The following is a 71651-nucleotide window of genomic DNA, read 5'->3' as shown; positions in this document are numbered from 1 at the left end:
TTAGCCACGATGATATTTTGGCGACTTCAGCAAAAGGAGTGTTTCGACTGAAGTAGAATAGTTTGCCTCTCTCTCCACAAGTATTTGATACCATACTGCACGTTTATTTATTGCTTCAAGTTATAGATTTTGAATTTGTGCGTCGTGTTCTTCATTTTGAGACTTTGTTTACCGTTCTGTTCTTCTATCCATACTCTGCATTCTCCGCGCCTGCTCTGTTCCTGTCTTCTCTTGCTTTTATCATGTTTCCTTTCTTCTCTGACTCACTCTGACTGTCAATTTGTCTAGTTTCAAATTGTTACATCGTCTGCCAGATCGCAGAGATCGTTTCCTGCATCGTAGCTCACGGTTACTTTTCGAACACATTTTTGCGTTGGCATTTTCACGAGTTATGTTGACGTCATGCGCTATCAGCTACGCGTAATTATTGCGAGCATTTAGAAAAGCGATCCTGTCAGCTTTTCTATTATTGTGTTCACATGGCAGAAAAAACGACATCGCTATGCTACGTAAGTTTCTACGTAAGGTGCTCGGTATTTCACTTAGGCTACGTAAGTTTCTACGTAAGGTGCTCGGTATTAGATCTACCAAAGTGTGGTAGCCCCGTGCTGTGCACGTGCACGGCAGACATTGTGTTGCAGTGCAGTCCGTTTTCGGATGTGCATGCGCGAGGAACTAACTACTCCTTCTTTGGAACTGCTTCTTGCATGAGCTGTTTCGGATATTTCGTGTCCTGGCTTATTTCGTTTCGGCTCTGCTGAGACCTCCTTTCACGGAATATTACTCAATGACAGGTGAGTTGACCAGTTCCCTTTGATTCATTTGCTTGTGTTGACTCATTCATTTACGAAAAGTGTGCTGATTTTAGGTGGAATACAATAAATAATGGAAAAGCTGACGGGATCCCTTTTTCTAAATTTAGCTTTTCCGCTGTCGAGGCCTCCTTTTACGGAATACTCAAGGACAGGTGATCTCTGAGTTGACCAGTTTCCTTCGATTCATTTAATATTTGCTTATGCTCACCCTTTCATTTACGGAAACGTGTGCTGATTTTATTCGGATTTAGATCCATTCGTATCTCCATGCCCTTGCAAACAGTGTGCGAAAAACGCGAGTTCACCTTCTTGACGGTAAGGCTTACATTGTATATTGCTGCTGAGGCTTAGATGTGTTGTTCAAATACTCATGTTCATTGTACATTGGTACGTTACAAGTAAGGCACTGGTCATGATTGCTTCCGGCATTCCGTGCTCCGATCATAGGGTAGAATCTGAATTTTGCAGTGGCATAGCATCGTTGGCAGTTCCCAATCTGGAGGGAAAGCATTGGCCGAGTATGCAAAATAAATTCGCATATCAGGGAAAACCGAGTCCATTATGGAGAGGTTCATGCATTCAGTGACTGGTTTGCTTCATACGAAACAAGTCAATGGGTGCAGTCTCGTCTCGTGAAAATGTCGTACGATTGGATTTGTTTACTCGAGTCTGGGCTGTTTGATTTGTGAGTAGCGCCGAAAATTGCACTGCCCCAAATAAAGTTGCGTGCCGGCAGAGCAAGAATTACGATCTGCAATCTGTTTGTAGTACCCGCAAGAATGTGCTGTACATTTGTCGTCCAGACATTTAGAAAAGCGATCCTGTCAGCTTTTCTATTATTGTGTTCACATGGCGCTACCTAACGAAACCGCTATTCAGACACGTTGTCTACGTAGCTACGTAAGTTTCTACGTAAGATGCTCGGTAACTGGTCCTGGACCAGGGAGCTACTCCATGGCTCCTACCATCGCGCGGCCGGCTGGCCGCATGCGTGTGCATTGCAGACTTTTTGATGCCTTTTCGGATGTGCATGGACGAGGAACTTCCTTCTTTGGAACTGCTTCTTGCATGAGCTGTTTCAAATATTTCGTCTCCTGGCCTGGCTTATTTCGTTTCGGCGCTGCTGAGACCTCCTTTCGCGGAATATTACTCAATGACAGGTGAGTTGACCAGTTCCCTTTGATTCATTTGCTTGTGTTGACTCTTTCATTTACGAAAAGTGTGCTGATTTTGGGCGGAATGCAATAAATAATGGAAAAGCTGACAGGATCTCCTCTCTAAATTTAGCTTTTCCGCTGCCGAGGCCTCCTTTTACGGAATACTCAATGACAGGTGATCTCTGAGTTGACCAGTTTCCTTCAATTCATTTGCTTATGCTCACCCTTTCATTTACGGAAACGTGTGCTGATTTTATTCGGATTTAGATCCATTTTTATCTCTTTGCCCTTGCCTACAGTGTGCGAAGAACGCGAATTCACCTTCTTGACGGTAAGGCTTATGTTAGATGTGTTGTCGAAATACTCATATTCATTGCACATTAGTACGTTACAAGTAAGGCACTGGCATACTATCGTTGGCAGTTCCCAATCTGGACGGAAAGGTTCAAGGACTCATTGACCGAGTTTGCCAAATAAATTCGCATATCAGGAAAATCTCCATTGTGGAGAGGTTCAGTAACTTGTTTGCTTCATACGAAATAAGCCAATGGGTGCAGTCTGGTCTCGTGAAAATCTCGTACTTGTATGATTGCAGTGGATAGTACAACGCAGACCAGTGCATTTGTTTACTCGAGTCTGGGCTGTTTGATTTGTGAGTACCGCCGAGATTGCACTGCCCCAAATAAAGTTTCGTGCCGCCAAAGCAAGAATTACGATCTGCAATCTGTTTGCAACCTGTAGTACCTGCAAGAATGTGCAGTACATGTATCGTACTTTCTCTGTTGCTGTTTCAGTTGCCGTCATGTTGCTAAAGAAAGGTTCAGTAGAGAGGTTCTGCAAAACGAAAATTCGAACGAAGTTTCACGACAGTCCTTGCGAATGTGTGTACGAATTTTTGCACGAACTTTGCGTTCTGCACATTTTCGTAGTTTGCGCGGGCCAAGTGCACGTACGCCATGACCCGATCTCACGAAATTTCCTACGACAGTTCATTTCGCGTTCCCTGCAAGTTTCGCTTCCAAAGTTGCGAAAGTTCATGCGAAGTTTCGCACTTCATGATGTAGAGGGAAAGTTTGTACGCATTTTCGTTTTGCAGAACCTCTCTAGTGACTCTTTTGTTTCATACGAGACGAGTCAATGAGTCGGTGTGGCTTAGAATCTTTCGCTGTAGAAGAAATCTATTCGTATGTCTATTGGAGAAATAATTGTATTCACTGGTTATAAAATAGGTTAAGACAAACTCACAGAATAAATACCATCGGTCCCTTGGTGTTCGTCCTAAAGAGGTTCGACTGGATATCATTCATACTCACCAAAAGATGTATAAGATTTTATTATCATGAAGTGCCTTGTTTATCTCTCAGTATCAGTACCTCCAACCATAGCCTTGACCTTTTTATCCTCAGGATCAGTGTAGTTGTTGGAACCAGGTGTCCGACTCAGCAATGTATTTGTTTACATTTTAATACATGTTTATTGTTCCTCCTTTGCTGTGCAGCAGGACCTTTGCCAGGCAATGCCAGCACCCTGCCTCGTGACGTTCCAGATACTGAGTATGTGGCTTGATTATTGCAGTTGACGTTGATTTAGTGACTTTGGCAAGTTACTAGTTAGTTTGAGTCGTGTCAAGAAGTCAGGTAGGATTCAATACTAGGCAGTAGTGAAACGTGAGTGGTAGTCTTTGCCGGTTTCTGAGGGTATCCTGGATTTGGTGTGCAGCGCTGTGGAAATGCCTTGCTGTGGAGGTCCCAGCACTGGATGTTGTATCAAGGTACGACCTCGTAGCACGTGCTAAACCTAAAAAAATTCAAAAATTGACTTGGGTCTGTGGGAGTCTGTGAGAGAACGCCCACTCGTTCCGTTGTGACAGATTCCAGGGCCACGTTGAGGGGCCCTACCTCCCCACCCATGGCTGCTTCTGGACTTGTTTTAGGTTTGGGTCCCGCGCACGGACAGAATGGGCACGAAAATTTGAAAAAATTTGTAATTGCATTTTTGGCTCCTGGGTGGCTCGCACACCGTGGCACTATGCCGGAAATTTGAGTTTTTCCGGCCTGGAAATCCTGTCAGTGAGGCGCAAGAACTTGTAAATCATGTCCTGAGGGCCAGCATAGTGGCAGGAGTGTGTGGTCAAAATTTCACTCAAATCCATTGAGAAACACCAAAGTTACGGTCAATTGAATGCCATATGAAATTTATGGGTAGGCTGCCCCTTAAGCCAATCACGGTTGAGTGTAAAAGAGAAAGGACCTAAAATTTACTAATTATGACTAACAGCACACCAAGGTAACGAGATAATAATAATAGATAGTGCGACAACAAGGTACAAAACTCACAAGGATATTGAGACATTTGACTACACCTAGCCGCGGCTCAGGTGCGTAAAGTTCCAACGAGGGAAAGGAATGCGTCGCGAAAATGTCCGTTGTGCTAGTAATATTACCTGGTGCTCTGATGGAGTGAGTGCCAATATTACCCATGCTCTCTGAGTGTACAGCAGGGAGTAGTAATATACCGGTATTTTACAACTCCCCACTGTAGAGTGTGTGTCAGGTGCTAACCGGACGGGTGTCAAGTGGTAATATTATTACTCCAAACCTGCATCAAAGTTACATGTATGTCATTCCTCAGCTTGGCTGCATGAAATCTCTCAACTCCGTAAACTTCTTTAAAAAGAAGTTTACGGAGTTGGCAGAAGTTTCACGCAGCCAAGCTGAGGAGTGGCATACATGTAGCACCACTGACCAATGTCTGGTATACTCCACACAAAGTTTTTAATTCAATCAGCAAAATGTCTGGTATAAGACTATAGTCTAGTATTGCTGCTCAATGAAATCCAGTCGTGTCACTCAAGTATGCGCCGGGCGTTGTCAACACTGGGCTGCGAGATGATGCAAGGCGCAACACTTGAGTGACGTGACTGGATTTCACCATTGAGTAGCACTGTGGTTAAAGTCCTGTGATGCCAAGCAACGAGCCTCAGTCTTGTCTGTAACACTGTGATGTCAAGCAACGAGCCTCAGTCTTGTCTGTGAATGTCCCGACATGTGCTGGTTTTAATGTACATGTTCTTGTCTGTAACACTGTGATGACAAACAGCTAGTCTCAGGCCTGGCTCTTTCCGTGTGCTGGTTTCGACTGTCTTGTCGGCAATACCGCCGTTTTACTTACGTCGTCTCGTGGCCGTGACGCACCAGTTGTTGTCATGGATACTGTGGGTTCACGTCACCGTGGTCAAAGCAGCACCACGCCACAGCGTCTGATTCGCGGCAGTCATGTGATCGTTGACCCGGCAACCATCTTGACTGACGACGAAATGCGCCGCGAGGATAAGTACAGCGAGGAGACCATGCTGGACTTAGTGACCAATCGCGTGGTCATGCTGGAGTTTCTAGCGCAACGACGTCTTATCCCAAACACCCTCGAGTGTCGTCGGTGTATTGAGAGTGGTGATGGCACGCGCAGGATGAAATTGCAACATCGCCCAGCTGCACAAAGCGGCGCTCGTTGGCTGTGCACGAACTGTAGGGCGGTTCGAGCCGTCGGGACAACGTCAGCGTTCCATACCGGCGGGCTATCAATGGACACCGCCGCCGAGGAGGGTGGCTTTGAGGTGGTTGTTAGCGTCTTCTCCTGCGTCTTTTCCTTTGGGTCGCTGGGCACAATGCTCCGACTGCGGCAAGCCGCTTGCATAACCGACGCTCAAGTTCAGCACTGCCTTGACTGGCTAAGCGAATCGAGCATTCGCGTCATGAAGCAGATTATTGGTTTCAATCTAGGAGCGTTTGGAAAGCCCGATGATGCAAGGACTGTGGCAATAGATGTCGTTCGCATTCGTTCTGAGCCCGTCTTTGTTCTGGTGGAGACCGGCACAGGCTGATGCATAGCCATTACGTTGCAATCGTATGGGCAGCGGCGTTTTGACAGGCTGCTAGAGCATTGGTGTTCTCCACACGCGGTGGTCACGTTTCGTAGCTCTGTGTTCCATCCGCACCTCTTGTTCGCCTCGGACATAGCCTGCATCGATGTGGAGAGTGCGGAAGTTCGACGCAGCACCTACCTTTACGAGGACCATGACCGTGTTGTACGGAAGGTACATAAGCAAGCGGTCCTACACGAGTGGTTTGTACTCCGATGCGGACTTGACGCTAGCGTTAGCTTGGAAGGACGCCTGGCTATGTTCACCGTGCGCATGAACTGGCCAATACTGTGTGCTGCTAAGACGTGGGGTGCACATCTTGTAATGTTACGTACCTTGTTCTGCCGAACACTGTAGATAATAATTTGTACGCTCCAAATGTTATGTCTGGCCTAAGTGCCCGCACACAGCATTACACAGGCTCATTATAGCAATAAAAACTGCTTTATGGCAGTTTTCTAAAAAAAGTTATTGTGTTCTAGTCCGTGGACCCCGTCTAAAAAGTAAGAAATTAACGAAATGTGATAGCTGAAAATTAAAATTTCACACAAAACCTCACAATAATCACAACACTTGAAATGCTGCTTTCAACACTAAACTTGTACTGCACCAACAATTGGCAACATGCATGAATAGGAAAGAGGATCACGAGGGGAAAAGGTCTTCTACATGTACAATGTAGCTTTTCATTCTGTGTGTGATTATTGTGAGGTTTTGTGTGAAATTTTAATTTTCAGCTATCACATTTCGTTAATTTCTTACTTTTTAGACGGGGTCCACGGACTAGAACACAATAACTTTTTTTAGAAAACTGCCATAAAGCAGTTTTTATTGCTATAATTTCTTTTGTTTTTTCTGTCACCAATTGGCCAATCAATGGAATGCCCTATATCAATATGTAAATGATGGCCTTCACATCATATCAATACCGTATTATACGCATTGATGTGCAAGCCTTTTCTTGCAGAATATGGCACTAGCATGTTCTTCTGCGGGGAAACATGTGAGTAGTGGTGGAATGTGGTGATACTTTTTTTTATACGGAGGTCATTCTGTGCATGTTGCTGTAGCAGAATTTCATGACTCTGTCATAAAATTGTCTTGCCTTTCAGATATTTCAGATTTCCCCACCCTCGATCAGATTTATTTGAGAAATGTAACCAGGTGCGTGTCACGTTTTTGTTGATTCTGTGTTTATAATGGTTTAAAATCATGGGTTATCGTGATAAGGTCATCCTGCATCATATTGCACTGAAATCGTAACCCTGTTGATGTTGATACAACTTTTGGAAGCAGTTCAATGACTTCAAACTGTTAGTCCTCGATTTTCTAAAACAACACAGCAAAGGAGGAACAATAAATATGTATTAAAATGTAAACAAATACATTGCTGAGTCCGACACCTCGTTCCAACAACTACACTGATCCTGAGGATAAAAGGGGCAAAACTATGGTTGGAGGTACTGAGAGATAAACAAGGCACTCCATAATAATAAAATCTTACACATCTTTTCGTGAGTATAAATGATATCCAGTCGAACCTCTTTAGGACGAACACCAAGGGACCGATGTTATTTATTCTGTGAGTTTGTCTTAACCTATTTTATAACCAGTGAATACAATTATTTCTCCAATAGACATACGAATAGATTTCTTCTACAGCGAAAGATTCTAAGCCACAGCGACTCATTGACTTGTCTCGTATGAAACAAATGAGTCACTAGAGAGGTTCTGCAAAACGAAAATGCGTACAAACTTTCGTTCCACGCCATGAAGTGCGAAACTTCGCACGAACTTTCGCAACTAACTTTGGACGCGAAACTTGCAGGGAACGCGAAATGAACAGTCGTACACACTTTCGTGAGATCATTGGGTCATGGCGTACGTGCACTTGGCCTGCGCAAACTACGAAAATGTGCAGAACGCAAAGTTCGTGCAAAAATTCGTACACACTTTCGCAAGGACTGTCGCGAAACTTCGTTCGAATTTTCGTTTTGCAGAACCTCTCTACTGAACGTTTCTTTAGCAACATGACGGCAACTGAAACAGCAACAGAGAAAGTACGATACATGTACAGCACATTCTTGCAGGTACAGTACTACAAACAGATTGCAGATCGTAATTCTTGCTTTCGCGGCACGAAACTTCATTTGGGGCAGTGCAATCTCGGCGGAACTCACAAATAATAAATAAAACAGACCAGACTGGAGTAAACAAATCCAATCATACAAGTACGAGATCTTCACGAGACGAGACTGCACCCGTTGACTTGTTTCGTACGAAGCAAACAAGTTTACTGAACCTCTCCACAATGGAGATTTTCGGTCAATGGGTCCTTGAACCTTTCCGTCCAGATTGGGAACTGCCAACGATAGTATGCCACTGACCAGTGCCTTACTTGTAACGTACCAATGCACAATGAATATGAGTATTTCGACAACACATCTAACATAAGCCTTACCGTCAAGAAGGTGAACTCGCGTTCTTCGCACACTGTAGACAAGGGCAAAGAGATAAAAATGGATCTAAATCCGAATAAAATCAGCACCTGTCTCCGTAAATGAAAGGGTGAGCATAAGCAAATGAATCGAAGGAAACCGGTCAACTCAGAGATCACCTGTCATCGAGTATTCCGTAAAAGGAGGCCTCGGCAGCGGAAAAGCTAAATTAGAAAAGAGATCCTGTCAGCTTTTCCAATATTTATTGCATTCCGCCCAAAATGAGCACACTTTTCGTAAATGAAAGAGTCAACACAAGCAAAAGAATCAAAGGGAACTGGTCAAGTCACCTGTCATTGAGTAATATTCCGCGAAAGGAAGTCTCAGCAGCGACGAAACGAAATAAGCCAGGCCAGGAGACGAAATATCCGAAACAGCTCATACAAGAAGCAGTTCCAAAGGAGGAAGTTCCTCGCGCATGCACATCCGAACACGGACTGCACTGCAACACAATGTCTGCCGTGCACGTGCACAGCACGCGGCTACCACCCGTTGGTAGATCTAATACCGAGCACCTTACGTAGAGACTTACGTAGCCTAAGTTAAATACCGAGCACCTTACGTAGAAACTTACGTAGCATAGCGATGTCGTTTTTCTTGCCATGTGAACACAATAATAGAAAAGCTGACAGGATCGCTTTTCTAAATATTGTTATTCTATTAGTGAAGGAACTGAAGTACAAGGAAAGAGAGCTCGCATTCTCGGACGTCTAGTCCAGCACAGCAAGCATGCAAAACAGCCCCGAGCCAGGCACGCATGCAAAACAGCCCCGAGCCAGGGACGTCTAGTCCAGCACAGCATGCATGCAAAACAGCCCCGAGCCAGGCAAGCATGCAAAACAGCCCCGAGCCAGGCACGCATGCAAAACAGCCCCGAGCCAGGCACGCATGCAAAACAGCCCGAGCCAGGCACGCATGCAAAACAGCCCCGAGCCAGGCACGCATGCAAAACAGCCCCGAGCCAGGCACGCATGCAAAACAGCCCCGAGCCAGGCAGGCATGCGCCTTATTGCATCTATGTATACAGCAGCAACGCAGCATTTCACGGTCGACTTCTAGAAGGCCAAACCGTCCACACTTGTCAGTACTCATTACTCCGTCATTAGTCTTGTCTTGTCTCCCCTGCAAGATGCGTTGTCGGCGTGGCCATTGCTCCGAGATCAGTGGCAGTGGTCGGATGAGCTGCACAAACCGCATCCACAACCTGTCGCCACTGTTGCCATGTACTTCACTGAGTTTAGTTAGCCCTCAAGTGATGTTCTGATGATACGCTTTTGACCAGGGAGTCGTAAAATACCGACTTTACGACTCCCTGCTTTTGACTTCCCTCCGCGTCTAGGACAGCACACATACATATGTGGGTAATTATTTTACAGGTCTTGTTTTAATTGGTTAGCGCCAGACGGTGCGCTTGTGACGATGTGACGTACCGGTATGTGTACAAGCAAGAGTAGGCAAACTCTTGGTACAACTACAAGTCATGGTATTATAATTATAACCTAATACTAGTTCAAAAGTAGTATGTGGCGTCTCCACTCAGTCACAGGACCCCGGCAATCAAATTTATTGTTTTCCACTGCTTTTCTCATTATATTTTATCGTTGCCTTATTTGCATTACACGCCGTACTAACGAGTTGTCCAAAGTGTCAACCGCTGGTACTACTACGCATTTTACGGTAACGTTGTACCGTAGCGCATCATCCCTTTTACGGTTGCCATTTTCTTCTCTCCTCTTTTTGGTTTTCTCTCTCGGTCCTAGTTTTTCCCTTTTAGTTACTCAAGAACTCCTTCCAGAATAACAATGCTTTTTCTCCTCTGGAATTTAGTGGTCTGAAGTCGCGAAACCGTCTAAAACTCCCGGTTTGTTACCTCATTATCCCACATTGGTGACCCCGAACGAAGGAGCACATCCATCGCTAGCTCACCGCACACTCCTCAAGTTGACGTTTTGTGTGTTTCTTGTCTCAACGGTCCATTGGTGTTGCAGTGTAACACGTACTCCTTACACAATGGATAGTAGTCCCGGTGACGTTGATGCGTCCGCCCAGGCTGGTGTGGATAACACCAGTGGCAGCAGCAGTGGCAGTAGCAGTAGCAGTGGCAGTAGCAGTGGCAGTAGCAGTGGCAGCAGTAGTAGCAGTAGCCGTGGCAGTGGCAGTAGCAGTGCCAATGGCAGTAGTAACAGTTCTGCAGCACCGAATACCGGTAGTACTTCACTCAGCAGACCCGCAGAGGTCAGTGCAGTCAGTATTAAGCCACCACCTTTCTGGCCTACGGACCCCAACCTCTGGTTCGCCCAGGTAGAGGCCCAGTTTGCCACTCGTGGCATATCTGCTGAGCTTACCAAGTTCAATTATGTAATCTCATCTTTATCGCAAGAGTATGCGCATGAGGTTCGCGACATTTTGTTGAGGCCACCAACCGTCGAGCCCTACACGCACCTCCGGGCGCAGTTGATAGCTCGCCTGAGTGCCAGTGCACAGAAGCGGATTCGCCAGCTTCTTACGGATGAGCAGTTGGGCGACCGCAAGCCGACACAGTTACTCCGGAGTATGCAACGCCTCCAGAGCGATACACCCCTGGACAGTGACTTACTACGGGAACTGTTTCTCCAACGGCTACCATCTAACGTACGGATGGTCCTTGCGTCCGCCAGAGATCTGCCATTAGAGCAGCAAGCTAAGTTGGCCGACAACATTATTGAGATGGCCACCCAACCACCCATCGCCGCTGTGCCCACAGGCTATCAATCTATGCCAGCCACATGTGCTGTACAACCTGCTGGACACTCCACCACCGTGCAATCTCAGGACATCCAGTCCACTATTGCCACATTGGTCAGCCAGGTGTCGGAGCTGAGCGCTGCCGTTTCTCAGCTTTCATGTAGCCGTTCCAACTCTCTGTCCGAACCCCGTTCCCGTGCGCAGAGCTTCTCACGACGGGAATCTGGCCTGTGCTGGTATCATGCCAGATTTGGAGCTAAGGCCACGAAGTGTACATCCCCTGCACCTACGCGTCGGGAAACGGATCCGCCAGCCACTGATGGCGACCGGTGGTTCTGGCAGTCTGATGTTCGTCCTCAACCGACTCTCGGGACAGGGTTTTCTGATTGATACTGGCGCTTCCGTGAGTTGTATTCCGCCCTCTGCTGAGGACCTGCAGCGCCCCCTAGGCCTGCCTCTCCAGGCTGCAAACCAGACATCCATCCGGACTTATGGTGATCGCTCTTTTTGAGGTCAAAGAGAATGATTTTATTTCTTGCGCATGCGTTTGTAGAATGACGTAATACTCAGTGAATCAGGTCGCGACAGTACTCCCCCGCCAGTGGTGAGGTCGGGAGGAGCGAAGCACGATAAACAAGAAAGAGAAGAGAAAGGAAGCGCAGCATGCACAAGGCGGAAAGGCAAAAATATAATAATATGATACATATGTACAAGCGAGAGCGCTGCGTGTGTGAAATTTGTTAAACAATGTGGCACAAATGCCGAAACAAAAATCAGAAAAGCAGGAAAGAGAGAGATGCATGACAGAGGCGGGTTAACGTGTCAGAGGTGTGTTAACGTGACAGAGGTGGAGAGCATGTCAGAGGCAGAAAGAAAGAAAAGAGGAAATGTACGCGTCACAGAGGAGTATTATCGTGTCGGAGGCGGAAAGAAAGGAAATGTACGCATGACAGAGGAGTATTATCATGTCAGAGGCGGCTGCATGTTGCAGGCTTGGCGGGATACCAGCAGGAGCGCTGCACTGGGACGAGGCGTGCCGAGTGCGGCGGGGACAGATGGAGGCGAGCGCAGCTCCATGGGGTCCGGTGCCGGGCGTGTGCCTGCGTGCGTGCACAGTGAGGGAGCTGGTACGACGGGTGGAGGTGGCCAATTTCCAGCTTGAGGCCACCGGGACGAATACGGGCGACGACGACTGGACGATGCCATGGCAGGATAGCGGGGTATCCAGGTGGGCCGGGGAGGGTGGCAGGGGCCACAGCAGCACCGAGGCGGATCCAGTGATGGTGAGGCTCAAGTTTTACGTCAACAGCCGGCGATTGACGGGATCCCTAGAGTTGAGGCCAGCAGGAAACTGCGGCGGGCCGAGATCGGGGATGGCATGCTCAAAACTCCGAAGAGCGCAGCGTCAGGGGTCACCAATATAGGGTTTTACGTCGGGCCCTAGACGACGGCTACTTTGGCCAACCGGACAACGAAGAAGTTGTGACCAAAGAGCTTTGGGTTGTCCGTCAATGTGTCGGCCGAGTGTTTGTATGATGGCACCACCTCCCTCAACACCATACTCCCGATCTAGCAACTCGTCTCTTGCACCGCTTTCTCTGCTGCCTACCCCTACCGCTTGTCCTTATGCTACACTGCTTGCCCGCTATCCGTCAGTTGTCGGCCCTTGCAATGCTGAGCTACCGGTCCGTCACTCTGTGGTCCATCACATCGTGACCCGTGGCCCCCGGTACATGCTAAGGTTCGTCGGTTCGCGCCCGACCGTCTCACAGTTGCTAGGCAAGAGTTCAAACAATCATATGTTGCAACTCGGCATTATCCGGCCCTCATCTAGCCCATGGTCTTCGGCTCTGCACATGGTGCCCAAGAGTTCTGGTGACTGGCGGCCCTGCGGGGACTATCGGGCTCTGAATGCTGCAACTATCCCTGATCGCTACCCGGTGCCACACCTGCATGACTTTGCAGCATCTCTGCATGGCAAGACCATATTCTCCAAGATTGATCTGAAGAAAGCCTATTACCAGATTCCTGTTGCTCCAGACGACATCCCGAAAACGGCCATCACGACGCCATTTGGGTCATTTGAGTTTCTTCGGGTGCCTTTTGGCCTTCGAAACGCTGCACACAGTGCACAGCGCCTCATCGATGAAGCTCTCCGTGGACTCCCGTTTGCCTATGCCTACATTGACGATGGGTTGGTGGCATTACCCCACACATTTACATGAAGACAGTTGACCCAGGTCAAATACTGATTACCGTATTATTATTTTTTTCACGTGACCATCTGAGACTTTTATTACAAAGCACGAAGAAGTGTAAAATTGATTATGCCACCAAAAGTCCACTTCTACAGTCCTGTATGGTCACGTGAATCCGTTCACGCGAAATTTGCATCTGCAGTGCTGTTCAAACCTGGCGCGAGATACGCACAGAAGTACGTTTGTAAGATTTTCTTGAAATCAACCCGGGTCAAGCGCAATGCGTCATGTAAACGCGCCATTCATTTTGTGTACATGGCGGGTTGAAATCTGACCCGGGTTGAAACGCTTCATGTAAACACAGCCTAAATATACGTCAGGTAAAGTTCCGTACTAGCCAGGCAGGGATACTACACATGTACGTGTAGTTCTCAACAAGTAATAGTTACAAGCTAGCACTAAGACATACCAGTAACAATGTAAGTGAGCATTTCATCAAGTGCTGCTATAAGTTTGTACACACACTTGAGAGGAATCAAAAGCGTTTCTGCTGTAACTCTGAGTTTCACGCATAACATAATGTTGCGGTGCGACTTGGTCCCGCAACTAACCATCGTCAGGCAGACCACAAAAACCCAGAAACTCCTTTAATCGACATTACCACTCGTTTCAACAAGAACACCAAAGAACACACCGAACAACGATCGCCAAATCGCTGTCCTGAGCAAAACCGTGCAGCGTGCGTGCATTTGGCTTGCGCCGCATGCATACACACAACGCCGTACATATGTACGTGGCATAAGGGAGGTTCTGCTCTACGTTTTGGGAACGCGACGCAAAGAATCACGCGAACTTTCTTCGCGTTCCCGTAACGTAAAGAAATCCTGTTCTAGAATTCTGCTTTACGTTTCACCTAGAGAAGTCACTTGGAATATACCCCTTCCATATTTGGCAGTTTTCTGCATGCAGTTGATCGATACCCAGCAAATCCGTACGCATTTACCCTGCGTGTGCCACAACGTAGAGAACCTCATCTCCGCGTAGAAATCTGGAGCCAAAACACACAAAGCCGTAGACTCTAACCCAGACACCTGCTCTCTATGTGATTTCTCTACGTTTCACGTATAGCAGAACCTCTCTTATATAGAGAGAAAATGCAACGTACAGAAAATGCATGGATCATAGCAGCCATAGAGATACTAAATATGGCGACTGCCAAAGTCCGCGTGCAGCTAGCGCGGAGTGCAGGTGCAACGAAAAGAAAAACAATAATTTGAATGCAGAACAAACAGAAACTCGCAATCTGCTGAAGTGAAAGAATAAAGAATTGTTGATTACGGAGGTAAAAACAGTGTCTGTCAAGGGGTGCTTGCACCCAGCGACAGGGTGACAGCACACCCTGTCAGCGAGAGTAAGTTTCGCCAAGTACGTTAAGTAGATCGTAGCGGAGTTGCCGCGGATGGCGATAATGCAACCGATCAAGTAAGTGACATGTACATGGCAACCAATTAGTGAGTCAACAATTCTACTTATATAATAAATTAGCACAATTCACAAGATATTCCGCTCGTGAACATGTCGTGGTACGAACACGCATAGCAATTACTGTATCATAAAAAGTGTCTCGACGTAGACGTAACAGATATGCACTCGTGATGTAATTCTAACAGACTAACAAATAAATATTACACTCGCGAAATGCATAGCAGTAATACGCACCGCACCAATATTGCAAGGGACCTAGCATGTCTTGACAATACTGCCCGTGCAGCATGTGACAGTTCTGTACACAATTCGTAACTACAATACACTAATATAGTATCAACGTGCAACATGTGACAATTCTAAAGATTAATGTTCAAGAGCGAAGTCTCCTGTCCACATAACGTAGCTAACATTTGGCAAATGTGACTAAGGAAGAATGGATTTGATGAATAGCATAGCCAGTCAGTAAGATCGAGAACACACAACGGAGAGAGAGAGAGAGAGAGAGAGAGAGAGAGAGAGAGAGAGAGAGAGAGAGAGGGAGGGAGGGAGGGAGAGAGAGAGAGAGAGAGAGAGAGAGAGAGAGAGAGAGAGAGAGAGAGAGAGAGAGAGAGAGAGAGAGAGAGAGAGAGAGACAGAGAGACAGAGAGACAGAGAGAGAGACAGAGAGAGAGACAGAGAGAGAGACAGAGAGAGAGACAGAGACAGAGAGAGAGAGAGAGAGAGAGAGAGAGAGAGAGAGAGAGAGACAGAGACAGAGAACAGTACCAGTGCGTGCTGCGTGAAGTGCTTGACACCTCAATCTGTGATGGAGCAAACAGAGATACAAAGACGATCACATAATAGTATACACCAGAGCTAGAATGGATTGGACGCATGCACATGCACACACACACACATACATACACACGTACACACACACACACACACACACACACACACACAAACACACACAAACACACACACACATACACCCTGAATCCACACTCATGCACACAAATTAAAAACATTTCTGGTGTTTTAAGATGCGACTAGCACTCCGGAAAATATGCTATATAGTAGTACATGCGCTCCAATTTTCCAGTCGTCAGAAACTTTGACTTTTCTCCAATTTGATTCATGCATAACGGATACCTCAACAGTATACTTTCTATCACAGCTGGGACAATATCTGATAAGAAACACAGCATCGCAGCCAAACAACAGACGTACGTTGCAATGACTTATTTTGAATTCAGGTAGTGCAAGAAATGAATGCAACCTACCGTTTACACACGGGCCCGTCGTGGCAGAAGCTGGTTCATCTTGTCGACCTTGTCGGGATAGTTACCCCAGAGTTTGATGACCATCACTAGCTTGACGTAGCCGGCCTTTTCCTCGCTGCTTAGAATGCTGACCAACTCTCCGTTGTGAGTGCGTGTTCCATCTAGTTTCTCAATCCTCTTCAAGTCTTCTATCTGCTGCAGATCGGCGAATAACCCGGCCTCTTGCGCCATTTTACGAAATGTTCCCGCTGTTTATTTGCCCAACCAAGGCGAAATATCGGTTAGAAAGACACGCTGCTGGAATGGGTCGCCGTACGACTTCTCATCCTCGTCTAATCAAGATATACATGGGATAAAAACACACACATGAACGAACATACGAAAATGATTAACAATTCACAAATCACAATAAGGGTTTTTCAACATCTTGCCATACCCCAATCGGATTCAATACCCAATAGGTGCCAAATTCATTCCGGAAAATTGCCGTACGCCCTACAAATGGAAGCTGTTCGGACCACAACTTCAGTTTCCCTTCATCAATTTTGCAATGAATCTCAGGCATTCTGGAAAGCTACTGCCCTACTGCCATCGCACTACTCCTCCTAGTCCTACTGCTTGCTAGCTAGCTACTTAAAGCCCTCAGATTGGCCTGATGCCAGCTGGGCTGCCAAAACCACGGAAAAAACTATGGAGCTGGAAAAGTCCCAACTGGCCTCTGCCTGTACAGCCTACTGCTTTTTACTTACCCACTGGATCAGCAGCAGATGCTCCTGCAGATGCTAATGCGGCCTCAGCAGTACTGCCGGGCTGCCCGGAACTTGTCGACGGGTTCCAGCTTGGCCAATAACCTTCTCGCGCTGGCTGGTGGCTCGACTTTACGGATGCATTCAAGGAAGGTGTGGAAGGATTCGTCATCACCAGTGCTTAGTGCATCGAGCAATTCCTCATTCTGCGCTGCACGGCCAGTGTTTGATGCAAATAGCTGACGCTGTGCACGCGTGATCAACTTCTTAGCCTCACACTGGCGACGCATATCACCTGGAGTTAGCGTGGAAACCAGGTCAGGCCGAAGTTCTGTGAAGACGTCACTCTCCCATGCTGTCATGTCAGAGAGCTGTTGTTCAAGGACACCACTTTCACCAGCGCTGTGATGACCGCTTCCTGGAGCACCGTGACCACCGCTTCTACTGTCCACACTGGCACAGGCTTCTGCTGCAAGGAAACAGACGGCGTGCCATTGGAGTGGCCAAGAGACATGCACACACACACACACGCACACACACACACACACACACACACACACACACACACACACACACACACACACATGCAGATGCAACGGATACATGTACACACACAGGTGGGCACGCACACACGGTTTGTTGCAGAAGTTTATTGTCGCCACTGAAACAAACATGGTTCATTTCGTACTCGGACGAAAACCTCACTCCTCCAAAATGAACACAGTTTGCAATGCTGGACACCACAAATCAAGTGCATGTACACGTAGTGCATTGTAGAGCACCCTCCTCCTCCTCTGCCACGAACAATTTTCGCTTCAGGGCGACAAAATATGACAGCGACCCCATAGCAATTCTATGACAATGTAATGTCAGTTGTCCAGGGCCCAAAACAGAGTCAGAACTGCAGTGTTGGCTGGGATCAAACACCAGCTTGCGGTGAGAAGAGGCTCAAATTTTACATTCTATCCACACCAGATATGGTCCTGTGCTCATGCAGTGTTCAATACCCGAACGGGAATAGCAACCTCAAAACGAAAATAGAACAGCGCACCGGTTTCCTTGCGACTAAAGGTTCACACGAATGCGGACATCATGCAAAACATCATTTGGAAGTAGCAGATCTGTTTGAATTGTGCATCCAACTAACCTGAAGGAAGAGAGGTCGATCTCGGCTCAAACAGCCTTCCACATGCATCCTGCAGGTATTGCAAGAGACCAAGTACACGCAAGCACATGCCCACGCCCACACACGCACACACACACCCGCACTCACGCACACACCCGCACACACACACACACACACACACACACACACACACACACGCCCACCCATACCCGCACGCGCACACGCACACACCAGCACGCACGCGCACGCACACACACACGCACACACAAATACATGTAAATACACACGAGCAAAAGCACACATGCATGCAAACACGCACACGCACAAGCCATAATTGCCGAAGTCAGAGTAGGCTCAAAATGGTTATTTCCTCATCCACATGACGGGAATACGTGGCAAGGTAAAGAAAATAGAGGCATGGTGCAACTTTGTGTATGTGAAGAACTCTCCTCCTAAACAGAGATAACACAGAATTACAACAAGGCCTGGTGGAACTTGTCTCATGGTTCGTGCCCCCCCCCCCCCCCCACAAAAACATAATATTATGAACTAAAGCTAGCGGCAGGCGCTACTAACGTAATGTCTTTTGCATAGCTGCGCGAATTCAATCAGGTCAAGTCTCTCACCTGGTCAAGGCCCAGCCAGAACATGGCCTGCTCACGGATCATCTGTATATCATGCTTTGAACGTGTACACAGTGGGTAGTCTTCAGCCACTAGGGTGGACGCGTCCAAGGCATGCGCACAGCTTGGTGCGCAGCACGTAGATAAGCCATGCTGTAAACACTCCTCGCCCGATGTTTCTCCGCAGGGGCATGGCAATGTGCTGATCACTTCGACCTGCAGGCCCCACTTCCGTAGCACTGTGCGCACGATTGCCCGGACGTCATCCAGCGTAGACTTTCCGCTGCCGCCGTGTCGGCCCTCGCACTCGACGTACACTTGTAAGCCGTAGCGTGTATAGTGCAGGTGCAGCCACGGCCAATCGTTGTTCCAGCGAACGCGAACGCTGCACCGTGACAGCGTGGCAACCGAGCGATTGTGTGACTTCAGCAGCACCTCCACCACGCATTGCCAGTACAGGAACACGGGAAAGTGCATCAACTCATCGCGGTGTGCGTGCTTAAAGGACACGTAGGCACAGGAACAAGGCAGCTGGGGGTCCGTGCCCATGTCCCGGACGATTGCAGGTACAATAAACTCGTGCTCATCCTGCACAATTGCCAGGACTGAGAGCCATTCTAGGATTTCAAAAATGAGCTTGAACCCATCACTGCTTGCTCTGACTGCTTGCCACACCTTAGCATGGTCGCAGTAAGACTGACCCTCGAACATCTTGTTGAGAGCTTTGCGTGCCAGGGACTCCGTCATGAACCCAGACTTATAGCCCCGCGCTTCGTGCCTTGTGATGTCTCGGTCAAGCTTCATGTAGACAAAGGCATTGACACAGTCCAGGATGAACTGGGGCTCCAGGATGACCGTGTCTTTCAGCTTGAAAGTTGGGAAGTACGCCAGGTGGCCTGCTTCATGGCAGTACTTCAGCAGCAGCTGTATTTGCCGGTCACTGCAGTCATGTGGAACAGCCTTGACTTGCTTCGCTATGAACTTTGCCTCCTTGAAGGAAATCCAAGGCCACGTGACCTCCTGCTTGAGCGTGTGTATGGTTATGCAGAATCGGAGCCATGGCACAGGGATGTTACGTTGGCTCTTCCGGCAGCGGTCGATGATGGCCTCTCTCAATAGCTGCAGCTCATCTGCTTGTGCTGCACTTCCAGTGGATCTGGTGCTGTCGATTTTGAAGTACGATGATTCATTCCAGACAAGGTACTTATACGGTGAACCTTCGATATTCTTTCGAAGTAGTTTACAAGGATCAGGCAAATCGGTTTTCTTCCACATGTCACTCTGACAACCCACTACAAACACATCATCTGCAGCACTCTGGTCTGTGCTGCTGTCAGCTTTCGCATTCAGCAGCAGCATGTCGAGCCAGCTTAGCAGCTGGTCTAGGCGAGTCGCATTGGCCGGTAGAGTGGCCCGCTCGATACATTCTTCCTGGCTGAACTGAAATTTATCGAGCTTGGGAAGGGTCTCTAGAAGGTCCAGAGAAGAGTTGTATGTGGCAATAAAGGTTGTGTTTTTGGCCATGAAGAGGGGCTGCACAGATTGGTAGACTTGCTGCCCTCCAAGGTCACGGAATGTGATGACGGTATAGTGGGGCGTGTTGGCCCGGTCAGAGATGTACTTTACCCGGTCTGCGTTGAGAAATCCTGTGATGGTCTTGTGGATTTCCTCGCGCATTGCTGGCCCGTCGCTGCTGCTGCTACTGCTGTCCTCCATAGGTCCTGCATGGGTCCCAGCCACAGGATCCTCTCCTGCTGGGGCTCTCTCTCTGTCATCTTGTGTTGTCTCTTTGTCTTGGGGATGATTCGAAGTGGATGGTTTGCACATCATGGTGATGACGTAGAGTCGACTCAGAGCATCTGGCATGTCTGGGCATTCGATGAATCGACAGTCATCAGAGATGCTTGTAGTTGCGTAGGACGTGCGCATGCCGGGCGTGCTGGGTTCATTCTCATCGTGCATCTTCTCAAGCAACGCCTTCAGCAAGCTGGTCTTTCCAACGCGCGCCGCACCAAGTATTGCCACGTGCAGGAAACGGATGACGGTCGTACCGCCCAACCTGGCTGCCTCCTGCTCTGCTGCTTCGAGTTCACTGATACTTGGCAGAACAGCAGTATCTCCTGGGCACAACGATAAGCACAGCACACATAAAAAAATGTTGTGTAACTGCAGGTGACATTTATAGTTTGTTGTTTCTTTTGTATTACTAGCAAGAAATCATACAGTACAGGCAACAGGAATGCAAAACAAGTGAGAGTGCATCTTCACTGCATGCACTCGTATTATGAAAAAGCCCGCTTGCCTCGCAATATTACGGTCACGGGTGTGTCTGAAAGTCATTGCTTCCCGCAGAATAACCACTCCATCACCGGAATATTGGCAGTCAGGAGACACCTGTTATGGTGTTGCTACAGTTGAGGCACTGGGCTTTATAGAGTCCAGCGGCGTCACACACGGTACCACTAGCACCACCACGCTTGTACCACTTTTCGCCCCGGATGCTGCGCCCAATTCATCCAAAAAAACAAGCAATAAAAGAGCACTAAAATGTGCCCTGTTCACCCAAAAATCACTATTTACCAATGTTGCAACAAATAGCAAAATCGCGAACAAATATTCTAACAAATATGCACAGTACGAAAAAATATTCTACTATTCTACCCTTACAGACGAGCCCATTTCAGCACACTGTGCTTCCTTGTTTATTTGAGCCAGCGCGTGCTAAGACATGACCACAGCGTTTGTGGAAAACGTCGAGAAAATCGTGATTTGAATTCCGCGACAACAAAATACGAAGTGGAGTGCGACGCGAGTTGCTGTTCTTGTTCTCCTCGGTAGACTGGACTGTTCTGGATGCAACTCTTTGTTGCAAGTACATGAAAGTTTATTCGTTTGAGTTTGGATTCCATGTTGCACTGAGTCTCCTAAAACGGATCGTCAACGGTGTATCGAAGGAAGAGGCTAATGTACTTCGGAGCGGAAGAAGACGACATCCTCGCGTTCCATGCGCAGGATGAATTATTTTGTTTTTGTCTCTCAAAACTCTCCTACACGGAGCTAGCTTTACGATCCGATATCACAAATTTCTACTGACTTGAAATTAAGTAAAGCGGACTGATACGATTCGAAACTAACCGGGAACTGCTACAAACTACGAAGAAGAACATAAGTATTTCTTGCGAAGGTGCAAACTACAAATGGCGCGTAGCTCAAACTTTTGATGCCATTCAACGAAAAGTGTAGTGGATAGTCACTACTGGAGGGTTCATAAAGGCACACTTGTCTGTTGTGAAGTCGGGGTTCGCCCCGTACATTGCATTTTGTATGGCAAGACAATTTCTGAAAATGCAAAAATGGGTTACGGGGTAACTGGTTCCCATGCTCCCCCCCCCCCCCCCCCCACTATTATGACCTGGCTAGAACCCTGCCATCATATCTTCTTGCTAATGGTATTACTTGGGGACATACAGCTCTATTGCTTCCAACTGGACATTTGCTTCGTTAGTTGCTGCTCATCATGAGCAAGTTGCTGCTAGCGGCCTAGCATTGCTTGCCAGCTCTTCGAGCTTTTGCATTATGAGACCAGTTACTCAAAGTAACACATTGTTTCCAAGGCCAGTCCTTGTTGCCCTGATTGAGTGTGAATATGTGAGGGATTGGATGCTAAATAGTATTCCAATCAGTGATGCACACTAACCCATTTTTCAAGAACGAATACTCTATCGAATACCAAATCTTCGAACGAACGGGTAATCTAGTGTTCGTTGAAATTTCTTAACGGCCCACAAACTTCTGCATTGCGTCTGTGCTTTTTGCCTGGGATACCTTCGCATCCGTGACAGCTACAGCCGTCGAGCAAGTAACACGCCGTCGGATAAGATGTTCCCGCATTGAGCTCGTAGTCAAGCCATTGAACTTGAGTTTGCATTGAACTTTTGCGCCTCCATCAACTTTCTCGAAGTGCTCCTAAACGGAGCTGCTACGACCAGCTGTGCCAGAAGCCATCACGAAAAACGAACTGGATGTCCAGAACGTTCTTCAAAGTGAAAGAGAGGGGTGAGTTGGACCGCACTAAAGTAGTAAAGAAGAAGGCACCATGGGCTCCCAGCTCGCAACAGTACAGTGTGGGTACTGTACTCGTACAACTACACGTGCCCTTCGCAACTGTACTACAGTGCCGGCACTCTATTGTTACTACTACTAACTGTCTGGCGAGCGCTCACACATCCCGGATTCGTCAAGTACACGTACGGTAACCGCTGTACTGTAATCTTTAGCAGCGGCCCTAGCTCTACTGCCGCTAGCGCAGGGTCCACATGTACTCGTACAAAACTAGCATGCATGCCACACATAGAACATGATTGTACAGCTCTTCGAACGAACTTTATTACTATTCGACTATTCGTGTGCATCACTGGTCATGTCTCGTAACTTTTTGGCGGAAAAGAAGTTTGAGAATTGATTTGTCACTTACCTGCCTGCAGCTGTTTGGCCTCCTTCATAGAGAGTCAGAAAAAAACAGAGGCACAAATCACACATATGTTTTAGACATGCTCTCTCTCTCTCTCTCTCTCTCTCTCTCTCTCTCTCTCTCTCTCTCTCTCTCTCTCTCTCTCTCTCTCTCTCTCTCTCTCTCTCGGTGGTGGTCGTTCGTTCGTTTGCCCTCGCTGGGCAGTATAATTTAGGCCCTAGCGGGCAGTATGCTTTTCCCTTGGCGGGCAGGTTGTCGGCCTCGGTGGCTGTTCGTTTGCTCAATAGGCAATATGATGTATCCCTCGGTGGGCAGTGTATAATCGGCCCATGGTGAGCAGCATGCTTTGGCCCTCGGTGGGTACTACGCTTTATCCCTTGGCGGGAAGTTTGCTTTAGCCCTCGGTGGGCAGGCTATTGGCCTCGACGGTCGTTGTGTGCCCTCGGTTGGGCAGTATCCTTTAGCCTTCGGTAGGCAGGTTGCTGGCCTCGGCGGCCGTTCGCACGCCCTCGATTGGACTATACGCTTATTCTTGCGCCCTCGGTCGGGCTATAATCATGCGCCCTCGGTCGGGCTGAAATCATGCGCCCTCGGTCGAGCTATAATCATACGCCCTTGGTCGGGCTACAATAATGCGCCCTCGGTCGAGCTATATTCATGCGCCCTCGGTCGGGCTATAATCATGCGCCCTCGGTCGGGGTACAATCATGCGCCCTCGGTCGGGCTATAATCACGCGCCCTCGGTCGGGCTATAATCATGCGCCCTCGGTCGGGCTATAATCATGCGCCCTCGGTCGGGCTATAATCATGCGCCCTCAGTCGGGCTATAATCATGCGCCCTCAGTCGGGCTATAATCATGCGCCCTCGGTCGGGCTACAATCATGCGCCCTCGGTCGGGCTATAATCATGCGCCCTCGCTTGGACTATACGCTTCTTCGCACGCCCTCGGTTGGGCCGTATGCCTTAACCCTTTGCTGGTCTAACTCAATGTATCTGAGGGGTGGTCACGCAAATACTTGGTCCGACTTATTAAAATGTGCGCTTCACTTCAAAACTCAAGCATATGTACAAACGAGCACCTGTACTATAAAATCAACCAAGAGACGGTAGATAGATAACTACTGTGTCGTTTCTTGGCCTGACCTTCTAGTTTTCATCGCTGCTGGTGTCTCAGGGCGCATCTGCAAGTGCGTCAACCTGCAAAACGTCGACATTTTTTTCATCTCCTCCAAGCTACACTGCGCTTCTTTGATTTTTTCACTCCATAGGCACGATTTACACGATCGACTTCGCCTCCTCCTCGTGTAGTACGACTATCAGAATGGTGGCTGTAGGTGTTTTCGCCTGAAGCTCCCACGACACCTTCAAATGAGGCGAACAAGCAAACCACCACGCATAAAAAAATCACTTCTGACCATGTACCACCGTGTACCGCGCGCGTACTGAGTCTGAACTGTGTCGACATGTCATGCAGTCAGACCATGCGTGCTCTTCCATGCCTGTTTCACGAATCCACTGGCCCCGGAGACTGGCGATCTTGTGACCCATCGCGATCGCGGCTCCGCGCGCGGATCCGAGGACTCCGCACCGTATCCGCCGGATAATTCACTCTTTCTGCGCTTCAGTTTTCCAGCCAAGTTGTCGCCTGAAAGTCGACTTCAAGGCCGGTTATTTATTTCGATCAACTTCTCGACGATCTCTTCCGTGATCTTGATTCGTCGGCTGCCACATCGTGAACGACTGCGAGAGAGATCAGCAAACTGGACGAAGCGATGCTGGTGCTTTCTGCACGAGTTCCTGGATGACGCGTTTGCTGAAATTCAGCCAAGGAAACAGCGATTGCAGCGATTTCAATCCGCCAGGAGGCACTCGAGAATGATCGCCCAGGAGGTTCTGGTATTCCGTGACAATCCCCCATCGCAGCGGGGTGTTGATTTCGGCACCAGGCCTTCTCTGTGTAGCGCGAGAAGCAACAGGAGTCCTCTGACGACAAAATTTGCACGTAAAATGCTCGAGTCGACTAGGATCCTGAGCCGCTGCCTCCGTTGAAGTTGGAGCCATTTCTTCTTCAGCATCACAAATTGACAACCGAAGGATAGTGTTAGGTAGCTGGAAAGTTTATTCCGTCCTGAGATTATTTGAATTTGTTTGGTTGACGTTCGAAGCGAAACGCACATTTTAATAAGTCGGACCAAGTACATGTACACACAACCAGCAATAACTCAAGAACCATGTGATGTAGGTATGGGTAAACCATATATTTTCAAAATCTGTATGCCTGAACGCTTCCAGAAAATTCAAATATGACTAGGTCCAGGCAAGGATAGGGCCCATGGTAGCCCTTCAAGCTGAGAGAAAATACAATTGCGAATGAAATACACGAATATCACAGCACAAAGGGCATACCAAGTTCGTGATGGAGCTGAAGTCGTACGATAAACAATCAGGTAAGGGCTACGTCTTTACAAGAAATGTAGGCTCTCTACAATACCGCCATAGAACACCAACACCTCGCCATCGGCGATACGCCAGCAGCAGCAATTCCCATTCCACGACATCGCAGTTTCGGTTTGTTCATCTCAGCGCTGCTCGCGTCAGATCCACTCTCGCTCAGATGAGTACTCTGGCGCGAGCTTACGCATGCCGTGATTCTCACGGCCAGGCGAATCAGCTGATCGCACCTGACGAGTCCTTGTGACAGTCGCTGTCGCCGTGTCGGCAGCAAGAAGGCTTCCTCTCTGTTTGGAGAATTTTGTTTCTTCATTCGTGGACGATATATTTTTGAACTAGCAGGACTCAACGGAGCTCTTTTTCTCAACACACTACACTGCAAAACCTCCCGGGAGATCCAGCCTCGACTGGTGATGTTACTGCTCTCAGAACGCTTGTCAAACACGGCCCCAAGAGATGCACTCGCATTCTTGAAATGCGCGAATGGCGGATGGTCGTCTTTTCCAATTTCAACAAACTTCAGTCGATCGATACGGCAAAAATTTGTATGGAAAGCATGGTTGTTTTGCACATCGTCAGAAAGCCTTGGACCTCAGCTACGCGTAGAGCGCCATTTTAGCTGTCTCCTAGCAACAAGACCCCAAAAAAATGAGGGCCAAACGTACCGATACTATAGTATCGGTACGCTTATGGTAGACCGGTAAAGGGTTAACTCTCGATGGGTAAGCTGTTGGCCTCGGCGGCCATTCATGCGCCTGCAGCGGGCAGATTACTGGCCACGTCGGCCATTTGTGCGCCCTTGGTGGGCAGTATGCTAACGGCCCACGGCGGGCAGGATTACTTAGCCCTCAGTGGGCTGGCTGTTGGCCTCGCTAGCCGCTCGTGTCACCGGTCTACGGTGGGCAGCTGCAGGCTAGCCATCGGTGGGCCGCTCGTGCGTTTGCCCCCGGTGGGCAGTGTGAATCACTGACAATCGAATGTGATGATGTGACTCAACTATTATCGATTGTTTTCTTGGAACTGGTCTATCATCACATACTATTATCTTTAATCAAATTGAAGTCATGGCAACCCCCAAACCTATGTGTTGATTGCTTGTGAGTGAGTGCGTGAGTACGTCGTTGTACGCACAGACGGGGCGTGGGAGTGTCTGCAATTATGTTTGTGCACATGAATGTGCGTGTGTGTGCGTATGCAGAAGAATGCCCGCAGACCTGGGTGTGTACCCGTCGGCCTGGGTTTTAAATTTTTAAATTCCCGTTTGAAAAAATATCCCACACACTACATTTGCAGCGCGCACTTTCAACATTGGCACTTTTGCTCGTGTGCAAAAGTATAATCGTGAGCACAAGGGCCCCGGCCAAGTTCAAAAATCAGTTGCAAGCGTGTGTCCAAGTTTATCGTATGCGAGTAAATATCCTTGGAAACGGTACGATAAATTTGAGTGGCCTACTTCCTAAGTTAACAAAAACTTCATGATGGATTTTGAGGGACAGGTTTGCACACAAACTGCTGTGAAATGAGTCGTAATCACAATCTTTCTCGGCCTTCCCTGGCATGCCATGAAAAAGGTACCATGCAAGGAAAGCGACCTTTCACAACAAGCGAGCGGAATCGATGGTTGAGCTGTGGCAACATAGGTGAGGACAGTAATGGCGAGCGGAATTGAAATATCACTGCTCCGAGGGGGTAATACGTTGTTTGGCCTCTCTACTACTCTAGCACTGAGTTTGAGAGCAATGGAACGGAGCAGCGAGCCCACACAATGAGCGAGTGAACAAGGAGGTGCTCCGATCGCACGGCGCAATGAAATAATTCTGAACTCAGGTTCTTGTTCAACCTGCGCAAAGCCCAAATTCGAATGCTGATGACAGTGCATTCTTTCAGAAGTCTGCAGTTCGACACAAGTCTCGTGGCTAAAGAAAGTCGACTGGACTTGCTAGCCGCTGCCGTTCAGTGCTGGCAGGGTATCAATCACAGAAAATGGAATCAGTTTGGCTGTGCCTTTAGTACTCCTTTACTCCTCGTTTCGCGGAGTTCTGGAGAGCAAAGATGAAACCAGGGAGTCGTAAAATATTTTTACGACTCCCTGGTGGAAACGAGTAATCACCACCGCGGCGGATCACGCAGCTTGAAAGCACACTTACTTCAACGACGGCGACATCAAGTTCAGCGAAGTGTGATCAAAGAAGCCGAGGCAAGGCTGAAACGAGCTGAACAACGACTCGAACAAGATGACGACTCGCGCGCAGCAGATGACGGCAGCGATCCAGGGTCAAAAATGAGTCGAGCAAAAGCGACGCAAACTGAACTATCTGCTCATTCTGCCAACAGTTTCTCTTGTAAAGATGCTGTACATAGGCTGAACTACCTTCGTCCAGTGATTTGCAGGCGATACAAACTGTTCTTGTCCTATTCTAAGCGTTTTCCTATCGATCAATATCCATCACGAAGTTTTTGTTAACGGAGGAAGTACTTTGTCCGCCAAGTTAAAATTGCCACTTATCTTCACTCTTGTCTCAAAACGAAAATACAAATATTCGAAGCATGCCACGATCAGAAAACGCTATGTATATGATACTTTACACGTCAGAAAGCAACTCAGCCGAAAATCCTAGCAAGTTACACATCCTCCTCACCACTATCTTCGCTGGAGGAAGAGCTCAAAACATTCAATCCAGACAGATGCTGCTCGTTTCATAGCTTGTTCCACTTCTCCTCGTCTCGAATCACGCTCAAAGGCAGTCACCTGTCGTGCATGTTATCTTGCCGCTCAGAAGCAAGACTCTCAAGACGCATCGAGCGCGTCCTGGAATCTGTACAAAAGTCTAGAGCTCGTACAGAGTCGAGCGTTTCTTTCGCAGTGCAATCAATGCCGCTCACACACCAATGGCCCGTGCAACCTCTTTTGGACAACCCCTAATGAAAACTGTACAAGCTCACGCGCCCACAGACTCGTAGTACATGCCTCGTACGGTATGACTCATCATCTCCAGAAAAGGCAACAAAACGAAACATTCCGCCATGGCCAGACCAAGCGGAGTTACACACTCTCGTGTTTATGTAATCTTGATCCCATAGACAGCTGTACAAATGTAGGACATGGTGGTGGTGGTAGGTGCACTTCACGTGACTCACGTGACACCTAGTCACTGCATAGTTCAACCAATCAAATGTACGACACGCTGCAATGTTTACTGTACACACACAGTACATCTAAATTCAGTCACCCACAGTCAAGTCTATTCAACATACCTTCGCACTCTCGTGATCCACCAGCAACTGCACACATCCCTCACGCTTCACTTGCCTGGCTACATCCAACGCTGTTCTCCCTTCCTGAGTAACTCAATAACACATCACAGGAACAACAGAAAATCATTTTTGAGAAAATTCGTTCCAATTTTACAAAAAACGAAAACACAACGAAGGCCAAGGACATAATGTACAACGAGACGAAATCAACCTCTCCACAAGACAACTTACATGTACAGAACAAGTCTCTCCTTCCTCAGCAACATTGCTACTCCATGCAGTTCGTGCCTCGACAAATTTGAATTTTTTTACAGATTTCTACTCGAACGAAAATATCCACGAGAGGAAGACGTCCACAGCGCCTGCTCCACGTCAGGAACAACAGCATGTCTTCTGCGTACTCGTTACAATAACAACAACCCTTCACTCCTCACTCGTTCCAACAGACACCATCAAACAGTCTACTCCTTCACAAACTGATTTCGAAAATATTCAAAAATTGAACCAGGGAGTGAATATGACCACGTGGCGATATTGTACGCATGATGTCATCGAGTACGGTATTGTACAACTGGTACACATTTCTGACAAGAGGAGAGTTGCGGTAGTTGTGTGTGAGAGAGAGAGAGAGCGAGGGGCAGAGAGAGAGAGAGAGAGAGAGGCAGGACAGGTGAGAAGGACGAGTAGAAACTGTTCACTTCACAACAACACACAATCAAATACTTACATCGTCACGCAGTGTGGTATCCAAGGTGACACCGTCACTGTCATGTGACAGCATCACCTTGACAACGTTGATCTTGTTCTCGAAGACTGCGCAGTGAAGTGGAGTCCATCGCTGTAGTGTAGAGAAAGAGAGAATGTGATGAGTATTGCTATACAACCATTACACTAACTACTACAACCACACACCGACACAGACCTGGACAACTAGAACAAACGCATCAACACACACATACACACACACACCTTGGTCCTTGGTAACACTGCCATCAAATGGTCACGTGTCCCCTGTGCAGGGGTCGACAGCACTGAGTTCAGCATTGGACCCAGAAACGCCGCTCTACTTCCTGGACAGGAAATTAGCACAGCTATGCAGGTCGAAACCACGGGATGACTTGCAGCAGCGACCGCAGCCGAGACAATGCGCTCTGCAGCAGGGCAGGGCAACCCTCTGTTTCCGGACCGAGTCTGCCGATGCCACAGCCGAGACCGACGCCACTTCAGCAGCCGAGTTGGAGAGACACTTATGCGAAGCTAGCCCGCCAGCACTCAAGAACCATCTCCCGCACGCATTACATAGTCGGCTGCCGGACTGCTCAGATATGGGCTTCCTCCTCTCGGCCAGGCACTTGTGGCGATTCTTGTATTTCTGGTGGGCGAAAGTACGCAGGCAAACATCGCAGAGCACAGAAGTGTCACGCTGAGCCGATCGCGGTACTGGTTGAGCGGAATACGCACTGCGCCATTTCCCACGCTCCTGGGCGAGGTCGTACCATTCCGTGTGGTCGATGTTCACTGCGGAGAGGTCAGCTCTGACAGAGTCTCGCCACCGTTTCCGAGGACCGCAAGCCGGCCTCGGCGGAAGGAGCGCACCAAACAGGAGCTGGCGCGGAGTTCTATCGCCGTCCATCCTAGCTAGATGGCCTAGCCACTCCAGACGGCGGCGAAGAACACGTGTGGTAATATCCACTGGATCTCGACGATTCTAGGCCTCCAGAATGGTCTTCCTGTTGATGTGGAAGTCCCAGGTGTCTCTTCTACCGAGGGCTAAGATTGCGGAAATGCAGCGAAGATGGAAGGCGGACAGCTCCGCAAGCTCGTTTTTCAGTGGTACCCAACACTCCGCTCCGTAAAGGAGAAGAGAAGCCACACATGCTTCATACACCATTCGCTTCGTTGCCAGTGAAAGATCGCCATCATCAAAGACAGATCGACGCAATGCTCCGAATGCCCTAGATGCTGACACTATTCGGGACCGAGTGTCCACTGCGGTGCGGCCACCAGTATGGATGATGGAGCCTAGGTAGCGAAAGTCATGCACATTCTCGACAATTTCCCCGCCAACCACCAATGGACGACGATCCTCCGGAGAAATGCCGAAGCCGACCGCCATTACTTTGGTTTTTGATAGGTTGATGGTAAGGCCGAAGCGAGTTGCGACGTCCATGAACCGGCTGAGCGCAAGTGTGGCACCATGGTGAGTTGTAGCAATAAGTGCCGAATCGTCTGCGAATTGACAGTCACGATGGATGTTGATTGTGTCAGTCTTCTGGCGTTTGAAAAGGAGAGACGGTCCAGAGTTAGAGGAGACGGGAAGTCCAATCTCAGGTATGTCCGCAACCTCACGCTGCCACAGCTGGAATACTGCCCACATGAATATATTGAACAATACTGGGGCCATACAACAACCTTGTCGAAGGCCATTTTGCACCTCAATAGGCTCGGCCTCGATGCCCGGGATCGACAGGTTTGCAGACATAGAGGTATGAAATGAGCTGATAATGGTAACCAGCTTGTCAGGTACGCCCGCCTTCCGGAGAATTTCCCACATGCACTTACGGGTGACGGAATCATAGGCCTTCCGTAGATCAACAAAAACCATGAAACCAGAGCAGCGATGTTCATATAGTTTCTCAGATATTTGTCTCACCGCGAAGATCATGTCCGCACAAGATCTGCCTTTGCGGAATCCACACTGCGTGTCTGGCAGGATGTCTTCCACGAGCCGCTGCAATCTTGTCTAGACGAGGCCAGCAACAGCCTTTCCTACCACCTCCAGAAGAGCGATGCCCCTCCAATTGTCACAGCTGGATAGATTTCCTTTTTTTGGTATTGGGACAAGCTGGCAGTCCACCCACTCCTGGGGCACCCGCTCTGCATTCCACACTGTCTGGACAAGGTCCAGTAGTGCCATCATGAGGCCATCCCCACCAGCCTTCAGCAGTTCCGGTAAGATTCCAGAGCCTCCTGCTGCTTTTCCGTTCCGTAGTCGGCGCACAGCTTGCCTAAGCTCTTCCAGAGTAGGTGGATCGGCGAGGTCTTCACACACTTCCTGTTGCTCAATGGTGGCAACAGTTGCAGGTTCATACGAGGTTGGAACATTGTAAACCTTGGAGAAGTGGCAGTGCCATGTGCGGCCCTGATCCGCCGGTGAATTACAGACATTTCCGTTCTCGTCCCGCACAGCGACTGCAGTTACACCCACAAGCCCTCGCCGAGCCGTCTGCATGGTCTTGATACCGGCCCAAATGCGCGCCGAGTCAAAGCGCCCCTTCTCAGTACGTTGTGCCATGGCAGCAAACCAATCATTCTTCGCAGCTCGGGTGGCAGCGCGAGCCCTCGTGCGCACAACACGGTAGCGCGAATACTCTTCCTGATTCCGGCCACTAGTGATCCATGTTCGATAGCATGCATTGCGCGCGTCCAGCAGTGGCCGCAGCCCGTCCTGGCTTTCCGTAAACCAATCAGGCTGCCGTCTCCTCTGATGACCGAGAGTGTCCGCAGCCGCCGCCGTCACCACGTCCCGCATCGCATTCCATTTCTCGTCTACCGTTTCCGCGTCCGCCACTGCATCAATCTTGGCATTGATGTTTTCCTGGTAGTCGTCAACCTTCCTCTGGTGGTTTCCCTCAGCATCTGTCGAAACCACTGCGGGCAGATTATGCACTGCAAATCGTACTCTCTTTGTAGATTTCCGCGGTTTCCACAAGACCCTGCCGAGCCTAAACCTGGCGGCAACAAGACTATGGTCGCTCCCACATTCTGTCGAGCGAATAACCTGAGCATCAGTGCACCAGTGCCGGCTCCCTTGCGCTGTGATGATGAAGTCAATACAATGGACATGTTTAGTTCTGGGATGCTGCCAAGTGCCTATCAATTCCTGCTTTTTCCTGAACCAGGTGTTCGCGATCCAGCATTGATGCATTGCCAGAAACTGAAGTAGCTCCTCTCCAGACGAATTCAGGCAGCCCAAGCCATGTGAGCCACGCACAGCGCTCCAATCATCACCTGGCTCTCCAGATCCCACTCTGGCATTGAAATCTCCAAGTAGAACAAATTTATCTGTGCACGGTATTGAGTTGAGTACTCCTTGCAGAGAGTCATAAAACGCATCCTTTTCACAGCGCTTACTGTTGAATGTTGGCGCATAAGCTGTAACCAGCGACATCCATTCAACCTCTCCACTCGCCAGATCAAACTTCAAGCGTATGGACAACAACCGAGCGGATACTGCGACGAGTTGACAACCTCCTTCGCGCCAGGCCCGAAGCGCATTTCCCCTCAGCACAAACGCAACGCCCTCACCTCGCCGTCTGGGCGCTCCTTCCCCAGGCACAGGCCGACCCGAAGCAATGACCATTGCTCCGTGGACTTGATAGTTTTCCTGACCAAACCAGTGGGTCTCTTGAAGAGCAGCGGCGTCCATCTCCAAGCGTTCCAGATGTTGTACAATTTGATAAAAAAATTTATCGTCGGCAACAATTCCACTCGCGGCAGCCGTCTGATTGTGGCCCTCACTCTCAACCAGAGAGCGTACGTTCCAAGAGCCTATGCTGAATACTCCATGCTGTCGTTTTCTTTGTGCTGTAGATGTCACCACTCGCGGGCTCGCAACGCCTCGCGAAGGCATCTGAGAACGGGACGACGACAAGAGTGTCGACATCAAAAATCGTCGACTAAGTCCGCCGCCGATATTCCCGCCTCAGTATGTTATCCTGGACGGCTGGGGAGGCCCCAGGCCGCCCAGGCCTGTCTCACTATGTCCAGAAACAGTCAGGAGAGGAAGACTTACAGAGAGCAAAAAAAACTCAAACTGTCCCCACCCAAAGCAAGGACAAAACACACACACACACACACACACACACACACACACACACACACATACACACACACACACACACGAGCACACACACACACACACACACACACACACACACACACACACACACACACACACACACACACACACACACACACGCACACACACGCACAGGCACACATGCACACACACACGCACATGCACACACGCATGCACACAAACACTCACACACACACACACTCACACACACACACACACACACATGGACAAACATACACATACATGTACACACACGCAGATGTACATACACACGTGGACATACAAACAGAAGGACACACATGCAGAAACAATGAACAGCTTGTCTTACAGACACACAGATAGACATGTAGGACATACAAACTGATAATTCAGTTGAGACAACCAGACTCTAAACTATCACTAGTTCTTACCCATCTGCTGTCCTGCACATTGACATCAGCTCCACGTCCGATGAGAATATTCGCTAGTCGATCATTTCCATACAATGCACAGTGGTGCAGTAGTGTCCGGTTGTACTGTACACACACATGCACACACACACACACACACACACACACACACACACACACACACACACACACACACGCACACACACACACACACACACACACACACACACACACATACATGCATACACACACGCACATACACACACGCACACACACACACAAACACACACACACACACACACACACATACACGCCCACACACACATACACACGTGCACACACACACACGCACACACACGTGACAGACACACAGTCAGTTGTACATCCCAATGACGCGAAATCTTGAGGCATGTGGACAGACGGATACATGGTACAGAGCAGGGATACAGAAACACTGGAGTGAAACGTCAACCAGACAGACAGACGGACGGACGGACGGACGGACGGACGGACGGACGGACGGACATACAGGCAGGCAGGCAGGCAGGCAGGCAGGCAGGCAGACAGACAGAACAACCATGACGAACCTGAACAGTACTGAGTCTTGTAACAATCAAGAACACAACAACTTACGTCAGTTTCTTCTTGCTCATTCACCTCTACACTATGTACACTAAATATGTAGTGTACAATAGTGTAGAGGATTTCATCACGAAGATGCTGACCCTCACGGCAAATCACAAAAAGGAGCATTGTCTGTGTGATATACAAAACAGAAAAAACGATTTGACAATTACAAAAACGACAGCAACAATACTCTCAGTACAATGCCATCAGGAGTTAGGAAACCTACTGATTGACCTCAGGGGTCAGCGATCCAAACCAGACAAATTGCCATAACTTTATTCCAGCTTGAGAGAAGCTTGCAGCAATTGCACATCTTGTAAAGTTATGTCACATCAACGATTCCCACTGGTCAACAATCACTTGACAATGGTTCAGACAAGAAGACCAGGTGTCACAGAACCCCCCCCCCCCCCCCCCCCCCCACACACACACACACTGTACAGCAACACTCTACTTACTCCCATTGAGTAGCAGCGTGATTTCCATGTCACTTTACGTGATGTGGAGGACAATTGCGGCTGCTCAGGAGGCACAGCAGCCTGAAGACTTTCCGCTGTGGCATTCCGTCGCCGTACCTCCACAGCAAATCCTTCTACTTCTCGACTGGACATGTCTGTACAGGGACAATGCATACGCAACACAGACACACAGACGGACAGACAGACAGACACACACACACAGACAGCCAGACACACAGACAGCCAGACACACAGACAGAGAGACAGAGAACAGACAGACTGACATACACACACAGACACACACACACGTGCACACACATACACACGCACAGATGGACAGACAGATAAAAACAGACAGAACCACATACAGATGGACAGACAAGGAGGACAGAAAATGAGAGCTAAGAGAGACAACAAGTACTCACATACTATGACATACACAATGATCCAAACAAGATTGATCTCACATGTCAATACTTGCATCTACACTGATGCGTACGCACACACATACACACTCATCATGACGTCATACCCAACACCATATTTAGAGTGGAATAACCTTTGACCCCACGTCCACGGACATGCAGCTACGTCAGTCAATGACTGTGTCAGTAGCTGAAAAACGTGAAGACGATCAATGAACGACATCGCGGGGACATCTTCACAACACACTGCACCACAATGCAATTTACCTGTCTCAGCAAAACCACAGAAACCACCGACAAATGTTACACCTCATTACTACAACTGCCTACGACAGCTATCAACGAAAGAATACTGCTCTCCACCTCAAACAACATCAACTCTCGTACCGTTGACAACAAAGAAGAAAACGACAGTTCGAAGAAAGGTCTTCGCACAAAATGAATGGAACAACTTCAACTTCAACTTGACAAGCACGAACAGTTACAGCAGCGAACACTTGATATTTGAACAATCTTCATGTCGATCGCAACTAGAAATATCTATAAATCCTCTTGCTCGTCAAGTCTACCTTCGTTACAAAGAACTGAAATGTACTTCGTCTACAAAAGGTCAATCAGTAGGTCCCTGAATGGCCGTCATTTTGCAACACGGGACAAGGGCAAAGATGGAGACCAACGAGACGACAGTACTAACGAAAATATGGGAAGTAAACGAAGAGAAATAGATGGAGTGCCACCATTTGTAACTTACATTCCTTGCTGGAGAAACGTTGATGACAGTGAAAACGATCTACTTTTCTCTTCTTTCTCACTAAGTGTAGGAAACATGATGAACTTCTCTGGTCTATTGAGAGTTCTGAAAATGGTCTATTCAGTTTCTAACTTGCCATACGGATAAAGTCACCGTTGAACTTCTCCTAGACGAACACGACTACAAGTAGTGAGTCTAAAGGAAAGAGCTGAATTGAAGAAAGTCATCCTTAACGTTTCGTTGAACGTTGTCTTCAAGTAGCAGTGCAGAGAAAAGAAGAAACTAATAACTTGACGTGGAAGCCCGGAGGGCCAACACCTGCAAGAAGGTATTCAGCTGCTTGACGGAATGGTGCAGCAAAGGAGTAACTCACTGTTTGAACTTTGGACTTTGATCTACAGGTCATGAACCGCTACTGAACAATCCACAGTTGCTAACTAGACCGATAAGATGTAGCACTCAGTGCGAGGACAGGGTCAGGGGAGTGAAACGAATGATCCGGTCGCTAACGTGAGCCGTTTTTGAAATACACCCATTATGTCAACCAGGTCAGTCAGTGCAGTACCTGGCGGATTTCTACCAAGCAAGTGCACACACGTTAGTTCTCAAACATGTCACTCAGCCTGATGACCTTGCTCTGTAGTAGGCCTGTCCTGTCCTGTAGAGTCACTGCCGCAAAAGGGTCACGTGATCCCATCACTGGGAAACCTGAGAAGAGAGAGAGAGGACACGACGCTCGATGACGCTCCAGGTGCACGGGTAGTCGCATCCGCTTGCCGCATATGCACACGTGCTGGAAGGCTGAGCGCTCCTCTGCTGTTGGTCTATGAGCCACCCTTGAACAGCGATGCCTTCCCCGTCCCCGGACACCGCGAAAGCAGTGACCACACCTGTCACAATGCGCGGCACAACATCCCTCCGCCGGTGCCGACGCTCCGGTAGTTCCAGGTGGCACTGCGGCATCCACCGTTGAGGCACACACATGCCGGACCAAGCCACCGCGGCTTCTCAGCCACCGCCCACACCGCCCGCACTGACTGGCGCCCCGCTGCTCAGACACAGGCCGCGCACGCTCCTCCAGACACTTATGCCGAGCCATGTCTCCTTTCCGTGCAAAATCCCGTCCGCATACCGTACATACCACTCGGGGCGGAGGCTCAGGCACATTGTCAGGCTCTTGGTAGGTGCTGCGCCACTCCGCGCGAGACCCACATGCAACATCATACCATGATGCCTCCACGCCACGGGCACGTAGATCTCGGACAGCGCAGTCCTTCCATCTGCGGCGTGGGCCATGTGCTGGGCGACGCTGCAAGAAGGAGCCAAACAGTACCTGTTTTGGGATGCGGTTGTCCGGCATCCGCGCCACAGTGTGCTCAAATAGACCTATAGCGCATGATTGTATTTTTACTAGGCCTCAAACGATTAGTCCGATTAAAGGGGAAGTGCATCGATTTTTCAAGTAGGGCTCAGATGAAAGACAATTGGATATCTTTATCGGTTCCGATGGTATATCTCTCGCTTGCGTACGGCAAGGGAAACTTGCCATATCGCCGATTTCCTGATCCCGTTTCCATGGCGACTACAGGTGATGACGCACATTCTGCTTAGCTCCGTGAGAGAGAAGGTCGATCACTGCAGAATTGTGTCATTTTCAGTTGTCTTCTTGTATTCACGAAGTGAAAGAAGTACTGTGTTCAAGGCTGTTAGTGCCGTGAACTGTTTATAAGTAGTAGTCTTCTCCGTTGTGTACTGGGACGTGACACCGACAGGGGAAAGCTGGAGTGCGGAGACGTTAGCTGGCAAGCGAAAATCGTGACGAACCAAGTGCTGAAATCTTGGTTGGGACAAATCAAACGTTCAGCATTTACCTCAACCAAGGACCATGCCGTTTGCTCTTTCCACTTCCTGAAGATGGATGCGCTGCCTGCTGGAGACTCTCCTATCTCTCGTAACATCTTCTGAAGCCAGGTGAGACGACGAGTAGCGGAGATTAGCGAACGAAATAATGTCGTGTGTTTTGAAATTTTGGCTGAACATTTCTCAGGTGAGATGGCGAATACCAAGCATCTTCTCCAAGTCTAGAGAAACCATTTCGTAGGCTACATCCCGCCTAGGGAAATGCAGGAGATGGCCTGGCTGGGGAGGACACACTTGGAGGAGAACGAAGTAAGTGATCTTGTATATGTTGTTCTTTGGTATTGCAATCTTATGTTTGACGAACATACGGCATGGTGCATAGTTGGTCGTTGAGTGCCTGCATGTGCATGTGTAAGTGTGTGCTGATAAACACTTCCTATGCAAGAATCTGACACTCATGCTCTCTTTCTTTCTTGCAGTATGTGCGCACGTGTGTGTGTGTGTGTGTGTGTGTGTGTGAGAGAGAGAGAGTGTGTGTGTGTGCAGGAGCAGCGTGGAGCATGCCAGTGTGATCGCTGTGGCCGTTGCTTTCTTAGCTGTGGCGTTCTTGCCCGTCACAAGTGTGTGGCTCAGCCCACCAACGACAGTGGAGCCGTGTTGTGGTGAATACTGTGTGTCCTGCGACCGCTGCTTCCGTTCGGTCCAGGGCAGGAATAGACACCGCTGCTGAAGCTCTCCCCGGCCGCACGTCAGTCTCGTGGCAGATGACCCAAACTCTCATTTTGTGTGTATGTGTGTATGTGTGTGTATGTATGTGTGTGTGTGTGTGTGTGTGTGTGTGTGTGTGTGTGTGTGTGTGTGTGTGGTGTATGTATATGTATGTGTGTTGCTCCCTACGTAGACAAACTCTTGTTTTTGTGTCCCGGGCGCCATGGGGCGGCGTTCTCCCATTCTCTCTCCACTGCCCCTCCGGGCCCACGTGGCAGTGACTCGACAGGGCAGGACAAGTGTGTGTATGGTGCATTTTGTGTGCTGGCATGTCTGTATAAATATGTTGGACAGGAATTTGTTCACCCACAACGTTCACGGAAAACCATGCTAGGTGTTGCTGGAACGTATGGAGTCTGCGAGCACTTACAATAACTTACGTCATGTCACAACAAAGAACGGTGCAGTGTTTGACCATCATGTAAACACGATGGTGATGGTACCTCACCTAAGCTACCCATGAAGCTAGAAAGAACATCAGGTCAACAGAATTTTACCAGAGGAAAGCATATATTGCCCGAACTTCTTCATATGAAATAAACAATACCCTTCTCCATGGAGACAACATGCAGATGAAGTGTATGGACAAATAATTATATAAATAGGCCATTCATTGAGGGCATGGAATGATCTCTACGTGTAGATTGGATAGACACATGCACGTCTGCAAGGAAAGCATTTGTTCCTGGGTTAGTTCATGGGCTGATTGAGTTCACATGGACTAAGTTCATACATGCCATCTCTCCTGAGATATGTTCAGCCAAAATTTCAAAACATACGACATTATTTCGTTCGGTTATCTCCGCATATGGCCGATTGGTTTGCAGGCTTGCCTGCGAATCATGAGGTCCCGAGTTCGAGACCCGCGCTGGTAGCAGGGAGCGTGTAAAGACTTTTTACGTGAGTAAAGACTTTTTATGCGTGGTGAACTGCGCCGACACCCACGGTCAACTGGGTACTCACAGCTCGGAGTGAGGGTAACAAGGATGCAGTTTACAGGGTTATGGGCCGTTACACGCCCGATTGGTTGAGAGACTCACCTACTCTCCCCTGACTCACTTGTGAGGTCTGCATTCGCCACTAAGGTGTGCAAGGCATAGGCATAGTGGTGGCCTGCGGAAGCGAAGGCTAGTTTGTGTGTTTCTGAACATTCAAGCGATGCCAACGCGAATCCCGCGAATTATTATTATTATTATTATTATCTCCGCTACTCGTCGTCTCACCTGGCTTCAGAAGATGTTACGAGAGATAGGAGAGTCTCCAGCAGGCAGCGCATCCATCTTCAGGAAGTGGAAAGAGCAAACGGCATGGTCCTTGGTTGAGGTAAATGCTGAACGTTTGATTTGTCCCAACCAAGATTCCAGCACTTGGTTCGTCACGATTTTCGCTTGCCAGCTAACGTCTCCGCACTCCAGCTTTCCCCTGTCGGTGTCACGTCCCAGTACACAACGGAGAGGACTACTAATAAACAGTTCACGGCACTAACAGCCTTGAACACAGTACTTCTTTCACTTCGTGAATACAAGAAGACAACTGAAAATGACACAATTCTGCAGTGATCGACCTTCTCTCTCACGGAGCTAAGCAGAATGTGCGTCATCACCTGTAGTCGCCATGGAAACGGGATCAGGAAATCGGCGATATGGCAAGTTTCCCTTGCCGTACGCAAGCGAGAGATATACCATCGGAACCGATATCCAATTGTCTTTCATCTGAGCCCTACTTGAAAAATCGATGCACTTCCCCTTTAACCGGTTGCAGACCGGTTACGAAGAATTAACGGTTAACCGATAAAGATAACGGTTACGCAGTAACTTTTTAGTCAATTTTTCAAGTATCAGATCGTTGCAAAGTGTGCACTTTCGCGGGCTGTCGCACGCGTACGCAATTTCTGGGCTGTCAACTCGGTCATATCTGGTCTCTTGGTGTGAGAGTATGTATGAATGAGCATGCAAGAGAATGTACAAGTGTGCGTTGTACTGAATAGGGTACATTTTTTGAATGAGTATAGTCAAATGTACGGTTAAAAAAGAGTCCGCAGGATTGCCGTGGCTTATAGGTTATAACCGACCGTTAGCTTAGCAGTTAACCGTCAGGGGTAAATCCGTGACCGTTTTAGCCCTATTTTTTACTTACTGAGTGAGTTGTCCGTTCGGTGAAATCTTCCTCAAACGTTTGCGGTCTGGGCTGACTGGAGTAAGTAGGTCGTTTAGAGAAGGAGAGCGTTGTGCTGAACTTGTTAATCACTGAGAGAGCGTTGTGCTGAACTTGTTATTCACTGAGAGAGCGTTGTAGCCACCACAGACTGATTAGTAGTTGAGAGAACGAGTAACAATGACTGGAAAGGATAATGCACGACTAACAAAGGTAGGTAGGCACTGTTCAACAACACTAGAAGACGTTTACAACAAATGAGAAAGGGAGGGAGACGAAAACGGACAACTGGACTGTGTCGTGAGAAATGGAAGACTGAGCTGTGCCGACCGAATAGCGATGTGATCTAATGTTTGAACGAATCGTGCTTTACATGCATGTGGTAAATGGCAAGAGATGCTCACCGTCTGGCAGACCACGGACGGCCATCTACTCATACATTACTCATACTGGTTTAGCTTTGTGGCTGTGTGCCTTAGCTTAGCGAGAACTCAGGCATCTCGTGTCCGCAGCACTGCGTGTGCGCTTGTGTCGTGGTTTGTCACGTGATATTCTGCACGTCTGCACGATGTCGTCGCTCTCTGCACAGACCGAGACCATAACAGGTGTTGTTTACATTGCAATTGGTGACCAGAATCACATTCACACATGTAGACTACACACATAATGGGGACCTACCCCATTACCACGTAACAACACTACCTGTAACCAATCACGATTCAATTTTTTTAAATTTTTTTTACTAAGTACACCACAACCTACTCGTCAGAATGCTACGCTCTTCTCATCAAACACGGACAAAGAGCTGATGACATCATGTCTTAGGGTACAGTCCCATACAGACCAGGGTGGTGTTGGTGTTGTCAATCTGATTGTCGTAAAATTCTACTTTATAACTGGTTGTTGCCAAACACGTGTCGTCATAATGACATGACGTCACTGAGCAACTTGACAATGTAGACACTGTAGTAGCTGCTTGTGTGTGGTCTGGTGTACAACTCAGCAACAGACTGTACATTTGGCTGATCGTGGATCAACAGGGCAGGTCTAATACTATGTACTCTACTATGTGTTGGCGTGAAATGGTGTGTTGGAGTGCTTTTGCTGTTGTTGCTGTTGCTGTTGCTGTTGCTGTTGTTGTTGCTGTTGCTGTTGTTGTTGTTGTTGTTGTTGTTGTTGTTGTTGTTGTTGTTGTTGTTGTTGTTGTTGTTGTTGTTGTTGTTGTTGTTGTTGTTGTTGTTGTTGCTGTTGCTGTTGCTGTTGCTGTTGCTGTTGCTGTTGCTGTTGCTGTTGCTGTTGCTGTTGCTGTTGCTGTTGCTGTTGCTGTTGCTGTTGCTGTTGCTGTTGCTGTTGCTGTTGCTGTTGTTGTTGTTGTTGTTGTTGTTGTTGTTGTTGTTGTTGTTGTTGTTGTTGTTGTTGCTGTTGCTGTTGTTGCTGTTGTGGTTGTCATCTTTGTCGTCGCCGTCGTCGTCGTCATCGCCGTGGTTGTTGTTGTTGTTGTTGTTTCAAATCTTTATTCTCACGATAGCCAGTGGCCAATAAGAGATAATAGTGTAAGAAAGGAGAAAGAGTGAGGAAGAATTGGGTGGGCAGGGCCTAGGGGTTAATGACTACTTACATGTACGGGCAGGGGTGGTCGCTACACGAGCATACAGAGTTGTGTGCTTAAGTCTACGGGCAGGGGTGGTCGCTACATGAGCATTAGGCCTTGGCGGATAGTGCCGACAGAAAAATTGGCAGAATTCGGTACTTTTTCTGGTAAGTTTCATGCATGTTTGGTATGTGGATAAAGAAATGGAGCAGAATTCGAGGAATTGCCCGCCATAAGGTTTGTATGGTTCTGCCAATTTCGGTGCAAAAAAAGCAGAATCTGCCACCTTTTCGAGCATTATCCCCCAAGGCCTAATGAGCATACAGAGTTGTGCAACAGCAGGGATATCTCGGATTTGAAGGGAGTACGAGGAGGGATTTCGCGAAGCTGGGCGGGCAAGCAATTAAGGTAATGAAGGGCCTTGTACAGGGGAGAATGGAGACAGCGGTCAGTCCGCGGAGTTGGCAAGTGCCAAGTACGAGAGCGACGTAAATTATACGAAGGTTGCACGTTGCTAGCAGTATGCAGCGAGAGTATATGTGGTGGGGCATAATTATGGCGCAGAGAATGCGCGAAGAGTATATGTTTAACTTTAAAGCGTGAAAATAATGTTGGCCATTTGATGCGATGCAAAAGGTGGGAGTGTTCTAAGTGTGTGTAAAGGGGAAGGTGGAGACATATTCTGGCGGCTTTCCGCTGGAGTTGTTGTTGTTGTTGTTGTTGTTGTTGTTGTTGTTGTTGTTGTTGTTGTTGTTGTTGTTGTTTCAAATGTTTATTCTCACGATAGCCAGTGGCCAATAAGAGATAATAGTTTAAGAAAGGGGAAAGAGTGAGGAAGAATTGGGTGGGCAGGGCCTAGGGGTTAATGACTACTTTTTAAGTGTACGGGCAGGGGTGGTCGCTACACGAGCATACAGAGTTGCGTACTTAAGTGTACGGGCAGGGGTGGTCGCTACACGAGCATACAGAGTTGTGCAACAGCAGGGATATCTCGGATTTGAAGGGAGTACGAGAAGGGATTTCGCGAAGCTGGGTGGGCAGGCAATTAAAGTAATGAAGGGCCTTGTACAGGGGAGAATGGAGACAGCGGTCAGTCCGCGGAGTTGGCAAGTGCCAAGTACGAGAGCGACGTAAATTATACAAAGGTTGCACGTTGCTTGTTGTTGTTGTTGTTGCTGTTGTTGTTGTTGTTGTTGTTGTTGTTGTTGTTGTTGTTGTTGTTGTTCTTGTTGTTGTTGTTGTTGTTGTTGTTGTTGTTGTTGTTGTTGTTGTTGTTGTTGTTGTTGCTACTGTTGTTGCTGTCTTTTCCTCTGGCTGTGATAGTGTGAATGTGCGTGCAGCGTGCAGGTATGATCAGTTTCTGTCATTGTTGTGAACCCTTCTGGTCCTCTAATAGTCAGGAACGAACGACCACTCGGCATGAGGACAACTATTTACTCTTCAACAGTATATTTCACTTCGATCGACTAATAACAACTAACACTAAAACCACCAGGTAGTTATAGCGTGAAAATGACAGCGTATAATTATGAGAAGAGCATACACATCCAAAATACAACTACAGCGCACACAGCAAACCGCACATAGCGCATGTAGCGTATACCACGTCGTAATCATCAGTGGTACGGCGGAGTCGAGATACAACTGCATTGGAACGAGCACAATGTCACAAGCAGGGAGTCGTAAAATAGTATTTTACGACTCCCTGGTCACAAGCGAGAAGGCCTTTCACATTTGAGAACTTGTGGTTTCATAACAGTCATTTCCTGAGTACTTCTATAGCCTTGGCTATTTTGCTTTGTGATATTCTTCTGTCCGTTCCTGTCCTTGTGTTTCCTTTCCCCTTTGCTTCTTTTCTTCCGTATTCGTCTTTGTACCATTGGACCCAGTTACCCTTTCACGTGACAAGTTAAATAAACATAACGAACAAACAAATTTAACAAATGAATAAACAAACATTGTATGTAGAACGGACAAGTCCAGTCCTACACATGGTGCAGTGACGTCATGTCCTGGCTACTGATCCACCATCAGATTGCAGTGGCCGCTAACTAACGGTGTTACTTCCATGCGTATCTCACTTCATGTACTATAGCTTTTTGCTATCAAACTTATCTGCTCCTGTGTATGTTTAACAGTGTAGTACTTTCCGGCTCACTTTTCTTCTCTTCTTCCTTTGATTAATTTAAAATTGTTATTATGTAAAATGTGCCATTGTGTTGAAAATCAACGTGTATTGTGTTTTTGTGCCAATGAAAAGGGCTGTCCTAATAAATACACTACAAAGGCTGTTGTACTTTTAAAAGACTTTAGGCTGTACATTTTACTACAGAGTTTTGCCTTCAATCGTCGTGACGTCATTACACATAACACTACACATAACAACCCAGTGGCATTGAGTTCAGAATGGAAACTTTTACCAATAGAATACACAGTCTTGAGATACAGAGCCGGCTCCTGAAGGGTGGTATGGCCCCAGGTCGGTTACAGGGACACTCATTTGCCAATACTCAATGTCAGTACAATGGGAGTGTGCATCTCTAGCTCTGTGCGGTATCATATCTGGTAGTTCCAGCTACACATTGGGCCTCCAGCTACTGACACAGCCAGCACATTTGCAGCGGATCACGTTAGAAAATCATTTCCTTCTTACATGACTTGTAGAAAAAGACGTTTTGTCTGAGGTTTTCCCAAATGTTCACTATGAGATGAACAGCAGTGTAAAATACAGACTTCACTGTATGTAAGCTATGCTACACATCAACACTGTCTAACTACATCGTCACACAATCAACCACTACGTCATTGACTAAGAGTGGTCACGTGACATTCATGGACATCATCATTGCTATCATTAACACACACACACTTACAAGCTACGTAGAACACAGAAACGCAGTGTATGATATCACGTGACGGAGACTGGCTCAATCATAGTCAATGACTCAGATTAAACATTCTTACAGCAGCTTGCGTTCACCAGCATGGCCAAATTTCCCTGTTGGATAATGTTTTCTAAGTTCCTTCATCGCTAGTACGTATAAGTAGTTTTGTTCTCACTAGGATCTGTGTTGAGATGATGAGCCGACAAAGTACCAAACACTTTAGTCAGTCTGTGACTGAAAATGGTCTGAGAAACTTTCTTTACTGGTATGGAGTCATAATTTCACGACATTCCTGTTTGTCCATTGCTGTTGGAAATGAACAGATCTGGGTAGTGTGGTTTGAACACAAACTTCGTAACTACACGTACCTGATTGTAGTATGTAAGTTTGACGATGACAGTGTGAACAAGGTGGACTACCCACTGTATGGGAAAACACTACTCCAGGCTCACTGCAAACATACACCGGTTGCCGGGTAGGGTCTCGATCCTGTGCCCATTTGAACCGTATGGGCTATGCTACTGTTCAGACACTCATTACTCTATTGGAGCATTATAGGACTATTCCCTGATCTCGTGGTTCAAATTGTCGCAAGACCGGGCCCGCCAACCAGTTTATGGTTTCAGTCAGGAACACTGTTTTCCTATACTGTGGGTCCTCCGCCTTGTTCACGCTGTCATCGTGAAACACATGTATTAGTCCCTGGATTAAAGAGGGACGACTGTAGTGGTACCGAATACTACCGATTACCTGGAATGGAGTCAGTGACTCACTGGTTCATTCATTGATAGCCCTTGGTGGATTATGCCGGCATAATATTTGGCATAATCTTGGGATTTCGTCAAAAAATTATGCTCCGGCATAATATACGGATTCCAACGTGTAACATCGGCATAATCTTTCGGTTTAGACAAAAATTATGCTTAGGGGCATAATACAGCTTTGTCAGAAAGCCTGCAGATGTTTTTTTTAATACCCCAGTTACGACTCCTTGTCATAGCCCTTGGCGGATTATGCCGGCATAATATTTGGCATAATCTTGGGATTTCGTCCAAAAATTATGCTCCGGCATATGATTATACCGACCTTACACGCTGGAATCCGTATATTATACGGATTCCAGCGTGTAAGGTCGGCATAATCCTTCGGTTTAGACAAAAATTATGCTTAGGGCATGGCCGTGTGTGTATGCGTGGTTTATCAATCCTCTATGTACAGTGTGAATACATAGTGGAACCGAGCATAATTCTGCATAATTCAGCATATTTGTTGGCATAATTGTGGCATAATCAAAAGCATAATTTGACGATTGGCCGAGCATAGTCCGCCAATGGTTATTCATTGACACATCTATGAATAGACTATGATCTAGATCCTGTCAAAGTTATCAAGGCAATGACATCATGTGTGCGACGAAAACTAATTCAGTTTTTTTTCACAGTTTTTGTTTTTTCAATATTTTAAATAATAATTTTTATGACCGGCTGAAAGTGTGTTGGTCGGGGTATCCAAGATGTGATCGAGGCAAACGTCAAGTCAGGTCGTTGAATGTCAGTATCATCAGTGCATATTGTGGCAAATGTCACACGTTCTGACCCTACATCATCCTTGGCAATAAGTTAGTGGACAACAACGCATACTGCGGTGTAAACCTTTGGTCCGTTCCTTCTTCTAAGTAATTCTATTCTAATCTTGGCTTCAGACCAGACTGGCAAAGAGTCATGCTTCTCTTTCCACCATCATCTATAATTTACGCACGTCGCCTAGTACTAGTAGACGCATGGCTGGTGATACTCACGTAGATGGCTGGTACCTGGCTGTAGTGAGGCTGTACATCAGTTAGCGCCTGGGCACGCATAGGCGGACACTCATCGACGACTTGGCTGCTATTGTGACGTAGGTTTCGTGCCTCCAGGACTCATTGCTCACTGTGTGATCAACCATACGTAAGCTACGCTACAGTGTATACGTTATGAGTGTGATGTAGCAGTTAGCTATGTGCATATCACCAGACATTCATCAACATGATGCTATACGCAAACAGAGCAGAGTAGGAATGGGTGATTAGGATAATGATGTACATGTATGCAGTCCTGGAAGAGAATCTACTGGTAAGAGAGCATTGTCTTATTGTCCGTGTTTCTATACATTGGTAGAGAGAACAACTAATTTGTGTGTGTGTGCGTGTTTGTGTGTGTGTGTGTGAGTGTGTGTGTGTAAAAAAAATGAAAAAGACCAAAAAATAGGGATTCACTGGCCAGAAAAAACCACTTCATAGCTGTGTGGTGTAGACCAGGCTGAATAGTGGCGGACAATTCTTCAGCCTTGCAAGTTGTTGAATGGTGCAATCCCAGCACAAGCTGCTATGGCTTCTGCTGTAGCATCGCTATCATCGCCTTCGGCGATGGGCGTCCAATGGTCCAATGGTGTGTGTGTGTGTGTGTGTGTGTGTGTGTGTGTGTGTGTGTGTGTGTGTGTGTGTGTGTGTGTGTGTGTACATGTGGTAACCAGTGTATGCCGGAGTATGTGGTGTGGCGTGTATGCCGGAGTATGTGGTGTGGCGTGTATATGTAAAAAAAAAAATGAAAAATAGGGATTCACTGGCCAGAATAAGCCACTTCAACCAGCTGTCTGGTGGATACCAGGCTAAAATTAGTGGCGGTCAATTCATCAGCCTTGCAAGCTGTTGAATGGTGTAATCCCAGCACAAGTTGCTATGTCTAACATAGCTGTTCGCTATCATCGCTTCCGCGATGGGCAGGTCTGAGGCCTGAGATGTACATGTGTGTGTGTGTGGGGGGGGGGGGGGGTGCTTGGGTGTGTGTGTGGGGGGGGGGGGGAGGGGGGTGCTTGAGTGTGCGTGTGGTTGGGTCTACAGCCTCTTTTATGGGCAAAAGAAACACCATGATTATTTTTTCCCAAGTGTTCCAAAAAACTTCAACTCAAAATTCTAGAAAGAAAAAAAGGCAAAAACACGCAAAAGAGGCAAAAACAAAACCACAACAGCATAATAATGTATAATACCAAGAGTACATAACCCCAGAGTGTGCAACGCCTGATCCAGCTCTGCATAGGGTCTTGGTCGAGCGTAATCGAATCTTCTGATGTCATGCGTACACTCCATACCAGCGCAAGGCCAGTCTCGAGGCAGGGCACCATTGTTTTGATCCGAGAGTACCCGCGACTCCCCGGGTTCCTCTCATATGTGTACGGTATTATGACGCAAAGATCCGATTACGCTCGACCAAGACCCTATGCAGAGCTGGATCAGGCGTTGCACACTCTGGGGGGTTATGTACTCTTGATAATACTATACCTACTTAGGTAGACAGCACCAAGTTCAACTTCGTGTGGGTGGGTTGGGGGGGGGGGGGGGGGTGTGCGTGCATGTATAATATGTGAAGGAGTTTGAATCAGTGTGTGTGTGTGTGTGTGTGTGTGTGTGTGTGTGCATGTGTGTGTGTGTGTGTGTGTGCGTGTGTGCGTGTGTGTCTGACTGAGTCTTTCAGCGTCTGCAATGGACTTCGGCACACTCGCGCCTGCACTGTTTAACCTGTACTTCTCTGCAGTAGTTGCGACGTGGCGGACCGCATCTTCAGTTCCTGGCGTTGATTTTCGGTATCGTGTCGGCCGCAAGTTGGTGGGCGACAGAACAGCCAAGTCCCGACTCAGCCCAGCGTGCCTAACGGAATCGCAGTTCGCCGACGATGCAGCTTTGTACACCACGTCGCTCCCCTTTCTCGAGACCATGGCGAACGAGTTCATTGAATGTGCTTCGCAGTGGGGGTTGACGGTCTGCATCCAGAAGACCAAGGCAATGGTAGTGAATCTCCACCATCCCCCGCCGGCATCCGCCACCGTCGGTGACGACGATCACATCGACCTCGTCCAGGAGTTCACCTATCTCGGCAGCACTCTCAGCACGGGTGGCTCCTTGGACAAGGAGGTCACCTCCAGACCGGCCAAGACTTCCCGCTTGTTTGGTAGGCTGTAGAAGCCCATCTTCCAGTGCCGTGGCTTATCTCTTCACATCAAGAGAACTGTATAAAAGGCTGTTGTCATGCCGACGCTGTTTTACGGGGCAGAGACCTGGGCTGTTAAGGCTACACATCTCCGCCGTCTCAACCGCTTCCACCGGTCCTCGATCCGGGCTATACTGGGCGTGTCCAGATCCACTCAGCGATCGGACCACCTCACCAGCAACGAGCTTGCCCGCAGAGCGAGGCTGCCAGCCGACATCAATGTGCTGCTTCGTGAGCATTGTCTGCGCTGGCTTGAGCACGTTGCACGTTTGAGCCCCGAGCGGATGCCTCAGAAAGTTCTCTTCGGAGAGTTGATGCCGACACGACCCCACCATGGACCGAAGAAGCGGTGGCGGGATGTGCTTGCTGACGACCTGCATGACGCGGACATCCCTCAACAACACTGGTTGGCCATGGCACAGGATCGTCCCACCTGGCGACGGAAGATCTCCAGTGACCGTCTCCCTCCCCCGGCTCCTCCACTCGCCAAGCCGTTCAGCTGCGCATGCGGACGGTCGTTCCGCAGAAGTGGCGACCTCAAGCATCATCGGCATTTCTGCCTGGCTCATCAAGCCTATCATCGCCTCTGGCGATGGGGCGTCACAAGGTCACTGTGTGTGTGTGTGTGTGTGCGTGGGTGCGTGCGTGTGTGCGCGCGCGTGCGTGCGCGTGCGTGCGTGTGTGTGTGTGTGTGTGTGTGTGTGTGTGTGTGTGTGTAACTTATAAAATGTTTTCATATAATGTTTCTCCTGACATGATATGGTCAGTGGCTTTGACTGTGTATTGTATACTGATGTACATTCTGATTGTGTTGTGCCAGTCTTTGTCACTTACAGTGATGTGTAGAACATGATAGTGACAGTGACTGTGTGACTTGCAATGGGAGTGCTTGCAGGCAGGCTTGGAGCTGCAATGTTTTCTGTGCGTATATCGGAGCATGGATGTTGGCTGTTTGGGTAGGGCGGTATGAATGTTGGTTGTGAGTATTGGAACGTGAATGTTGGATATACAGTGGCGTGTGCATTGGAGCAGAAATGATGACTATAGAGTCTACTTGGCTAATAACGACTGCGGATATAACGACAATTCGCGAATAGCGACAGAATTTCCATGCCCAGGGCAAAGCCCAAATCAACTGTAATACATAATAATAATGAGACTTCGGGTATAAGGACACTTCGCAAATAACGACACTTTTCTGATGCCCCGCCGAGTGTCGTTATACGCAAAGTTGACTGTATATCCGAGCATACTATATAATGCACAGTTGTCTAAGACCATGCTGTCTGATGACTGCTTATACAATGTGTAAGCTACTTCACTAATAATTATGTTGACTGGGGGCGTGGTGCTAGGAGATCCTGATTGTCGACTGCGCAGTTCTGGAGCAAGAATTCTGCCTCTGTGTAACTACCTAGATGTACTTGTAGGAGAATTACGGTTGACTTCACCGTTTGGTGGTATGAATATTGGGTGCGCAGAATGGGAGCATGGTTATTGGCTGGGGAGTTTCAGTGCATGAATGCTGACCTTTGGTTTTAGAGCATGACTGTTTGTAGATGCAGGTATTATGAGCATGAAGGCTTGCTGTTGGTCTTGGACACACTGTCCTGAATACCTGCAGCATGAGTGATGGTTGATGATGATCGTAATGACCAGCTGTTGCTTAGCAACTGATTGTATTGGTTAGTAGTAGTAGTATTCTTGATAGTGGAGAAAGCAAAACAGGCAGATGCCTAATAACAATGGATCCACTGTGTAGGGTGAAGGAGGGGGGAGGGGGGGGGGGGGAGACATGGCTAATGGTAAAATAGTGGCGGCGAAATAGAGCAGTTCCAGCACAGCTACAGAAACATGGGCGTAAAGCTAAAAGCAGGCAAGAATGTGTTGCAAAGCGCTCGACTTGAAGGTGGCCAGTTTGGTGATGCCTCAGATATCTGCATGGAGGGAATTCCAGAGAACTGCGCCAGCATGTGTCACCAATTTGGTAGAATTTGCATAAGCAGCTGCAGGGAAGATAAGCAGGTTACTGCAGGTTACTGTTGCCTCCTCGAGTTCTTCGTGACGGAAGAGGTCGAAAAAAAGTTTCAAACAATCTACTTCCTGAAGAATTTAGACAACGCCATATAAAGCAGAGCAAGTTAAGTCTAATGGTAGTGCGCAAGGGACAGACATGTACACGCTCAAGCAACGTAACAGTGGGGGTCCATGGGGGCACTTTACATACAGCACGCAGTGCGCGCTTGAAGAGCCTTTCCACACGGAGCTCCTGGTGAACAGATAGATACGGGCATAGGCATTGGATGCATACAGAAACTCAGGCAGCACAAAGCATTTGAAGTAGCGGATACGACATGAGAGGGTTAAAGATGCAGCATGGCGGACTAAAACAGCTATTTTAGCAGAAACCCTGATAGCAACACGTTGAACCATTGTCTGCCAGCACATTGACGTGTCAAAATGTAAGCCTAGATACTTGGCCGATGGTACCACCGGCAGATCTTGACTATTGCATGTCACGCGTAGGGCAAAGGGTGGTGCTCTGTGAGGAGGGATTAGTAGGATTTGTGTTTTCGCTTCATTCAGAATTAAGCCACGCTGTCGTAGCCAGTCAGACAGGTGTTGTACTGCACTGGACAGTTGCTGAGCAACAATTGCCGGTGTCTCGGCAGTGGCTTGTAATGAGATGTCATCTGCAAACTGTGTTGGGGCAACACCGTATGGTCTCACCACATGAGGTATATCTCGAACATACACAACGAAGAGCAATGGACCCAGCACTGATCCTTGCGGAACACCACAGCTTCTTGCATAGGCAGCACTTTTGCTTGGGCCAATCTGGACGTACTGTTGACGATCGGTCAGGTAGTGGGCCATCCACTGCAGAGCAACGCCGCCTATGCCGAGAGCGTAGAGGTCACTAACTAGAGTCTGATACTGCACTTTGTCGAAGGCTTTCGACATGTCTACAAAAGCGACTCCAGTGTAGAGGCGTGCCACTTGTGCCTGGTAACCATGACTACATAGTGCTGGTGACTAGGGCAGTGAGTGATGGAGAGGTTGATGGTCTGGTTGTCATGGTATTGACTAGACAGTGCATAGCATACCTATCAGATGATCTGACGTGTGCACAGCACATAATTACACCTTGTAAGAAGAATGAGACCCCGATGACGCAGGGCAGTGCATGATTTAAGCTTGTGTTCATATGTGTAAGATTTGCATACATGTACTCATAACATGTACGGGTAGTATGTTGTATGGTTAGGAGAAACACTGGGTTGGGAATGCAGATTTTACTGGAAGTACAACGTTACCCAACAGATATCTCTATCACTCGGATGGAGAACGTAGTCAGAATTAAAGGAAAGAAAAAGGAGCAAGAAACTACAAGTTAGTTACGCTATACTGCTCGTTAACTCCACCAGTTACTGTCCACTAACTCCACCAGTTACTGTCCACTAACTCCACCAGTTACTGTCCACTAACTCCACCAGTTACTGTACACTAACTCCACCAGTTACTGTCCACTAACTCCACCAGTTACTGTCCACTAACTCCACCAGTTACTGTACACTAACTCCACCAGTTACTGTCCACTAACTCCACCAGTTACTGTTCACTAACTCCACCAGTTACTGTCCACTAACTCCACCAGTTACTGTCCACTAACTCCACCAGTTACTGTACACTAACTCCACCAGTTACTGTACACTAACTCTACCAGTTACTGTCCACTAACTCCACCAGTTACTGTACACTAACTCCACCAGTTACTGTACACTAACTCCACCAGTTACTGTGTAGTGTAGTTGTATGGTGGGTTTCAGGTGAGCACTTTACACCTCAAACTTTCACTCATTTCTATGCTGTTGGTGTCAATTCATACTAGTTCAGATTTACAATTGTAGTGTCAGGTAGTACTACAGCAACAGGCACAGCATTCTTCGCCTGTGGCACAGACTACTACTAGCATGCACTCAATATTGTTTGTTTGTTTGTTTGTTTGTTTTATTTCACTTCACCAAGTGAACAGGCATTTGTGCCTTCACCCCAGGTCCGGACACCTAGTTCCGACCAAATGATGAAGAGTGAATGAAAGTGTATGTATAAAATTAATGATTAAAATCATGCAGAAGGTTATAATTATGAAAGCGGATAAAAATGATTGAATCACGGGACATGGAGCATGAATTCATGGAGTATGGACACAGAGCATGCAAAACATTATTGGAAAAAAATGATGTGTAAGATGATTAATGATGAAAACAATGATGGGTAAGATGATTAATGATGAAAAACATGATGGGTAAGATGAATAATGATGAAAAAATGATGGGTAAGATGAATAATGATGAAAAAATGATGGGTAAGATGATAAATGATGAAAAAAATGATGGGTAAGATGATTAATGATGAAAAAATGATGGGTAAGATGATATGATGAAAAAAATGATGGGTAAGATGATTAATGATGAAAAAAATGATGGGTAAGATGATTAATGATTATGGACATACCGGTAGTAGTAGATGAGGGTAGAAGAGTGAAAAATCAAACTTGGGTCGCAGATACAAAAATTATGACAGAACAAACGAAGAAAGGGAGAAAATGAGGGAGAGGGAGAGAGAGAGAGAGAGAGAGAGAGAGAGAGAGAGAGAGAGAGAGAGAGAGAGAGAGAGAGAGAGAGAGAGAGAGAGAGAGAGAGAGAGAAGAGAGAGATCGCCTATATAAGGTTGCCGGCTATAGTAATATACCGGCTATAGTAATATACCGGCTATAGTGATCAATATCTCAAATTCATATTAAAGGGGAAGTTAAGGCAAAAATTAAAATTTCACCAGTTGTAGTCTTCGGGGTGCTGAGTCGAATGGTCGTGGTCCGAGGAAGCTGAGACGCTCCCTTCCTACTTGAATCCCAATCGAACTCGCGCACTTCCACCGAAACTGGGTGACTGCGCCCTACGAGATGGGGATTTGTATGCAAAATGTCACTAAAAGCGCCATTTCGTTCTTATAAAAGCACGGATGACCGCGATTGGCCCATATGTTGTAGTCTTTGGGACGCTGAGTCGACTGGTTTTGGTCCGAAAAGGCTGCGATGTAGCGTTCCTCCTATATTCCCAATCGAACATGGTTGAAGAAGCGGTCACGTGGTCCTGGGTGCCCAAATCACCTGGTCACCACGCCAGCAGGTGACAACTTTCACACCAAGGTTCAACTCGGGTTCAACTCGAGTGACAGGACTGCACCCAAAAAAGGTCAAACAGGCTAGTAAGTTGTACCCTGCAGGCACGGTGACCAGGTGACTGGTGTACGCAGGACCACGTGACCGCTTCTTCAACCATGTTCGATTGGGAATAAAGGAGGAACGCCGCATCGCAGCCTTTTCGGACCAAAACCAGTCGACTCAGCGTCCCAAAGACTACAACATATGGGCCAATCGCGGTCATCCGTGCTTTTATAAGAACGAAATGGCGCTTTTAGTGACATTTTGCATACAAATCCCCATCTCGTAGGGCGCAGTCACCCAGTTTCGGTGGAAGTGCGCGAGTTCGATTGGGATTCAAGTAGGAAGGGAGCGTCTCAGCTTCCTCGGACCACGACCATTCGACTCAGCACCCCGAAGACTACAACTGGTGAAATTTTAATTTTTGCCTTAACTTCCCCTTTAATTAACCATAACTAAGTATACAGTCAACTTATAACGACTCTCGGCCGGGCATCAGAAAAGTGTCCTTTTTCGCGAAGTGTGGTTATACCCGAGGTCTAATTATATGCATACAGGTAGAATGGACTTTGTTCTGGGCATGGAAATTCTGTCGTTATTCGCGAATTGTCGTTATATCCGCAGTCGTTATTAGCGAAGTTGACTGTACACCGTTATCGCGTACAGTAATGTTTCGTTTATTATATCGTGACTTTCACTGTTACGTGTTTTGAGGAAGTTTACTTTTTAATGCTGTTGCCTCTTGTGTGCTCCGTGTGCGGCTGGTTGTGTTCTTTTCTTTAACTTTGGGTTCTTTTCATTTGCTTTGAGTTGTTTACATTGCAAAATTGTTTTGGGTTTTAGTTGCATTTCAATTATTGATCAAGATGGTATTTTTGCCAGTACAAGAGGCTTGAACACATCAACAACAAAAAAGACGTAATATATCGCCTATAGTGGTCAATTGTGTGTTGCGCCCTACGTGGGAGCTTGCGCTATTCCTGCCGACTTGAATTCTCAATTGACTGACTCACGACTGCCATCCAGAGCACCCCAAGTATCGCCGAAGTTGCACCAGCCTCTTCTTCACATTGTTGTCCCCAGCGCGGGCTGGCAATTTAGATGGTTTGGAGGCAACACTGTTGTGAATGGCCAACGGTCCTCAGCGCTTGTTCAACACCTCCATGAGCGACACTGACTCTAGAACTGGACAGGTTCCGCCAACCTTCAAAGTGTCACATGTCAGTCCCCTATTTAAGAGTGGCGACCCAACCCTGCCCTAGAACTATCGTCCAGTGTCTCTCCTCCCCATTATCTCCCATATTCCGGAGACAATGGTTAAAGGGGCACTCCGGGAATTTTTTCGGTGGTGTGTTCTCTTCAAGGGGGCCTTATATGGCCCCCAAGGAATGGGGAATCGCGAAAACTAGACCCAAAAAGTCGATATACGAAGCCAGGGAGGGCCAAGTTTGTCTCCTCTTTTGATGGTTTTGATGACGTCACGTGTGATTAGTATTCAAATTCTCTGCATTTGAAGATCTTAGTTGTTTGAATTTTCTGGTGATGAAGAACGATGTTTGGTCAACATTCCCAAGCTTCACAACTGCGACCATACTCTAAGGAACCTGGAGGACCTCCTGAGGTGCCCCTGGTAGAAGCACAGCCTGATGAGGGCCAGGAGATTGGAGCAGACGACTTCACTGGTCGACAAGGAAATAACGATTGGTGTTCCTGCCAGAAATGTGGGGTGATGCAGAGGGCAGTCGATTACCTTCGCTGTCGAGAGAGCGCTGCAGCTGTTAGCATTGACAGCCCTTTGACATACGTTACACATCACCTTGTCTAAACAAAAGTTACAAAACTGTTCTGACCATATGCCTCACGGCGTATAGAGAATTTCGGGATCCTCGTACTAGGACCAGTGAAGTCGTCCGCTCCAATCTCCTGGCCCTCATCAGGCTGCGCTTCTACCAGGGGCACCTCAGGAGGTCCTTCAGGTTCCTTAGAGTATGTCCGCAGTTGTGAAGCTTGGGAATGTCGACCAAACATCGTTCTTCATCACCAGAAAATTCAAACAACTAAGATCTTCAAATGCAGAGAATTTGAATACTAATCACACGTGACGTCATCAAAACCATCAAAAGAGGGGACAAACTTGACCCTCCCTGGCTTCGTATATCGACTTTTTGGGTCTAGTTTTCGTGATTCCCCATTCCTTGGGGGCCATATAAGGCCCCCTTGAAGAGAACACACCACCGAAAAAATTCCCCGGAGTGCCCCTTTAAGAGACAGCTCACTGCCTATCTGGAGACACACCAGCTATTGCCCGACAGCCAGTTTGCTTATCGCAAGCAACATTCGACTGAGGATGCACTTGTGTTAGCTGTCAATCGATGATCCACTGCTAGATGCAAACGAGAGTTCACTGGGACAGTGTGCGTTGATATGTCGAAACGTGAACGTCTAGTTACAGTTTTGTTTTCCCTTGGTATAGCTGGAACTGCATTAGAATGGTTCACTGACTACCTCTCAGGGCGTTTCCAGAGTGTCAAAGTTCTGGACTCTGTTAGTGAAGCCGTCAGTTGCTCCCGTGGTGTTCCACAAGGTAGCGTCCTTGGGCCACTGCTTTTTGTGCTCTACACTAGTGAACTCCACGCCATACTGCCACCGTCTGTACAGCACCAAGAATTTGCAGATGACATTGTCATCGACTGCTCCCATTCTGATCCTGCTGTAGTGTGCAGAACCCTCACGCAAGGCATGACAAACCTTGCTACCTGGCTGGAGAACATTGGCCTGCTCCTCAACACTTCCAAGACACAGTTGCTCTTCATCCGGCCACGAGGCGCGGCTGCAATACAACCGGAGTTCTTCTGCAATGGCGAGAAACTTTGTGTGACCCCTACAGCCCAGTACCTTGGTTTAGTCCTGGACATGGCCAGCAATCGAGGACATCTGAGAGTTGTAATTTGTGTACTCCTCCGAGGTGTGATTTTTGGCGTGCTGGGCCAAGCACAAGGAAGCCATCTGCAAAAAAACTGCAGAAAAATGGTTGTTGTTTGATCCTTTGGTGTAATCTTTGTTTCTAGTCGAAGCTAGTTGCTGTTTGGAGCAGAAACGCTGAAATTGACTATTTTCTGCATGTACTCATACATGTACTCATGTACTCAGGCATGCAGTCTCACTCGTATTTTAGCTCTTTTTCTGGAATGGATGCTGCTCTGCGCCCCTTGGTGAACATTTCCTGCGTTCGTGGAGCAGCTGAAAAGGACCACTGGTATGTCTGGTTCCTGGTTTGAAAGTGGAGAGTCGACTTTTGTGCCTTCAAAAAGGAGTAGAGAGCGATAGAGGTACGTCTGTTGCATATTTTTGAGTGCTCCTCGTACATTTTTGATCGTGATAGAAATTCTCAGACCAAAGTCAGACCAAAGTCAGCGCGATGATGGCCGTACAGTTTTCTTGTGGATTTTTTAGTTGTTTCATCTCGTATCTATGTCAGTATCGTGATGGTGAAGTGGAGAGGGTGATTTTCTTCCTCTAGGCTTCGTTCGGCCGACTTTGCTTCGTCCTCGTTGAAAAGTGATCCTGAAAAAAAGGTCGATTCGAAAAATTATGTTGATTTTCAATGTACGTGATGACATGCTATTGCTGGCCATGTAACGATTTATCCTGGGCTCCACATGTGGAGTATATTGGTCGCAAGACAACGCGAACAATTGGTCAGCTCTGGAGGCATGGACGAGGACTGAGTTTGCTTGCCCGGCGAACGTGGTTCCTGAGCATGATCCTTTCCCAGCTGAGTTATGGTTCAAACAATTTCTTTCCAGGACTTAGCGCACACCTGCTTGGTCAGCTTGAAACGATGTTCAAGGCTGGCATCCGTGCCACCTTGCAACAGCGGCTCTTGACTCCAACTGCCCCGCTGCTCTCTCTGCTCAGCATTGTTAGTCTACCACATACATATACACACAAAATTGTCGTATTTGTCCATCAATGCATTAACTCCTCCTGTAGTCCCCTTCTTCAACAATTATTCACCCTAACGGCCCCAGAGACTGTTCCGGAGGATCAGCGCACCACACGGGGACAAGTGTCGAACTTGCTTCAAGTTCCCTTTCTTTGTGGGCCTGCAGGACGATCGACCATGTTTCGGGGAATCATTCTCTGGAACGCTCTCCCCTCTGATTTTAGAGTGATATGTGTCCCTGGTCCCTTCCGAAAAGCTCTTTCTGCCATTGATATACTTTCTTTGTGAATATTCTCGTTAAACTTTTATTATTTTTTAGGAAATTAGGAACCACATGCCACGTACTGCTCTTTTCTCTCCGAAACTCAACACTTGCAAGCCAGATATGAAAGAAAGAAAAACTCATCAGTCACACCACCGGGACTCGAACCAGGGACCTTGCTATTCGCGAGCAATGCTCTAAGGGGTCGTCGCAAAAGTTTTTTGTCATCCCTGAAACGAACATGATTCATTTTGGGGGGGGGGGGGCAGGAGGTGAGAGCCAAAATCGCAAGTCGACCGACACTGTACATATGACATGTACATGAATGCGATTTTCGTTGTCCAGCATAGCAAGCTGTGCTTGTTTCAGAGGGAGGAGAGGGGGTCCGAGTACGAAATGAACGATGTTCGTTTCAAGGACGACAGAAAACTTTTGCGACTACCCCTAACAAACTGAGCTACAGTATGACTCTTATCCACAGTGATGGTAAATCTATCCTTCTTCGATCAATCCATATCTAAGAGTCATACTGTAGCTCAGTTGGTTAGAGCATTGCTCGCGAATAGCAAGGTCCCTGGTTCGAGTCCCAGTGGTGTGACTGATGAGTTTTTTTTTCTTTCATATCTGGCTTGCAAGTGTTGAGTTTCGGAGAGAAAAGAGCAGTACGTGGAATGTGGCCTCTAATTTCCTAAAAACTTTGAAATTCTCCGTGAAGTCCAAATTTTAAATTGAAACTTTTATTATTTGCCATTAATTCCAACCTTCTCATCTATCAATCATTTGTGCATGCATGTCTATAAAATCAACCATGTGTTCCTGACTCCATGAAATTGTCTTTCTATTCTTTGACTCCATGAAATTATTGTCTTTCTATTTCTGACTCCATGAAATTGTCTTCATATAATTTTTCCTTTTCTTCTTTTGGTCCTTTCTGTCTTATATTATCATCATTTCTTGTTTTCCCTTGCATATAATCCCTTCATCCTTCTGTGAGAACCTGTCCTATGGGCAGGTGAGAAGGCATCTCTGCCTGTTCATTTGGTGAAGTAAAATAAACAACAACTCCGGTTCGCGTCCATTTCAGCCTGCGGTGCAAACAGTTACCTCCCATATTCTACACTGATTCAGATTGTTTACGGAAACTCGAAGGCAGCGCCTTGGAACGTCCAAATGGAACTTGGACAATTGTACTCTCACTTCTGTAGAATCACCATCAGGCCCGTTTCAATCATAGCATCATGGACGTGCAGGTTTTCGCACATTTCTGCAAGGTGCGGTGGTGCATGAAGCTGCAAATAATTCATGCCGGTTTCACGGGACACTGTGAGTCATGCCTGTACAAAACGTGTCTTCCCTGCCAAAAAATAAAACTTTATTATAGTGTGGCGAATCCGGTGAACTTGAATGCTTTATATGCTCGTAATACTGACTGTATCGGGTGACTTTCGAACTACAGTAAAACCTGTACCTAAAGACCACCGTGATTAGCGACCAGCCTGGTACTACAGACAACTTCTACCTCTTCTCCCTTACGAACATACTTTCTCATTTTCCATACTTACTTAGGAGACTCCCTTCGATAGGCATCTATTTGCCTCTGGAGGATCCGTGAAATAAAAATCAATCAATAAATCAAAACTTCGCCAGGCACGGACGGTCTCACATTCATGTATGGTTGTGCGGTGCAGACCTCTAACTAAGGACCACCTGCCACTAAACACCGCTTTATCTAACACCGCTTTATCTAACACCGCTTTATCTAACACTGCTTTATCTAACACCGCTTTATCTGGCCCCAAGGGGTGGTCGTTAGTCACAGGTTTTATAATAATAATAATAATTATTATTATTATAAGAAAGGGTTTGCTCCCCACACCGGAGCTCGCGCTATTCCACCGACTTTACTTGACCCTTTCTTACAAATCATCGCCGAAGTCGCAACCACTACTTCGTAATAATAATTATGTTTTATTTATGAAAGGATTGGGAGAACTTCAAATTCAAAGGAACAGTAGGGGAAGTGAACTGCCTGAAAAGAGAAAAAATCGCCAGACCCACCAGGACTCGAACCCGGGACCTTGCTTGTCATGAGCAATGCTCTAACCACTGAGCTATGGGACCGGGCTGAACCTAGAAGGCGCTGGCAAGGTTTTCACTCCAAACTGACCGTGGTTGGTCCCTGGGGGATCCCTGGGGGAGGGAGAAAGACCCAAGTGCCATCAGTATGTGTGGCACGTGTTGTGAGCTGCCTTTGGAGTGAAAACCTTGTCAGCGCCTTCTAGGTTCAGCCCGGTCCCATAGCTCAGTGTTTAGAGCATTGCTCATGACAAGCAAGGTCCCGGGTTCGAGTCCTGGTGTGTCTGGCGATTTTTCTCTTTTCAGGCAGTTCACTTCCCCTACTGTTCCTTTGAATTATGTTTTAGTAAATTTTTACAGAAGTCTACCAAGCCTCAACTCCAAACAGGGCAGAGAAAAAAAAGAGAGGAGAAAGAGAACGGAAATGAATATAAGGAAACTCACCTAAATTGAATGTTGTCCGCTGCGTTCCGACGCTACGTTATTCCTTCGAGATCATACCCCATAATCATGACAGAATTATGTACAAGTTGCATCGAGTTGAAGAGAACAGTTTCTTCAGAGACTGCTTGCTTATCGTGCCTGTTCGTTTATCTAGGTGCTGTTCAGTTTGGAAACATTAGCACCGGCGTACCACTCACACCTACTTCGCCACTCGGATGGAGCTGTTGTACACGAACTAAGAGTCTACGCGCCGACCTTAGGTGCGACATTTCTACCTCATTGCCTTGCAGTTAGCGACCTGAGGCTGAAGCGAAGCCTTTCCGCCATTTACGGTGCACGTGAGTTGCAACATTTCTATGGAGCAAAGGCGACATGCAACATGGTGTCACACTCGATGCACCTCCCGTCACGCCTTGACTCAAGGAAAGCTGATAAATCAGGCAACTCCCTATTTTCGCTACCACTAACTGAAACACTCTATTATTTCCTCTGGCAGTTTCGGAAGGTAGAATCTTCTCACAACGGCAACATCCGATCGAGAAACTGAAACATAAACTTTTCATTTGTCTTCGCCGAAAATCACGAGGCGAACCTGTACACCTCAGACCCGATACTCTAATGTCCCATGATGTATACCATGGTAAACAGAGGAGTGCAGTGCTGCAATCAAGCATGGCAACTAATGTTACTTGGAAAGCCTCAACTAACTAACACTTTATTTGCTCAATATCTCTTCGCAGCTTTGGCGATCGGTCAAGCTTCGCACGATAGGGGACAATTTCACAAAGGTTGCACTTTGACCTCGAGCGGTAGGAGATGAAAATTGCTGATGAAAGTAATTAGTTGATATGATCGCGCAGAAAGCGGAGCTCGAGACTCAGTCAGGGATCAGTTATGGAGAGAGAGAGGTCACAAAGCTCGGTGGCCTCTCTACAAGTACAAGCAGACTCGGAGAGAGGGAGATAGTCGGTGTGGGACGATGAAGAACGGGCCACTTGTACTGGGAAGTGCTCAGGGCAACCATGCACCAAGAGATGGCAGTAGTAGCACCAAGTAAGTTGTAAGTTGAAGAGCTGCGCAAGTCCACTCGCGTACTCGCGTGTAGTTTTGGCAGCACCAGGCTCCTTTTACGGTCGCAGTATCCCTGAGAAGCTAGAAGTCAAACGCGACATTTGAGCAAATCACGACTCGACTGCTGAGGATCGAGGAACACGCCTACAATGAAGTAACCTTCCACTCTACAAACCTAAGAAAACGGTGAGTTCAAAGTTGCCTCTGCATGTACATCGTGTAGGACCAGATCCGTCCAACCCTGTAAAACGAATATGCCCCAATTTCCAGTTGTCCTATTCGTCGTGTTATTTCTCCTTCTCTGCTCATTTTGTATTCTCATATTCTCATCCTGACTGAACAAAATGGAAGCCTTTGTAAGCCACTGTAGAAACCAAGGCGGCATTTTGGAAGATTTGAAGCAGGGAGTAGTACAATACATATATTGTACTATTCCCTGATTTGAAGGACCTGAAACAGCAGATTAGTGCACTTTCATGAACAATCATTTTCGGTTGATTTGTCGGAACAACCTGTTAACTTAAAGGGGAAGTATACCCTAAAATCAAATTTTCACTAGTTGTAGTCTTCGGGGTGCTGAGTCGAATGGTCTTGGTCCGAGGAAGCTGAGACGCTCCCTTCCTACTTGAATCCCAATCGAACTCGCGCACTTCCACCGAAACTGGGTGACTGCGCCCTACTAGATGGGGATTTGTATGCAAAATGTCACTAAAAGCGCCATTGCGTTCTTATAAAAGCACGGATGACCGCGATTGGCCCATATGTTGTAGTCTTTTGGACGCTGAGTCGACTGGTTTTGGTCCGAAAAGGCTGCGATGTAGCGTTCCTCCTTTATTCCCAATCGAACATGGTTGAACAAGCGGTCACGTGCTTCTGCGTACACCAGTCACCTGGTCACCGTGCCTGCAGGGTACAACTTACTAGCCTGTTTGACCTTTTTTGGGTGCACTCCTGTCACTCGAGTTGAACTCGAGTTGAACCTTGGTGTGAAATTTGTCGCCTGCTGGCGTGGTGACCAGGTGATTTGGGCACCCAGGAGCACGTGACCGCTTGTTCCACCATGTTCGATTGGGAATAAAGGAGGAACGCTGCATCGCAGCCTTTTCGGACCAAAACCAGTCGACTCAGCGTCCAAAAGACTACAACATATGGGCCAATCGCGGTCATCCGTGCTTTTATAAGAACGAAATGGCGCTTTTAGTGAGATTTTGCATACAAATCCCCATCTAGTAGGGCGCAGTCACCCAGTTTCGGTGGAAGTGCGCGAGTTCGATTGGGATTCAAGTAGGAAGGGAGCGTCGCAGCTTCCTCGGACCAAGACCATTCGACTCAGCACCCAGAAGACTACAACTGGTGAAAATTTGATTTTAGGGTATACTTCCCCTTTAATCGGAGTGCTTCCGAAAAATCCGAATGAAACAAGGGACAGCCTTGATATTACGAAGACTACGTATACCGTAACACAACCCCATCCCAGTTGCGCACTCTGGGGAATTATGTACTCTTGATATTACGGATATCCTATACCCTGTCATCACGCCCGGACTCAGCCACACGGTGAGCTATCACTAGAGACATAGACAGTGAGTGGAAAGCAACACATGTCACTTGGGGAGATCTTAATAATCATACCAAAAAAGGGTTAAAAACGGTTTGTGGGAAAGAATTAGTTTCATGAATATCTTCATTACTTTAAATGCACACATTTTCGGGAGTGTTTTATTTTCTAAAACTTAGGTGCCGACAATTTTTACCGAAAATAAAACGCACCGAAAATTTCGGTACTGCCGGTTCTGTATACATGTAGTACTAGTACACTTACCTGGAAAACGGGTTTTACCGTAAATTTCTCTCCACCGAACCGCCGATTTTGGAGAATACCGAAAATATTACACTACGCAAAATTTCTGCTTTTACAGTAGTTATATTGTTTCAGAGGTTGGGCACAATCTAGTTCTTTTTAATATCAAACTCACTCACATCTCGGTGGATGGCCTCACTCAAGACCTTTCCAATGAGCTGTCATTTCGCAGCGTAAATCGGACAATCTGCTGCAGAGCTGGTGCATTTAGTGGCATGGGTGCATGAAGTTAACCAAGGTCGGAAATTTGAGGGGGGTACTTGAGCATCCAAAGCCCCCGGGTACACCACTGCAATGTGTAGCCAGCAGACGGTTTTTGGCGGTGTGTTTTTGTTGTGTTGTGAGCAAGGTGAAATGGCTCCAATGGAGTCTCTGCATGTTCAGCCACGTTTGTAGCGTACATGCACAGTTTAGAACGTCCACAAATACCGGTAGATCTGAAAAGATGTGCGATCACTCTGTGGTCCTGTGAGTAGACGCAACACATTCTGTGAACGTTCTGCAACGTTAGTCTATTCTCTGTGGCTGCAATAAAACCGGGTCATGAACGTGGCTATCGAATGTGTCCAAGTCAAAAGTAGTTGACATTACTGTGTAATACCATGACTGTATGATACATCGTAGCAGCACATGATGCAGAAGTTGTGGCGATGGTTAAATGCCGATCGGCGTGCAGTAAGCATAAGGCCTGGCGCATAACTGGGCACTAAGGGGCCATCCGGCATTAGCGATAAATTTCACGGAACAAAAAAGTTTAGTTTTGACCCTCCCCACCCATCCACCCCCTTCAACGAAAAATATATTGACTTAACCGCTAGAATGGATTGATGTTTCAGCTATCGATATTTTGCAAAACGAAACTCTCCCCAACCCACCCACCCATAAACGAAGCTTTTTCTCTTCGTGAAAAAGATCGACAATTGCGGACGGCCCCTAAATCTGGATAGAAAGTTCGTCTTCTCGGGGATTCTATTGGTTTTTTTATCTGCTGAAAAAGGCTAGATACCACACTCATAACACCTTCTTGCCTAACAGACCAAATACACAAACAGTAGAACTGCTTGTAGCTAAGGACTTTCTGCCTGACTGATGATCGGCACACGGAAAATATTATGCAAGTTCATCTGGCCTGTAGATCTAGAGATAGAGTCTACAGTCCATTTCAAAACTATAGACGCGTAGGGTTTTTGAAATATTTCACAATTTGGCTGGAACGTTTTGAGAATAGTTTTCGGAATATTGCTCAGGACCGCTCCACAATTACTCTCATATAGTTTCTAAACGATTGGATAGCAGACGCCCAATTTGGAAAAATTTATGCACAAAGTGATCGCTAATTTTATGTGGTATAGATGCTGGCATAACGGTTTTTGCCTAGGTACGCGTCCATAGTTTTGAAATGGACTGTAGGATTATTATCCAAAGATAATAGTGTACATGGTCAGAAATCCTATAGCTTGCATTCAACTTGGTCTTGTGAGCAAACTGGAAAGTAATCATATTGGAGCCATTATTGGTCAATGAGATATGTAGACATCTATTCAGTCACTCACAAGACAGCCATTGTGCTAAACAGATCTTCTTTAGTTCTCTATCAGAAGTGCGCCATGTCATCTCTCTCGTGCTATACATAAAGCGGTACAAGCACGTGCATGCCTGCACGTGCGTACATAGTACTACATACAACTGCATGTACGATATCTACATTACCCCCCTTCCCTCAAAAAGAAAAAAAAAAAAGAAAGAGAAAAAAGGAAAACAAAAACAAAACAAAAACACTTGCATCCGTATCCTGCAGCTTGCAGAGGAATGTACGTACATGTGTTGGAGTAAAAGAGAGACGGGAAGTGTTGCAACTATTAGAAATAATCTGACTCAAAACTTGAGGCAAAAACACCATGAGTTTGAGTTACAATGCAAACTCGACCAATAAGGGGAAAAAATAAAGAAAAATCTAAATATTCACAAGGTACTGTAGTTAGAAGATTCTAAACAACGCCAATCTGGTAGCGATTGAAGCCACTCATTTGGTAATGCATGACTCGACGACTCAGATGTCAGCTTCACGTGCTTTCTCTGTAAGCTTGATCTGACGGCCAGCTCTGGTCTGTACGCCCTCGCGGAATACACTTGGACGAGATGTTGGCGGTGACAGTGACATACAGGCCGGTGTTGCAGGTGATGCTGTCGTCTCCGGTGAAGCTGCAGGAGACAACGGCAATGTGAGCGCAGTTAACGGAGCTTCGGGCCTGGATGTTGCGCTGCTCGCTGACGGAAGGCTTGTTGGGTCGGACACTGGCAGTGCTGGAGCACACACTGGCTCTGGCACATGCTCCCTCTCTGACTGTGCCGGAGGTTCACTCATGGGTGCTTTCTCCGCTGCTGCTGCTGCTGGTGCTACAAACTCGGTAACATGCTGACGGTTCCGGAGCAGTATGCGTGACCCATCAGTGACCCCAACCTGACGACCATACTGCTCTACTACCTTCCATTCTTTTCGAGGGTCGCTGTACCCATCATGGAGCACTACCCGCGTACCTGATGGCAAATGGGGTAACTTGCGGACACCTCGGCGCGAGTCATGACCTTCAACCATTGCTGCTTTCGCCTTGATCTGCTCAGATGGGTTGACGATCTGTGGGGTGATGGATGCTGGAACCCGTGTCCGAATGACTCTGCTGAACAACGCTTCGCTCGGCGATGTACCTAGCATCCGGTGCCGCGAATTGCGAATGTCGAACAAGACTTGAGTGATGCGGCGGTGTAGCGGTAGATGAGGTCTCAGGCTGGCAACTCGTTCTTTCACCAGACGATGTAGTCGCTCCACCATACCGTTAGAGCGGGCATACCGGGGGCTAGACTTGCAATGCTCAACACCCAACTGAGCGAGAAACTTGGACATCTCAGTGGATGCAAACTGTGGGCCCCAATCCGAGACGAGTGTCGAAGGCAGACCAAACCGTGCGAACAACTCCATCAGCTTGTCGATCACACCCGTTGTCGTAGTATTGGACAGTGGTAGAAGCTCTGGCCAGCGGGAACCATAATCAATAGCAGACAGGAACGTGGCTCCCTCAATGGTAACAAGGTCAATGGCCAGTTTCTGCCAGACACCTTCTATCTCTGTAGGGAGGAGCTGTTGCGCTGGATTGGAGCGTTTACGCCAGCATTCAGAGCATTTCTCTGCAAACAGATTGGCATCCTTCATGAGACCTGGCCACCAAACCCGTTCGCGAAGGGTATCCCGGAATGCATCGATGCCTGGATGACCTTCATGTGCTAGTCGCAGCACCGCTGGGCGGAGCTCTTCTGGAATGACGTAGCGATTGTCTAGCATGACAATCCCTTCAATGACTGTCAGCTGATGGCGTAGCAGGAAGTAAGGCTCTTCCGTTTGGATGCACCCTGACCAAACTGATGTGCCCACTCTTTGTCGGACGCTGCTCAGTGTCGGATCAGAGTCTGTGGCCTGGCGAATATCCTTGGAACGAACCGGACAAGCCTCGAGAATGAGACTAACGAATTCCGCCATTGAACGTGCCTCTGCAGGTGAAGCTGTGCGATCAGGTAGAGGAGCTCGAGAGAGGGTGTCAGCACAAACCATCTGCTGGCCAGGGACGAACACCAAGCTGTAGCGATAGGGCATCAATGCGACCAGCCATCTCTGAAGCCTCGGTGGCACTTCGTCGAACGGCTTCTGGACGATAGAAATAAGCGGCTTGTGATCCGTAAACACTTGCACTTCTCGGCCTAGTACATACTGCCGAAAGCGAGTCAGGCCGAATACCACTCCCAGCATCTCTCGTTCCAGCTGAGAATAGCGTGACTCAACATCTGATAGAGAGCGACTGGCACATGTCACTGGTACCCAACAGCCACTGGTATTCTTCTGCCACAGGACTGCTCCCAAACCGTCTGGCGATGCATCACAGCTGATAGCAGTAGGGACGTCCAATGCTGGTTGAAAGAATGCCAACGCTTGCAAAGCTGACGCTATACCAGCCTTTGCTGAGGTGAATGCCTGCAGGACTTCATCATCCACACTGAAGGGATCACGCTTTGCTAGCCTGCGCAGAGAAGCCGTGATCTGGGCCAAGTTCGGAATGAACTTTCCAAGGTACGTAGCCATCCCCAGGAACCGTCGCACATCAGAGATAGATTTCGGAGGGGCCAGCTCCTGGATGGCTTGTAACTTGTCATCATCTGGGGACAAGCCGGTCGCACTTAGCCAATGTCCCAGATACTTCACACGGTCCTGGTTCAGTCGGCACTTGGTCCAGTTGAGTTGGAGGTTAGCTGCTCGCAGTCGCTGCTTGACTGCTTCTAGCCGTGCATCGTGTTCTGCTTGATTGGAGCCAAACACTAGGATGTCGTCGATGTAGACGATGACTCCTGGCAGGCCTTCCAGAATGTCGGACACCACTCGCTGGAAAATCTCAGGCGCACATGCAATACCGAAAGGTAAACGCTTGAAACGGAACAGGCCACAGTGCGATGAGAAAGTCGTTAGAGGCCTTGCTTCTTCTGACAAGAGTAGCTGATGGAATCCAGATTCCGCATCCAGAACTGAGAAGACCCCTGCGCCATCAAGCTGAGCTGTGATCTCGTCAACGGTTGGAAGAACGTTGCGCTCACGTGTAACTCTCTTATTCAGTTCTCTGTAGTCCACGCATAGTCGCAATGCTCCATTCGGTTTGCGGACTGGAACAAGTGGTGACACCCACGGCGTGGCTTCCTTGACGGGTTCAATGATATCCAACTTGGTCAGCCGTTTCAGCTCGGTCTCGATGTCAGCCCGGATACTGAAAGCTGGGCGTCGTGGTGGCTGGGCTAGAGGCTTTGAACCGTCTTCCAGAGAGATTTCGATGGGTGACACGTTCACCACGTATGCTTGTGACAGGAGGTTCAGCTCCTTGATGACATCCTGTCCGAAGAGAACGGAGTGCTGACTGGCTGCTACCACGAAACAACTGCACTTCACGTTCTTGCCACCATGTGAAATGTGGACGTCAGCCATGCCCAAAGTCTCTACGACACCGCCATTGTACGCTTTCAGCAAGCGGTCACTCTTGCGCGTGGGCTTGATCACATCATCAGTGAGGATCGTCCGAGTTGCACCTGTGTCTAACAGTCCAGTGCACAGCTCACCATTGACTTTGAGTGTAGTCTGGAATGTCTTGTCGCCTGCGAGTGCCGAGCTACTGACGGCGAAAGCGGAGTCGTACATGCGACTTGCATGCTCATACTCATCAGGCTCATCCTCTACTGGCCGGGCTCTTTCTTCGTGTCTTTCCACTTTGTTTGACATGCAGACCGCTGCAAAATGCCCTCGCTTGCCACACTTGTTGCAGGTGACGTTGGCCGCAGGACAGTTACGCATGCCTGGTTTGTGACTACGTCCGCAGTATTTGCACTTCTTTCCCTCTGATCCAGAACCAGCTGCAGAGACAGCTTGCACACGCTGGATGGGCACGGGGAACACAGGCGGTGTGTCACTAGCTCTGGTACTATCGTACAGTTTACTGTCAGTAATCGACGCTTCCAACGCCACTGACTTGGTGACGGCGTCGTTCAGGGTCAGCTTCGACTGTTTCAGCAGCTCCTTTCGAAGCTCAACAGAACGCAGGCCCACGATCAGCTGGTCTCGAATTTGGCAGTTGACAATGGTATCCACAGAAGTGGAGCTGAATTCGCAAACATCTGCCTTTTCTCTCAGCCGCCCAACGAACGAAGTCACCGACTCGCCCTCCATTTGGCGGAGTTGGCGGAATTTGTGACGTTCAGACGTGACATTTGTTGACGGTCGAAAGTGTGCCAACAATGCGTCCGTCAAGGCTTGGTACTCATCTCCAGGTGAGCCATCTTGTGTCTGCTCCACCGTGACAACCAGACCTTTCACAATGCGCCTCACTGCTAATCCAGCCAGATTCAAGAACAAGCGTTTCTTGTCAGCTGCTGCCGTCACTTCACTGATTGAAAGGAAATCATTTATGTCCTCGAGCCAGAGTTCAAAATCAGCACCGACGTTGCTCGCAGCATAGTCAGGAATAAATTCCTTGGGCGTCCTGCCCTTTGTCATTTTCGTTCACTGCGCCAATGTAGACATGTATTCAGTCACTCACAAGACAGCCATTGTGCTAAACAGATCTTCTTTAGTTCTCTATCAGAAGTGCGCCATGTCATCTCTCTCGTGCTATACATAAAGCGGTACAAGCACGTGCATGCCTGCACGTGCGTACATAGTACTACATACAACTGCATGTACGATATCTACAAGATACACGTGCGCATGCAACTGCAGAAAAGGAAATCCAGGAAATATCAAGACACATCTGACTTTCATGCCGTGGAATGTCTCAGTACTCCTTGTCAGTTTTGTGCTGGATTGTGCATGTCTGACAGTTCAAAATCTGGTTTAGTTGGTGGACTCGATCGCATAACTTGTGCCCACACTTTTTTCCATGTTACAAATTTTTCCTTGGCTCACCATCTGAGTTCTTATCACACATCTTATTATGTATTATTATTATTATTAGAAGCTTCTCCGCGTTGCCATCAATGCAATGTAGATATACACAGCATGTATAGCTTTCGCATAAGCCCAAGCGACAACAGCCAAACAGGATATTGATGGCGATATAAAACATTTCAAAATTTTGAAGGACGCTTCACGCAGCTTCATTATACTTGAATTGTTTGCAGGCAACCTGCCTACACTCAAGAGAGCACTGCATTTCACACAAATCCATTGGTATCGTTACAACGTTTCGGTCTTTATGACCATCATCAGGAATGAAGTGGACATGGAAAGAACAGCAGTATAAAAGAAGGAGGCAAGCAAGCAAAGCGCGGTACATGGTGACAGCGCGCGTAGAGAGGTGCAAAGCACGTCATGGCGGGTGTGCATTACTACATATACATGACAACACAAGCACAAACGGCGAGGAAAGTAGATACTGCGCTACAGCAGTGATAACAGCCCAGTTCCAGTCTCACACCACCAGTGAGGTGTCTAGAGCCCCGCGCCACTCGCAGTAAGGTGGTGTTATAGCAGATCCCAGCCACTGTTATTGTTAATTTCCGGGGATCGCTCCCTGATATTGATGGCCTCCCGGATCCTCCTCCTGGGGCGGTCACGCTCAGAACCGAGAACCCGGATACCTGAGAAAGCCGTTGCTCCCAATGGCAATGGGTCAGATGCATGCTTGGCCGCGAAATGCTCACCCAGCGCGGTGCCGC

The 71651-nt window shown here is 47.8% G+C and overlaps 4 protein-coding genes and 2 long non-coding RNA genes across 8 annotated transcripts; 1 reads left to right on the top strand and 5 right to left on the bottom strand.

Moving 5' to 3' along the window:
• Nucleotides 1-13783: 13783 nt before the first annotated feature.
• On the bottom strand, nt 13784-30456 carry LOC135826234 (uncharacterized). 3 transcript variants are annotated; one of them, XM_065338862.1, is made up of 8 exons: nt 29462-30456; nt 28735-28818; nt 23031-23052; nt 18560-20676; nt 17955-18003; nt 16811-17276; nt 16062-16393; nt 13784-15599 (listed from the first exon to the last, which is right to left on the bottom strand). In XM_065338862.1, the coding sequence occupies exons 1-6, from the start codon at nt 29513-29515 to the stop codon at nt 16855-16857; spliced, it is 2748 nt and encodes a 915-aa protein (XP_065194934.1). In that variant the 5' UTR covers nt 29516-30456; the 3' UTR covers nt 13784-15599; nt 16062-16393; nt 16811-16854. The 3 variants fall into 3 exon arrangements, with proteins under 3 accessions (XP_065194934.1, XP_065194935.1, XP_065194936.1); XM_065338863.1 differs by having other exon boundaries at nt 16811-17273; XM_065338864.1 differs by lacking the exons at nt 28735-28818; nt 29462-30456 and adding an exon at nt 28119-28659.
• On the bottom strand, nt 30443-31216 carry LOC135826821 (uncharacterized). Its single transcript, XM_065339423.1, has one exon. It carries the CDS (start codon nt 31214-31216, stop codon nt 30443-30445), a length of 774 nt encoding a protein of 257 aa, XP_065195495.1.
• Nucleotides 31217-31477: 261 nt separating this feature from the next.
• Nucleotides 31478-33163, bottom strand: LOC135826820 (uncharacterized). The gene has a single exon (XM_065339422.1). The coding sequence runs from the start codon at nt 33161-33163 to the stop codon at nt 31478-31480; it is 1686 nt and encodes a 561-aa protein (XP_065195494.1).
• Nucleotides 33164-34015: 852 nt separating this feature from the next.
• Nucleotides 34016-41605, bottom strand: LOC135825660 (uncharacterized). Its single transcript, XR_010555101.1, has 4 exons — nt 41010-41605; nt 35070-35224; nt 34618-34740; nt 34016-34110 (listed from the first exon to the last, which is right to left on the bottom strand). It is a non-coding gene; the product is annotated as an uncharacterized LOC135825660 (long non-coding RNA).
• Nucleotides 41606-47044: 5439 nt separating this feature from the next.
• Nucleotides 47045-50234, top strand: LOC135825813 (uncharacterized). The gene is made up of 2 exons (XR_010555147.1): nt 47045-47449; nt 49013-50234. It is a non-coding gene; the product is annotated as an uncharacterized LOC135825813 (long non-coding RNA).
• Nucleotides 50235-66462: 16228 nt separating this feature from the next.
• On the bottom strand, nt 66463-70491 carry LOC135826819 (uncharacterized protein K02A2.6-like). The gene has a single exon (XM_065339421.1). It carries the CDS (start codon nt 70489-70491, stop codon nt 66463-66465), a length of 4029 nt encoding a protein of 1342 aa, XP_065195493.1.
• Nucleotides 70492-71651: the final 1160 nt, after the last annotated feature.

The sequence above is a fragment of the Sycon ciliatum genome, chromosome 10 (assembly GCF_964019385.1).
Source record: "Sycon ciliatum chromosome 10, ocSycCili1.1, whole genome shotgun sequence".
Taxonomy (NCBI): domain Eukaryota; kingdom Metazoa; phylum Porifera; class Calcarea; order Leucosolenida; family Sycettidae; genus Sycon; species Sycon ciliatum.
Note: the sequence above shows the minus strand (reverse complement) of the source record. Positions and strands in the feature narration are given on the sequence as shown.

Bases quoted from the DNA above. Each gene is read 5' to 3' on its own strand.
- LOC135826234 (XM_065338862.1), bottom strand. From the start codon at position 29,515: ATGCTGTCACATGACAGTGACGGTGTCACCTTGGATACCACACTGCGT. The intron at 28,819-29,461 runs GTAAGTATTTGA...TGAGTTACTCAG, and splicing joins ATACCACACTGCGTGACGAT to GAAGGGAGAACAGCGTTGGA. The intron at 18,004-18,559 runs GTGAGAGACTTG...CAATACCTGCAG, and splicing joins TCTGGCTGGGCCTTGACCAG to GATGCATGTGGAAGGCTGTT.
- LOC135826821 (XM_065339423.1), bottom strand. From the start codon at position 31,216: ATGTCTGCAAACCTGTCGATCCCGGGCATCGAGGCCGAGCCTATTGAG.
- LOC135826820 (XM_065339422.1), bottom strand. From the start codon at position 33,163: ATGGACGCCGCTGCTCTTCAAGAGACCCACTGGTTTGGTCAGGAAAAC.
- LOC135826819 (XM_065339421.1), bottom strand. From the start codon at position 70,491: ATGACAAAGGGCAGGACGCCCAAGGAATTTATTCCTGACTATGCTGCG.